The sequence below is a fragment of the Macrotis lagotis genome, chromosome X, assembly GCF_037893015.1.
Source record: "Macrotis lagotis isolate mMagLag1 chromosome X, bilby.v1.9.chrom.fasta, whole genome shotgun sequence".
In the NCBI taxonomy this organism is placed as follows: domain Eukaryota; kingdom Metazoa; phylum Chordata; class Mammalia; order Peramelemorphia; family Peramelidae; genus Macrotis; species Macrotis lagotis.
Genome location: NC_133666.1, coordinates 78,184,566 through 78,237,734, shown reverse-complemented (window position 1 = coordinate 78,237,734; position 53,169 = coordinate 78,184,566). Strand labels below are relative to the sequence as shown.

The following is a 53,169-nucleotide window of genomic DNA, read 5'->3' as shown; positions in this document are numbered from 1 at the left end:
CCATTCCTCTCCGGTCACCACTCCCCTACTCCTTCTCCCTCTCTTTAGGCCCATAATTTATTTGGTCATTCCCATGGAGATGATTGGACTCAGAACTTTGGAGGGGGTGGATGGAGGGATAGGCTTTAGACTGAACACTTCTTGTTCAAAGTGCTCTTTTTTGGCTAGCATGGCATTTGATCTAAGAACTCTCTTTGAAGAAACTTTCAGGCACTCCATTGTCACTTAGGAAACAATGCCTGGAAATCATTTTAAAACAATGAGGGTTTGAAAAGAGCTGACAGTAACCAAGAAGACTGGAGCTTCATGCCTGCAAGACTAGAGGGGCTCAGTGGAGCTAGACACCCCTTGCTCTGTGCTCCCTCGGTTGCCCCAAATCTTGACTTTCTTTTCCCTCAGGTTACTTGAAGCCGATAGGAAGCTTCAAGGGATAGGGATAGTTCTGATGATGTTTGTTCTTCGTTCTTGCAGAAGATCATGACATCAGAGAGGTGATGCCATGACAAGTTTATGCATTGGATTTGAGTGAGGTGGTGCTGTGCTAAGGCACCAGCCTCACTTTCTCCTCCAGAGCCATCTAGATTCACTGACCAGATATGAATCAGGATGACTGGAGATGATTCTGGATGCAAGGCAATCAGGGTTAAGTGACTTTCCCAAGGTCACACAGCTAGTAAATGTTAAGTATCTAATATTCAAACTGCTGTCCTCCTGATGGCAAGACAAATACTCTATCCACTGTGCCAACTAGCTGCCCCTATATATGAGTGCTCTTAATGCCAGTGAAGAGAATAGCAGGAAAACTGTGTATTCAAACAATCCCTTCAGTCCCTGAACTACTGCAGAAGTGCAGAGATTAATGAATCAGTACCTTGGAGAAGAGATCTGATAGGATTCAAATTCCTTCATATTCACCCTTTAGACAATCTCTTTCTTTCTTTCTTTCTTTCTTTCTTTCTTTCTTTTTTTGTGGGGCAATAGGGTTAAGTGACTTGCCCAAGGTCACAAAGCTAGTAAGTATCAAGTGTCTAAGATCAAATTGGAACTCAGGTCCTGCTGACTCCTGGTCAGTGCTCTGTCCACTGCACACATAGCTGCCCCAATGCCACTCATTTTCACTGACTCAAATTACAATTAGCAAGACTCTGTCTCTCAGTCTAGGCTTTTAAATTGGGGCTGCATTTGTAAAGGTTGCCTCTCTTTCTATCTATATGTTGCGAGGTGAGGAGAAGTATATGGGCTTGAAGGAAAGAGGAAGCTATGCACTGGTCAACTACTCCTCTATGGATACTCAATGCCCAATACAGGAATCAGTTATAGTGTAGCTTTTATTTCAGCCATCTCAGAAAATGAAAATTATGCAAAGCACTCTCCAAACCTCATGAACAAATGCAGAATGCAAAGGAATCAAATAACTCATAAGACTGCTCCTGGAAGGTGAGGATACTTCAGGGAACTGCTCCAGAGTCCTGGTCTCTTACCAAGTCATTTTGGAGAGTATCCCAGGAAAGGGCCAAAGGGCTAGAACTCGCATCTTCCTCTCATTGGAGCTGTCAGGACAAATGACACTCTACTTGAAATCCTGGCTTCCAAGTTACCTTGGATCAAACTCCCAGTTCCAGTGACAAAGCACTACCAGCGCCTGAAACTGAAAAGAACAAATGACACTGAACAGAAATAAACACTCCAAAGTTCACATCTTGGAGTCACAGGGTAAAAGGAGAGGAGAAAAGGCACAAACTCTTTCTTGGAGGAGCCCATGCTGTGGGTGAACAGTGTTGTGAGCTTCATCCTCTGGACACAGAAGGAGAGAGCCAATTGAAGGAGGCTACTCCTCCCCATATTGTAGAGGTGCTTCCATGTTAGGTGATCTGGGCATGCTCCAAGTCCCCATTTCATCTTTCTTACCAAATCGATCCTCATCCTCCTTGACACTGTTGATCACCATCTTCTCCTGAATCCTCTATTCTGTCTAGGGTTTCAGGGCACAATTCACTGCTGCTTCTCTTCCTACCAATCTGACCATTCCTTCTCAGTCTCTGTTGGTTCCTCATTCAGAATGAACCATTTCAACCACTTCATAAACTCCAGTGGCTCCTTACCAACTCCACACTTGAATAGAAAATCTTCTATTTGATGTTCAAAGTCCTTCATTGACCTGCCCCCTCCTCCCTTTCCAGGCTTTTTATATCTTCCTCCCTAACACCATACTCTTGGACACAATACTCTTGGATCCAGTGTCAATGACCTCCCTGTTGCTCCAGAAAAATCTCTAAACTGGGCATTTTCTCTGGCTGTCCACATGACTGGAATGAATTTCTGCCTGACTTTGTGGGCTTTCACCAAGGCCTAGCTAAAATCCCACCTTGTACAGAAATCCATTCCTACCCCACCTTCATTCCTATGCCTATCCTCCAGTTGAACCAACCTAGAACTTGTCTGAACATTGCTCATTGAAAGTGATTGTCCCCCATTAGCACCTTGGAGGGTGAGGGTTGGCTTTTGATTTTGTATCCCCAGTGCTTAGCCAAGTACCTGGCGAAAGAAGGTACATAATATCTACTGACTGACACACTTGGTTTTTAATGATAAGGAAAAGGAGAACTGGAGTGGGGGGGGAGAAGAGTAGGAGTGCAGATGTGATACTCTTGATTTGTTTTAGGGGTTTGGGGGGGATTGTTTTTACAAGGCAATGGGGGTTAAGAGATTTGCCCAAGGTCACACAGCTAGGTAAATTGTAAAGTGTCTGAGTCCAAATTTGAATTCAGGTCCTCCTGAATCCAGGGCCAGTGCACTATCCACTGTGTCACCTAGTTTCCCTTAATGCTCTTGAGCACATGAAATGAACTCAGAAAGTTCAACTGAAACCCAAGACAGGCCAATATTAAGCATTTTGCCATGCCTTACCCAACCCTAGGGATAAGAAAAGCACTTCTCTTCTCTCAGGTCTGGTGGCAGCCCTCTCCTACTACTGACTTCAAGGGAACTAGCAGTCAAGAGCTCCCAGTTCTTACACATGGAAGTGCTGACTTACCGTATTTCTCCCATCAAAGAAGCTCCCTTAGGGTTTTTAACCTTTCCTCCAAGAAATAGCGAGGAGCTGTCCATCAAGTCAACAAAGAGATCATGAGTGATAGCTGGGAAGGAAAAGAAAAACAACAAATAGACCCTGGCCTCAACAAAATTACACTCTGCCAACTGTGGAGGACCAGGGTGGATACATCCACCAAAACATAAACCAAAAATGAGAAATTCCCTCAAGAGGGACAGAGCAGTAACCACTTGGGGTAATCAGGAAAGACCCCTTGTAGCAAGTCCACAGGAGTTGTGCATAAAAGGACCTAAGCATTCTTTTTATAAGTAATATTTTATTTTTCCCCAATTACATGTAGTGACAATTTTGTTCATTTTTTTTAATTTTGAGTTCCATATTTCTTCCCAGCTTTATTCTTCCCTCCCTAAGACTCTGAGCAATTTGATAAAGGTGATACATGTTCAATCAAGCAAACCATATTACCAAATTAGTCACATTATGAAAGAAGACATAGACCCAAAAGGGGAAAATAGCTAAGTTATTCACAGATGACCATTAGAACAGTATGGCTGCAACCCTGCTCAACATTTTCTTGGCTCTTTTCATCAGTTCATGTAAGTCTTTCCAGGTTTTTCTAAAATCAGTCTGTTCATCATTTCTTACAGTATAGCTTGTTTAGCCATTCCCTAACTGATGAGCATTCCCTCAATTTCCATTTCTTTGCCACCACAAAAGAGCTGCTTTGAGTATCTTTGTACATATAGATCTTTTCCCCCTTTTTAGTCTCTTTTGATTACAAGCCTAGCAGTGCTATTGATCAGAAATGCACAGTTTTAAAAACCCTTTGAGCACAGGTCCAAATTCCTCCCCAGAAGCTAGGCATTGTAAGGAAAAATAAATTGGAGGAGGCAGTACAGCAAAGTCAAAGGTCTGGAAGTAGGCTTTGAAATAGCCTAGTTCCTAAGTGGCAACGACTTAGTAGCAACTAGCATGACACTTACAGGAAGAAAATGATATGGGCAAAAGTACTCCCCATTCCTAGAGGCCAGTTATATGTCTCCCCCCTTCAGGGTTCTAGGGGTGTGCCTGAGAGGTGGAGGTTGTCATTATCTAATGCTAAGACATCTAGCCCATACCCAAATGTTTCCCCCTCCAAATATCAGGAGCCTTTAATTAACACTCCAGGTCCATGTAATGTATTTTATACTGCGAGCAGCGGAAGACTTTAGAGGAGAGCAGTGAAAAGATAGATCTGGACTCTAGTAATAGCAATTTGGCAGCTATGTGGAGAATGGATGTAAAATGGAAAAGATGAGAATCAGGGAAAGATATACGGAAGGTGTCACAAGAGGCAGCTTATGGAGTCCTGAATGAGGGGAATGACTGTGAGTTGAGAAAAGGGGCTGGAGGTCAGAGTTCATACAGAGGAAGAGGTGATAGGACTTGGCTACTGATCAGACAGATGTCTGTGGGGAGGTCAGGGATAAGGAAGGAAGAAAGGAAAATCAAGGGTGACACAGACTTTAGAAATCTGGAGACTGGAAGGATGATAGCATCCTCAGAAAGAAATAGGCAGGCTTGGAGGAAGGATATGGGAAAAGTGGGTCAGAGAGAAAAAAGAGATAATGAATTAGATGGTGGATTTCATGAGATTGAGATGCTTTTGTGAAAGACGGTCATTCACTGAGGGTCCAAGTCAAGGAGGTTGCTTACTCCTTGCAAACATAGGGAACTTACTGAATTGATAACAACAATAGTCAGTTGACCTTACAGGTCTACTCCCCAAGAAGTAGTAGAAAATCTCCCAAGACTTGGCCAATGTCTACAGTTCAGTTGTGGTGGTTGAGATGGGCACAAACGCCATTTTGAGAAGGAGCTCAGAAGAGGACCCCACCCCAAAACAACCACTCCCACCCCACAAGTAACTGGCACACTCTCTGCTTCTGAGCATGGTGTGTGACAGTCATCCAAGGGGGCAGTCCTTGGAACTCGCAATTCATGGTTTTCTGTTCCCACCTCAGCTCACTTCTGGGCTATTGCTTGGCATGCCTGAGGAGGCTCCTGACCAGGGAAACAAGGGATCTAGCCTTCACATCATCTTCCTCCACTGCAGTCAAGTGGAAATGGGGTCTAGAAAGGGTAAAGGAATAGTAGCACCGTCCCCCATGAGGCTTCGGACTATGCTGATAGCCACAAGATGGTAGCAGAGCACCAGAAATGGTACTCAAGACTACACCCGAAAGGGGGAAGAGAAATATGCTCTTTCCTGCTTTCCTGACCAAACCCTTGCCAGAGCAAGGATATAAAGCAGAACAGGGTACTGGCAAGGGCCGACCTGCCAGCCCACACAGAGTACTGGCAAGGCTGAGGGCAAAGGCCCAGCCCAAAGGCTGGCCAATGGGGCTGGGAAAACCTCCAAGCTTGGGCAAGGGGGTTGTGGCATGATGACAGGCACAGGAGAGGGTGGGCATGAGCATGGGCAGAGCTGGAGTGGGACCCCCACACACACACCAGAGCTGGCAGGCACTGAGAAGTAGAGCCCCTTGGTGTTCTTCGGGAGCTCCAAAACCCTCACTGTGTTCCTGTGATGGGAAATCCAGAAGGAGAGCCCAGCCCCAGCGCCACAAACAGCCTTGGGGGGGGCATCAAGTCCATCATCCTCAACTTCCAGATTTAGGGATATCTTTAGAATCGGATGCTTAAGAATGTGGGCACAGATGGTACAAAGACTTACCCAAGGGCACACAGCTTATAAGGTGGGGGGGTGGGAATACCAGAACCCAACCCCAGGGCTCTACCAAAAGCACAATTTCTAGCACTCTGTGATGGCACACAAGCTTTTGAGAGCAAGGCCTGGAGGGACAACTTCTCATTAGGATGTTGCTGACTGAGGGAGAGAGGAAATCCTAACTTCCCGTCCAGGATGGATACTATATATGAGATGTGGTGGTCCCTTGGAAGGGTAGAGAGATGGATTGTTGAAAGTGTACAAGGATGGGGGTGGCTAGGTGGCGCAGTGGATAGAGCACCAGCTTTGGAGTCAAGAGTACCTGGGTTCAAATCCGACCTCAGATATTTAATAATTACCTAGCCATGTGGCCTTGGCCAACCCAATTAACCCTATTGCCTTGAAAAATCTTTAAAAAAAAGTGTACAAGGATGGTCCCTTGGAAGTGTAGGGGGATGGATCTGGTATGATGCTTTTTCTTGTCCCTTGCTGGCCTGAGTCCAGTTTGCTAGCATAGGGTGTGTAAGGGAATCTCATTAGAGGACTGGCCAGTATTGAAATAGTAGGCAGAAAAAGGGAACATGGGGGGTGGCATAAGCAGATACAATAACATAGAATGTTACTGTTCAGTCTTTTTGATCGTATCCAGTTTTTTGCAATGCCATGTTTACTTGGCAATGATACTAGAGTGGTTTGACATTGTCTTCTCCAGTTCATTTAACAGAGACAAAAACTGAGGCAAATGGGGTTTACTGACTTGACCAGGGTCACACAGCTAGTAAGGGTGTAGGGACAGATTTGCACTCAGGTCTTTGTGACTCTAGGCTCAGGGTTCTAGCCACTGTGCCACCTAGTTGTGCCAAACTCTTGGACTACTTGACCACCGCTCTAGTTCTGTGTTCTCTGGGCCCCACCCTTCCAAGGCTTAGAGAGACACATTTCCCCAACACCCCACATGATGCCATCCCTGCACACACACAGACATTAGAGACAGAGACAGTCAGAGTCAGAGACAAAGACATAAAGAGATAGAGGCAGACAGAGACAGAGTGCATTGGTCTGAGTCCCATTGTCTTTCAGTGTGTGTGTGTGTGTGTGTGTGTATGTGTGTGTGTTGCTTTCCATTATCTTTCCTTCTCCAGCAATGGTACACTTCTCTCAGCATCCCTTCATACAGTCTTCCTGAGCTTCCCAGAATTCTGCATCAGCATCACTTCTTCCTGGGTAATGAGATGCCCTCACATGAAGACATCGTGTTTTCTTTGACTGTTTCCCACTTGCTGGCTGTCGGCCTTATGGTTCCAGTCTTTTGTTACTCTGAATGCCGGGTATGCAAGGGGTCCTTCCCTGGCTTGGACCTATGCCAAGCAGTGATGGTTCAAGGGCTACAAAGAGCCAGGCCACAGTGATTCCTCTAGGAGAGTTCCAGTTCTTTTTCTGACTCTCCTCAACCACCTCTATCCTGATCGTCTTGTTAGGTACACCAAGTCTGGCATGAGAATGATCCAGTGTGGCTGGTTTCTCCAACTCAGGGTTGCTCCTCCCCATCTGGTCCCACTCCAATCCTACCTTGCAGCCTCATTTCACAATGCTCTTCCTCCTGGGACCCATGTGCCACACACTAAGCCCTCCAAGAGCTATTACTTGACATGTACTCCTCCACACCTCCAAGGCCTCTCCCTTCCCCCAGTCCTGGGGAGATCCTGGTCACCCTTTAAAGGTCTGGATGAAATGCCACCTCTTCTAGCGAGGGGATGCAGAACAGGCTCCCTGGAGAAGGCTGGGAGGAAAGCAACAGAGATTGGGTAGCAGGAAATGCAGGCATTGGGAACAAACAGGGGCTAGCTAAATCACAGGGTAAGCAGGAGTCAAGCACTGATATATCTGACCCCCCCTGAAGCATTTATACCTCAAGGAAAGTGGCACAATCATTGGACGGATTGTTTTGCTGAGGAAGTGGCAGAGTCCATGCCAATAATGAGATTTAGCTTCAACAGGTGTCCTCCTTAGAGAGCAGGCTGCTAAACATTCCTGTCCCCCAGAGGTGGCCAGATATAAGAAATGTTCAGGGGACTGTGAGTAACCCAGTTGGGCTAAAGGGCCATCGATCACATTGCACCTCTTGAGAAGCACTGACTGAGCCAGGCTGAGGAGAAGTCCCAAGAGTCAAAGAGAAAAAAAATACTCCTGTCCTCCAGAAGCAGACTTTGAGGAATGAGGAGGGTACACATTTCAACAGCTGCAGCCTCACTGCCACAGCTGCTGAAGCTGCCCAGGGAGACAAGGGGAAGGGGGGTGGGAATGTGGGCTGGGGCCAAAGGGCCCCCCCAGGCTCCTCCCCCTCACATTTCAGCCAGAGGGTAAGAGACTCAGGTAGAATCTTCCCTCTGTGCCCTCAGGAGAGGGGGAGGGGGAGGGAGAGGGAGAGGGAGAGGGAGAGGGAGAGGGAGAGGGAGAGGGAGAGGGAGAGGGAGAGGGAGAGGGAGAGGGAGAGGGAGAGGGAGAGGGAGAGGGAGAGGGAGAGGGAGAGGGAGAGGGAGAGGGAGAGGGAGAGGGAGAGGGAGAGGAGGAGGGGGATGGGGAGGGAGAGGGGGAGGGAGTCAGAGTCAGTCAGGAAAACCTCTGAACCAGCCCAAGAAACCTGGCTTCGGGCCTTGGCAACTTCTGTCAGCTCTCAACTTGCTCCACTACCAACAGAGGCAAAGGGAGGGGAGGGGAAGGGAGGGGGGGAGAGGAAGCCCTGTCACCAGCACCTGGCACAAAGCAGGTCACCCATCTACAATCTACAACCCTGGGTTCACTGAGTGATCCTTCTTCCCAGTGTCTTCAGCAGCACAGGGGAAGGGGAGGCAAGGGAGGATGGGAGAGCAAGCCCCCCCCCCCACCTCAGCCACTCAGTTTAGCCTCTCACAGCCTCCTCCCTCCTCAGCACCAACTGCAGCAGAGGGGAAGACAACTTAGACCCCACCCAGTCCTTCTTGGAATCACCCTCTTTCTTCACACTTTTTTCCTTTCATCGTCCTTGCTCAGGACCTGCCTCACCAGATGGAGGGGGAGGGGGGGAGAAGTTGGAGAAGGCAGCTCAAAATAGCCTGCCCAAGCAGACCCCTCCCTCTGAGCCATCTGCATGCTCAATGAGGAGGAAGTGCCCTGCCTCCTAAGCAAGACCCTGCCCCCAAGTCCTTGCCTTTCCCTTCCTCCTTTTCTCTCTTCTACCTTTGTTCTTTGCCTTGTAAATGGGAAGGAGGAGAGAATCTTTACTCGTTCCTCACCTGTCCAGTGGACAGGTTAGATTCCTCAGCTGAGAGAGAAGGACATATGGACCTCAGAGCTCTGCTACCCCGTGCTCCACCTTCTGTCCCTGCTTCACTCTTTATGCCTAACTATTAGCAAGAGGAAGGAAGAAGGGAAGAGATGCTACCACCATTGACCTCCCACATTCAGTCCCTGGCACAAAACAAATAACCCACCCATGGGTCATGACCAGGTCATTCCTGGATCACTGATTGATCCTTCCTTCTGCTGTCTGCAGCAGCACTGGGCAAGGTGAGGCATGGAAGGCCCAGGAGAAAAAAAGTAAGAAATATTTCTGACTAACAACATCTGCAAAAGAAAACCAGGCACTGTGACCTTGGGTTCAGGCTCTTCCCTCCCTAGGTCTCAGTTAGCTTCTATGTCAACTAGAGAGGTTCTCTAAGGATTCTTCCTGCTCTGACATTCTGTCATTTCAGTATTGTAATACTGACAGACTGCCTTCTGTGGGGGGTGGGGGAGGGAAGCAAGATTAGGGGGAAAATGGTAAAATTCAAGATGAAATCTTTCTTTGGTTTGGATGAGACACTGAGATTGCATGACTCAATCATTTTTCAAGGGGAGGAAGAAGAGTCTGAGCAGTCAGGAGAGAAAGGTGGGCCTTTGACTGAGGCTGCAAAGATGCAGTCAGGAGAGAAAGGTGGGCCTTTGAGTGAGGCTGCAAGAGTGGGGGATATAAGGGATCAGAACTGGTCCAGTGAGAGAATGGAATGTCCCAAAGTGGGATCAGGGTTGGGGAACCAAAGATCTGCCACTGAAGTTTCTTCATGGAAGAGCCTAGAGGTGGGGTCAGGATCTGCTTTTTTTCCCCTTGCTCAACCCCTGGATTAGTTCTTCCCTTGTACCTGCCATCTTCAATGCAGCTGCCCTCTTTAGGAAGCCTACCAAAACCCTGGCCAGCTAAAAGGAGAGCCCTGGGTCAAGTTCCTTTCATGCTTCATTCACAAACATTGATTAAGCTCATACTACATGTCACGCCAATATAAGGACAAGAAATGAAACAGTTCATGCTGGTCAGGACTCTCCATTCTGTTCTCTCCTGACTTCATTTGTACCACCTTCTCCCCAGCCCTTCACCTGGCCTTCAAGGTTCTGGACATGCCATTGCCCAGTCGTTTTGTCCAGGTTCCCAGATGGCCAGGGTCCAGTCTCCTTGTCTCTGCCCCGACTCTAAACTATCTTCCTTCCTGGTGGCACAGACCACTACACCAAACTTGAAGGCCTGCCCGATCCTGCAATCCTCTATTGTTCACTCAGATTTGGGACCTGTTTAGGCTTTGGCTACTTGTTTGTACACACCTTTCCTGACTCTTCAAATGGCCTTGTAAAAACCTGGTCCTGAATGAAATGGGAGAATCAGGGTACCAGGGATCCAGTGCAATAATTGCATATGCTTATGGTAGCCCAACTGTTTCTCCCCAATGTGATTTCACATCGTTCTAGAAATGTTGGCTCCATCAGGAAGAAAACAGAACAAAATAAAACATGAGCTAGGAAAAACTGAGCTTTGTTACTGTTTGAAGAACCCATCAAGCAGGAAAGAAATACCACTGATTCAGTGAAGCAACAGAATACACAGTAAAATTCACAACAACCACTAGCAAGTCTGCAAAAGCTAATAATAGAACTTCCAGGAGAGGCCTGCCCTTGTACAAGAAGACAACTGATAAAGGGTTTCATTACCCAGAGGGAGACAGGGAGGGAGGAGGAGGAAGAGAGAGGACAGAAGAGGCAGTAAGAGAGAAGGAGGAGGGAAAGGGATGAAAAGAGAGAGGAGGGAGTTAAGGAGGGAGACAAGCAGGTGGGGGGTTGTGTTGGGGAGGTTAGACAAATTACCTGGTCCTTCTCTTGTCTCGATAGGAAGACATAAACTTTTCTTTTACTAGAGGGCTTTGCAAAGGTTTTTGTCCTGGGTGGCTAGGTGGTGCAGTGGATAGAGCACCGGCCCTGGAGTCAGGAGTACCTGAATTCAAATCCGACCTCCAACACTTAATAATTCCCTAGCTGTGTGGCCTTGGGAAAGCCACTTAACCCCATTTGCCTTGCAAAAAGAAAACACCTAAAAAAAAGTTTCCTCCCCTCTTTCTTCTGCCTCCCCCCACCCTGATACAATTTGAGCATTCAAGAAAGGAACTTTTTTGGTCCAGAAATGAAAAACTTTTCCTCACACAGTAGAGTTCTCTAGTGTTCTCTCTAGACCAAGTAGCACTGGAAGTGAGAAATAACCTTTGTACGAGGGCCAAGCCCCACTGACTGAGCTTTCAACAAAACCTGAAGGTTTAAGGAGAAGCATACCCATGCAAAAGAATACCTCAGTTAGGGGGAAGTGGGAGGCACAATGCATAGAGCACTGTCCCTGGAGTCAGGAGGAGCTGAGTTCAAATGTGACCCTGAAACATAATAAATACTTAACTGTGAGACCGTGGGCAAGTCACTTAACCCCATTACCTTACCAAAAAAAAAAATACCTCAGGTGCTTATGAAGAGACTTGTAAGACAAAACATTGGCATCCCTGTCATAGGACCCTAATTCTCTTTTAACCCTAACCCTAAATTTCTCAGCTTTATCCCTGGCCACTTAAGATTCCTGAATGTTATAAATGACTCTGGAATACTTAGTCCAGAGAGATTACAATGGTTTTTATTAAGATATCTTAGCAAAATGACACCCCTCTCTCATGGTGGGAGAGAGAGGCAGTGAAGCCCCCAAATACAAGCTCTTTTATGCAGTTTAAAAGGCTTTGTTCCTACCCCCTCATGTCAACCATAGGCTGGGGTCACCAAGCTAATGGATACATTGGTTCCTATCTATTTCCCCACCCTGCTCATTCTACTAATGAGCAAGAACAGTTAGGTCTATGTGAGCATGGCTAAAAGAGAAGGTCAAGACTCTAGGTTACTCTTAACCAGTTAAGGACTAGTTTCTTCTAAACTTGGGTTTGTCATCTTTGAAATGGAATGAGAACTCTTCCAGTTTTGTGACTGACTGGGGCCATTCCCCCTTTGTAAGGAATTCAAAGAGGCCCCCTTCGACACCCTGTGAAAACCAACAACACCCTTCATTCCTCACACTGAATAACTGTGGAAGATAAAAATGACTTAATTGAAATTAATCACCCAAAGACCATGTGGAGGGCTTAAAGAAATAAGGTTAATGATTAATGTGGATCTATGTGAGAAGCCTATATTAGAATGTTTTGTCAGGGGAAAGGGGGAGGGGAAGAAAAATGTAAAACTCAAAATCTTACATAAATGATCATTGAAAACTACCATTGTATGTAGTTGGAAAAATAAATGAAATATATTTTTTTAAATGTTGAACCAGGAAGAGCCTTCTCTTATCTCGAGATCCTCCTTGGAGATCACCAACAACCTTGGACCCTCAGCTCTGAGAGAATCAAAGGGAAAAAGCTTCTGCGGATTCTAAGTTGAGGATCATTACACCATTTAAAAAGCTAGAAAATATAATCAGCCCCAGGGTAGGTAGTGGGTGAAGTAGATTATGATCCAGCAAAGGAGATAGAGATGGAGTGGTGAGAGGAACCAGGAAACTCAACAGTGCCAAAAGTTGTAGTCAAGAAGGATAATGATTGAGATTTGGCAATTGAAAAATTACTAGTAACTTTGGAGAGAACAATTTCATTAAATGATGACATTAGAAACCAATTGGTAGATAATTAAAAAGAAAGTGAGAGGGAAGGAAGTGGAGACACAGATGGTATATGGTTTTCTCAAGTTTATCCATAAAAGGGAGAAGAGACATAGGACAATAGCTTAGTGGGAATATGTAGAACAAGTGGTGGATGGAGAGACATGGGCATGCTTGCAAGGCAGAAAGGAAGCAACCAGTAGAAAAAGAGAGACTGAAGCTAAGTGACAGAGTGGGGATGATAAATGGGACAATCTGCTAGAGAAAAGAGGATGGGATCAAGAATGCATGTAGGGAGGGGGAACAAGAAGAGAGGTAAAGACATCTGTTGTTGAGGACATCTGAGTGGTATGAGATGAAAAGATGGGGAGAAAATGGAGCTCATGGCAAATGACCTCAATGAATAAGAGAATAGGGGGATGGGGGACTATGGGAGACTTAAGGAAGGATGAAAAGTTTTGGATAACATCTATGAGCTGAATTAGGATGGTGTAAGAAGATTGCCTTGCAGCCATGAGGGCCCAGTTAAGATTATGGAATGTAAACTTGCAGTAGAATGAATCAGCATAGTTTTAATTTTCTTTAACTCCACTCATTTGAAGCAGGTAGGTAGCTTAGTGGATACAAGGCTGGGCCTAGAGTCAGGAAGACTTGAATTCAAATCCAGCCTCAGACATTACTAGCTATATGACCCTGGGCAGATTGCTTAACCTCTGTTTGCCTTAATCCCCTGGAAAAGGAAATGGCAAACCACTTTTCCAAGAAAACTTCATGGGGGTGGCTAGGTGGCGTAGTGGATAAAGCACCAGCCTTGGAGTCAGGAGTACCCGGGTTCAAATCTGGTCTCCGACACTTAATAATTAATTACCTACCTGTGTGTCCTTGGGCAAGCCACTTAGCCCCGTTTGCCTTGCAAAAACCTAAAAAACAAACAAAAAAAAACATCATGGATAGCATTGCCAGGATAGGGTCCACAGGGTCACAGAGAGTTGGACATGACTAAACAACAACCCCATTAAACAGAATATCAGTATATCCATTTGGAATTCCTTTTCCCTGCTATAACAAATTAAATACCATTGTGTTAAATTTTGAATAACCTATGAGTGTCTCATTTTCTTTTCTAGTTTTTTTTAGGCTTTTGCAAGGCAAACGGGGTTAAGTGGCTTGCCCAAGGCCACACAGCTGGGTAATTATTAAGTGTCTGAGGTCGGATTTGAACTCGGGTACTCCTGACTCCAGGGCTGGTGCTGTATCCACTGCCCCACCTAGCCGCCCCTCATTTTATTTTCATATCTAACCTGAAGCTACCAGAAAATTGGCCTGAGTCAGACATAGATTCAAATGGACTGACCAGTCATTTTACTGATAGCATAGGTTTAAAGCCACCTGATGTATCAATTCTATATCATATTCCCTTTCTGCTTTAATAAGTCACAACCTAGTTTTTGTAGCCTTATAGCGAGCAAGATGCAAGATGATATGGATTTCTAAGAATAGGGTCACCTAGGACCCAAAGAAGCCTTAAATCAGAGGGGTAGGGGGTATTGATAAGATATTGAAGACCTTGTAAATTTCATAATGAGATTCCCCAATGATGAGTTTCTTGGGAAAGGAGGCAAGATGAAAGGTTCCAGAGAAGTCTAAAACCAGTGAAGCTGCTGGGAAATTGAGAGGAAAATTATCCTGAGCCCCCTCTCTAGCCAGAGGTCTTGGAGTCCATGGCTGTGCTTTCCTGTCATAAAGTCCAATCAAAGAGGCAAAGAAAACTAAGGAGATGTGAGAACCAGGCACATTCAATCTTACAGCATAAGAATGGCAAATATTCAAGCAGTAGAAGACATTGACAAAGAACAAACAAAAACAACAACCAAAAAAAATCACATGATAATTTCAATAGATGCAGAAAAAGGTTTTGAGAAAATGTAACATTCATTCCTATACTACCTAAATTACTTTACTTATTTAGTGCAATATCAATCAAATTACCAAAGGATTACCTTATAGCACTTGAAAAAATAAAACAAAATTCACTAGGAGGAAGAAAAGGTCAAGAATATCAAGAGAATCAATTTTAAAAAATGAGAAAAGGGACCAAGCAGTACCAGATCTCAACTGCACACTAAAACTCGACTCATCAATTTCATGCTGGGTGAGAAAAAGAAAGGTTGATCAGTGAAACAGATTAGGCATGCAGTATGACCATATAAGCACACATAAGTACAAAACATAAGTAAATGAGCACAGTAACCTAGTATTAAATAAACCCAAAGATCTCAACTAATGGGGCAAGAACTCACCATTTAATAAAAGCTGTTCAGAAAACTGAAAAGTAGTCTAGAAAAAAATTAGCATAGACCCACATCTCCCATCTCATACATACCAAGATGAGCTCAAAATGGGTACGCAATTTAGACATAGAAGGAGTAATCATAAGTAAATTAGTGGAGCAGGGAAGAAATTATCTGTCTGATCTATGAATAGGAAAGAGTTCATGACCAAACAAGAGATAATAAGTTTGTGTGAGGTAAAATAGAGCATTTCAAATATATAAAATTAAAAAGAATTTGCAAGCAAAACCAATGCAACTAAAAATAGAAGAAAAGCAGAAACTGGGTTTGGAGGAAATTTTTGCAGTAAGTTCCTCTGACAAAGGTCTCATTTCTAAAATATGTTGGAAACTCAATCAAATCGACAAGAATCCAAACCATTCCCCAACTGATAAAAATTGACAAATAAAAGTCAAAGAATATGAATAGGTAGTTTTCAGAATGTAACCTGAGTTCTAAAACTCATTGATATAGGACTCTTTCCTCATTGGTGGAGATCAGTATTGCATGAGGGTGGGGGAAAAGTTGGTGAGAAAGGGAAAGAGGAGAACTTTCAGTTTTGTTTTGAGGTGCTTCAGTCTCTAGAAGTCTTTTCAGTCTCTTTGGGTTTTGGGTGCTTTTTGGCTTATAGCTTCAAGAAAGATGGGCAATGTCAACCTCACTTTTGCTGAAGGAAAAGGCTAGGAAGAAGTTGACATGAGAGTAGCTAGAAGTCTCTATCATATCCCTATACCCAGTTTGCTACACAAGATACTTCAAGGAACTTTTCCTTAGCAAGCTCTAGGACTGACTCTCCCTTGCTATTTTTCTGTCTCTGTTTCCTTTGTCTCTTTATCTCTGTCTCTCTGTCTCTTTCTGTCTTTATCTTTTTCTTCCTGTCTCTGTCTGCTTGTCTGTCTCTCTGTCTCTGGTTCTCAGTTGAGCTATCACCTCACTTCCAATGAGAGCTCCTTCACTCTATGTTGTCTGCTATATAGTCTTCTATATATACTTTCTCAATTTCTAATGGGAAAAATGGGTTTCAGGACAGCTAGGTGGTGCAGTGGATAGAGCACCTGCCCTGGAGTCAGGAGTACCTGGGTTCAAATGTGGCCTCAGACACTTAATAATTACCTGTGTGACCTTGGGCAAGCCACTTAACCCCATTTGCCTTGCAAAAACCTAAAAAATGGATTTCTTTGCTAAATGCTATGGGTGTACATTATGGAGTTGACATCTTGTGGGAGAGGAATCAAGCCTTGTACATAAAGCTTAGAGTTCTGTTCTCCCCGATTAATGAAACAGTGATCAGTAGTTTGAACCTGAGAACCACATCTCCTAGACTATTTGAATAAGCAAATGCATATATAACTCTAGCCCTCTCCTCAAAGAGGGGAGTTGTCAAGCATCTGTCCCCAATGACCTGCTTCTTCTCCTGGCCAGACCAATGGAGGAGAAGATGGCAGAAATGCCCATTCTGTTTTCCTTCACGTCATACAAAGATACTCCCATGCTAAATGTGAAACACAGCCCTTGCTACAAGAGGAAGAAATCAAAGCTATCACTAGCCATATGAAAAAATGTTCTATATCATTAATAATTAGAGAAATGCAAATTAAGTCTGCTCTGAGGTACTATTTTACACCCAACAGATTGGCTAAGGTGACAAAAAAGGAAAATGACAAATGTTAGAGATATGGGAAAATAGGTCTACTTGTGCCCTACTGGCTTAACTGTGAATTGATCCAATCATTCTGGAAAGCACTTTGGATCTATGACACCCCCCAAAAGTTACTGCACTGTGTATACTCCTTGATCCAGAAATCCTGCTACTAGGGTGATACTCTGAAGAGATCAAAGAAAGAGGGAAAGGATCCACATGTACTAAAATATTTATAACAGTTCTTTTTTGTGGTAGCAAAGAATTGGAAACCAAAGGGGTACCCATCAATTGGGTAATGGCTGAGCAACTTACAGTATTGAACTGTGATGGTATATATACTACTGTACTGTAAGAAATGATCAAGAAAAAAAACCTGAAAAGACCTGTATGAATTCAGGCAAAGTGAAGTAGGCAGAACCAAGAGAACACTCTACACCACAAGAGCAATATTGTAAATATTAGCAATTTTGAAAGACTGATCTGTTGATGAACTTCCATAGAGCCCGGGGAGTTAGGATGAAATGTGCTATCTCCCTGCAGTTATAAAACCAAATGACACAGAGTACAGATTGAAGCCTATTCTTGTTCTTGCCTCTTTTTTTTGGAATATGGCTAATGTGGACATTTGTTTGCATGATTACTCATAATTGTAATCAATCTTGTTTTTCTTTTCTTCTCAATGGTAGAAGGAGATGGGGAGGAAGAGAATGAGGAACTAAAAAAGAGAAAGAAAAAAGTCTGTATTTTTTTTTAAAGAAAGAAAACTGTCCATTCCTATCCTTTGATTATTTATCAGTTTGGCAAATGGCTCTTATTCTTCTAAGTTTGAATTGATTCCTTATATAGTTTGGAAATTAGATCCCTCTCAGTGAAACTAGCTACAAAGCATCTTCCCCCAGTGGTTTGGTTCCCTTCTATTTTTTGATACGTTGGTTTTCTTTGTGCAAAACCTTTTCACTTTTCTGGAATCCCTCCTATTACTTGACACAGTGGTACAAATGCCAGTGACAACAATACAAATACACAAACATAGAGGAGGGTAGACTGAGGGAGAGGCAGGTGAGGAGGCTGACAAAAGTATGAAATAGAAGATAGAAGGAAGTTAAACTGGGGAGACAAAGAAACAGGGAGAGGGAGGCAGAGAGGAGGAGGAAAGATAAGAGACAAACATTAAGAGAAATATTCTGAAAAGGACACAGAAGGATGAAGACGATATCAGAAGACATACAGAAAAAGATAGAATCTAGACCAAGAAGACAGAGGAGAAACAGACAAAGAGAAATAGACAACGATGGAGGAGGCCAGGAGGCTAAACTGAGAGAACAAGAGAAGTAACCCAAGAAAGACAGGAGATGGGAGAAGCAGGGCTGGGGGCTGAAGTGGGGGGTGGACAGAACACATTAGAAATACAAGAGGGGAGAATAGGAGAGACAAAAGAGGATTCTAGACCAAGAGAAGAGGTTTAACTAAGCAAAAGGAAGCTTGAAGAGACAGATATAAACAGCCAAAGAAAAGATGGTGGATTGAGAAGGAAGGAAAGCAAGAAAGAGAGGGAAGAATGCCAAGAGAAAGAGATAGACCAAAACAGGGAGAAACTGGAAAATAGAAGAGAGACCAGGGAAGATGGGGGAAATTAGAGGGAGTTGGAGAATGGGGAAGACAGAGATGAGGAAAATCTAGGGGAAGGAAGAAAAGGCAGAATGTAGGAGGGGGAGACATGAAGCCGAAGACAGAAAGGAGACAGAGCCAGGGGGACCCAGAGGGAAAGGGAGTCGATGAGAGCTGGAGGAGGAGGAGTGAGTCCCATCCAGAGACAGGGCCTCTCTGCTGGCGAGTTGGACAATGCCTGCTTGTTTCGAAATGAAAGCTTCATTGAGAAGGCTGTTGGCTTTTTCTTGTCCAACTCCTGCCCCCTTAAGAGAAGGGAGGATCAAAGGAAAATTCCTGTTGGATTCCAAGTGTAAAAGGGTTTTTAAAAAATGTCTATGTTTTCCAGTCTGCTCTCCAGAACCTTGCTGGCCCAGCTCAGAGAGGCTGAGAGGATGAAGCTCCCGAGAGTCCAGGGGGGTCGCAGCTTCTCTCTGGCAATATTTGTTGCTCTGAGTTTCAGGCATGTCCTGGGGAGCCTCCTGGCACACAAAGAGGTGAGTACACACCCCCCCAGAGACTCCAGCAGATGTCTTCACTGAGCCAAACTCCCATCCAAGCTTGACTGAGCCAAATGCCCTCTGTGTCCTCATCCACGATTAGGAGAGTGTGTCCAAGGTCATGGCCATCAGAGGGAACACAAAGATGCCACAGGAGTCTTGGGCCCCCACAGGTCCCTTCCATTCCTAACATTCTAGGACTTGGGGGTCTGAGGAATTTGGAGTCTAGAAGGTCTGAAGAAAAATTTGAGTCTCAGATTCTTTGACTCCTTGGGACCTGTCAATCCATTCCTTGGGTCCACACCTCCAAGCCAACTTCTCTCGGTTTCTCATCCTCTAGCTTACAGTGACACACTTCTCCATCCACTCAACCATTGTGTCCCGCTATGCCTACACCCAGGTCGCATCTGTCATGACAAATCCACACTCAGACACCCAGGAAGCTTTCTTTGATCTGGATCTACCCAACCTGGCCTTCATTTCCAACTTTACCATGTGAGTATCTTGGCGGGGGCGGGGGGGGGGGGGACTGGAAGGCTTGAAACTTGGAGCTCAAAGGCTCTGGTTGGGATTGTGGTGGCCTAGAAAGATGGAAGACAGTTTTGTTTGCAAATTTTAGTTGTGGGGGGAGAAGACTGACAAGCTCGGGCAACAAGGATGGGCACTGAACTGAACTGAACAATTTCAATTCAGCAAACATTTCTCAGTGGGTCAAATGGAGATTGTAATAGGGCCTCCCTCCTAGGGTTGTTGGGACAATATTACCAGATATGTCTCTCCAATGAACCTGAGAGTCCTAGATCAAAACAACTATCATTCTCATCAGCAGCAACATGAGTTGGAGGAACTAAAGAGCTGAACCACTGGAAAGAGTACATTTAGAAGTCAGGAAGATGTGACAGTAATCTTTAAATGATTATCTAGAGGAATTAACCATAGGGAAGAATTAGGAGCAACAGGAAGGTAACTTATGGACTGCACAAAAAACAAATGAGGTACCTTCAAAGGTAATAATAATAATAATAATAATAATAATAATAATAATAATAATAATAATAATAACTAGTATTTCTGTCATACTTTAAGGATTACAAGTGCTTTTCATTTGTAATTTCTCTACCCAGGAAGGTAGGGGTTCTTACTAACATCTGACACTGGCACAGGACCACCCACTATGGCATGCTCTTGTCAGTGAGGGTGCTGTGCTCCATGAGGAAAATAGAATGGAAGCACCTCAAAGGAAATGTGACATATATAAGTTTAGAGTGAGCACCCCCTAGAGTTCTGTAGTAGAACCTTCCCAGGTTGTATTGGTCTGATCAGACACAGTCGGATATACAGTAATTTATCTCCAATGTAGTGATGTAGTTTTGGTCTTCTTCGATAACGAAGGACAAAAACCAACCAATCAATTTTACAGCTGAAGAAACTGAGGCTGACTGAGGTAAACTGACTTACCCAGGGTCTCACAGCTGGATTCACACTCAGACCTTTCTGATTCTGGGTCCAGTACTCTATCCATTGTGCCAGATGGCACAGTGACTCAGGATTTGCAAGAAGGGCCTGAACAACTTCCAAAATCCTTTCCAAGAGAGATTCCAGGAATCTCTGATTCCCCAGTCTCCTAAGCAGGAGATCCTGCCTAAGTCTCTTCCCGTCTTGAGCTCAGTTTCCTGTTCTCTAAACTGAGGAATAGGATTCTAGAGTACCCAAGGTGTTCTCAGTCTTGTCAGCCTAGAATCCCAAATCCCCGGCCCCAGTGGACCCAGCCCTACTCTTTCCTCTTTCCACTTACAGAAATGAGCCAGTTGGCTTAGATGAGGAAGTTTCACAAGCCCCTCCCCACTATAAATCTTAGGAGTCTGTGCCTAGCCTGGATGGAGTGAAGGAAGAAGTGGAAGAAGGGAGAAGAGATACTATTAGCAGAAAGGGTGGGTGATATATAGGAAGGCCCCAAGTGCCAAGGAGAGAGAACTTGGGTGAAGTCAATCCACAAGATTTTAAAATAAATCCAGTTTAATCACTCCCCTTCTGAGAGGACTTGTGTCTTCTGTCAGCATGGCCTTGAATGTGGTACACAGAGCTCTCTCTATGTGGAGGCCAGAGACCTGCCTTTTCTGGTCAGGGAGGTACATGCCCTCCAGATCCATCCACCCACTTCTGAGGCCAGCAGCAGACAGAGAGAGGCCTGTTCTGGACCACTGGAGAAAGGGTACCAAAAATTGATTCTATTCCCCCCCTGGTGAGAGAGTGCATTGGTGGAGAGAAGAGACAGACAGACAGAAAAGAGTCAGAGAGAAGGAGATGGGGGGGCATAGAGAAAGAGAGAAGGAAAGAGAGAGACAGTAGAGAGGAGAGAAAAAGTAGAGAAAGATGGAGAAGGGAGAGGGAGGGAGAGAAACACTGAGACAGAGACAGTCATTAGATAAGCCTCTGTTAAGCTCCCATGGTGTATCAGGCCCTGTGGCCCTAGCTGTCACTTCCCTAGGCTGGGAAGGCTCCAAGGACATATTTGAGTTTCAAAAAGACCAATTTGCCCAATTTATGAGTTGATTTTGGCTTTCTCTGAATCTTTCATCTTACTACTTTTACTGGGTAGAATTCAGAGAGGAAATAAGACAAATGAACAAAGCTTCTTAGGTACCCAGATTCTGAGTAGACAATGCTTTGAGATTTCTTCACTTCTACCTGTGAGTTATAAGTATTTTTCTTGCCATTTCTAGGGAGAGGAAGGGAAGGAATAAGCACTTATTGTCTCCCAAGCACTACACTAAGCCTTTGTGTTTGTTTGTTTGGTTGGTTGGTTGGTTGGTTTTTGCAAAGCAATGGGGTTAAGTGACTTGCCCAGGGTCCCACAGTTAAGTATCTGAGGCTGAATTTTAACTCAGGTTCTGCTGACTCCAGGGTCAGTACTCTATCCACTGTGCCACCTAGCTGCCCCTTAAGCCTTTTTTATAAATATGATTTCGTTTGATCCTCACAACAACACTGCAAGTTAGGTACCATTCTTCTTTCCATTTCCCAGTCAGAGGTGAAGTGATTTGCCCAGGGTCACACAACCAGGAAGGTCAAATTTGAACTTTGGTCTTCTTGACTCCAGGGCCAGGTGGCATACAAAGGTGATGGTACTTTTCACTAGTCACATAGCCAATAAGGGTCAGAATCAGGAAGGCTGAGTTTCCTTCTTCACACTTGAGTCCTCTTCCCACTACCTCTGGCTGCCTCTTGTTCTTGTCGATTGCTATCTCAACCTTACTATGCATTTGAGTGGCAAGTTAGTAGACTTAATGAGAAGGCATAGGGGGAATCTCCTGTCTCCTCAATCATGTCCCATAGTCCTCTGCACACAGTTGGTATGTTTATTAGAAGATTGAATTAGTAGGGGTTATGGGGAGGATTTGTTTCGGTTCTCAGAGAAGCATTCCCAAAGAAAGAGGGTTTGGGGATTGAGCCTTGAAGGATGGATTTGGTTTGGAGGAGGAAACCGGTCTACAAACAAGAATTGACTGGGCAAGTTTTTTACAAAGGCATGGAAATAGAAGGAGTTGGAGCGGAGAGGAGACAGGATAGGGATCAATCTGCCTGGAAGTTGGGGAACAGAAAAAGAGATTGAGACCAGTTGGGGGAAGTTGAGGAGTATGAATTTTATCTTATGTACAAAATGGAGTCTTGAAAGGTTCTTGAGTCAGGAGAAAGATGAGATAATTATTAGCATAAAGAGAAAATAGGTATCATCCAATAGCACAAATGGAAAGTCCCTCAGAGACCATCTAGTTAAGGTATTATTTCCACAGAAATCTCTGTGTGATTTTGGGATAGTGAACTCTCTGAGCCTCAGTTTGTAGCCACTAGCTTGAGTTCGATTATCAGCCTGTGACGAATCACTATTCAAATCCGGGAATGCAGGTGTGGAAAGAATAGAGATTTATTAAAGAAGTTACAACACATAAGAAAGTGATAGGAAAGTTAAGAAGAGTTTAGGGGGGCAGAGCCAAGATGGCGACATGAAGGGATCGAGTCTTAGGAGCTCTCTGATAAAAACTCATAAACTAAGGACTCTAACTAAACTTTTGAGAGACAGAACCCACAAAGGGACCCAGTGAGGCAGTTCTACTCAAGGCAACCTGGAAAAGAGCAGAAAGGCTCTGCTCCCCGGGGTCGGAGGGGTGGCCCGCCAGAGGGGTGGCCCGCCAGAGCCAAAGAACTTCAGCCTTGTGGAGGCAGCCCCAGGGCACTGGGAGCTGCGGCTCCCAGCAGCGGGGGAGTCTCCTGAGCTGCACCCCGAGGAGCACCGGGCACAAAGTGGGGGAACAGTGGGGGACCTCTGCTGGGGTGAGCACGTGGAGCCCAGCCCTCAGGGCACACAGACAGCAGCTTGGTCTTTCGGCAGCCCAAATCCAGGAAACAGAAGCAGGCGGAGCCAGTAAGCAGGAGCTCCCAGGGCATGAGCCCATTGAGCTGAGGGAGGGGAGTGAAGAGAGAGAGACTGCCGAGCTCTGTCCTCTGCCTCTGGAACAGGACTCTGGGGCTCTGACCACATTCAGATCCTGATCCCAGTCTAGGCCCCCCCATAGAACAACAGGGCCCCCCCACCTCGGCCCCATGGCAGAGGGGGGCACTTATGTTCATTCACAGACCAGGAGGGAGGACAGAACCTCACACACTGAGACCCTTGTGGGAGTGTCCCAAAAGCTCAGGAAACACCCCAAAAAAACAGGCTTAGGCTGGGAAAATGAACAAGCAAAGAAATAAGAGGAAGACCATTGAGAAATATTTTGCAAATGAGCCCAAGAAGGATCAAAATACTCAGTCTGAAGATGAGGAAGCACAAGCTCCTACATCTGAAGACTCCCAAGAAAAACAGAAATTGGGCTCAGGCTATGACAGAGCTCACAAAAGACTCTGAAAATCAAATGAGGGAGTTGGAAGAAAAACTGGGCAAAGAAAGGAGAGAGATGCAGGAAAAACATGAAAATGAAGTCAGCAGCTTAGTCAAGGAAATCCAGAAAAATGCTGAAGAAAATAGCATGCTAAAAAACAGCTTAGGTCAAATGGATAAAACAGTTCAAAAAGTTATTGAGGAGAAGAATGCTTTAAAAAGCAAAATTGGCCAGATGGAAAAAGAGATAAGAAAACTCTCTGAGGAGAATAAATCCTTCAGACAAAGAATAGAATTCAGGGAGATTGATGAATTTACCAGAAATCAGGAATCAATACTTCAAAACCAAAAAAGTGAAAAATTAGAAGAAAATGTGAAATATCTCATTGAAAAAACAACTGATATGGAAAACAGACTTAGGAAAGATAATTTGAAAATTATTGGAATACCTGAAAGCCATGTTCAGGAAAAGAGCCTTGACATCATTTTCAAAGAATTACTACAGGAAAATTGCCCTGATATTCTAGAAGCAGAGGGCAAAATAGAAATGGAGAGAATCCACCGATCCCCCCTGAGAAAGAGATCCCCAAAAACCAACCCCCAGGAATATTATAGCCAAGTTCCAGAACTCCCAAGTCAAACAGAAAATATTACAAGCAGCCAGAAGGACACAGTTCAAATATCGTGGAGCTGCAATCAGGATCACTCAGGACTTAGCAGCATCTACATTGGAAGCTTGTAGGGCTTGGAATACAATATACCGGAAGGCAAAAGAGCTTAGAATGCAGCCAAGAATGAACTACCCAGCAAGGCTGAATGTCCTCTTCCAGGGAAAAAGATGGACTTACAATGAACCAGGGGAATTTCAAAGATTCCTTTTGGAATGGCCAGAGCTGAACAGAAGCTTTGATCTTCAGATACAGGACTCAGGTGAAGCATGGAGATTGGAGGAGGGGGGGAAATATGAGGGACTTAATGAGGATGAACTGCATGTATACAAAAATGATACTGATAATATTCATATGAACCATCTCAGTTAATAGAGCAGGTAGAGGGAGCTTTTATAGTTGAAGCACAGGAGAAAGCTGAATTTGAAGATAAAATATAGTGTAAAAATGGAGTCAATAGGAAAAAAAAGGGAAATGGAAAAGGAGAAAGAAAAAGGAGAGGGGGAATAGTCCAAGATATTTCACATAATAAGATTTTTTTTTATTACAATGAGCTATTGCAATGATATGGAAGGGGGGGGGCAAGGGGGAATGAGGGAACCTTTGCTCTCATCAGAGATGGCTAGGAGAGGAAACAGCAAATATACTCAATGGGGTATAGACATCTGGAGTAAGAAGGAGGGGGGGAGCAGGGGGAAGGGGTGGGGATGTGAATAAAGGAGGAGAGGATGGACCATGGGGGGGACAGTGTTCAGATATAACACATTTTCTTTTTTACTTCCTGCAAGGGACTGGGACTGGATGGCCTGCCCAGGACCATAAGGCCAGGTGGATTCTGGGCCTAAGGGGTGGTATGGGGGCTCAGGGCTTCTTGGCCCCAGGACCAGGGATCTGTCTGCTGCGCCACTCAGTGACCCTACAGCAGAGTCAGAGTGAAAGGAGAGAGAAAATACAGTACACGGTAGTGGAGAAATAAGAAAGGAGGGAGTTGCGGTCAGCAATGGCAACGTTGGAAAAATATGGAAGTAATTTTTGTGATGGACTTATCATAAAGAATGTGATCCACTCACGACAGAGTTGATGGTGTTGGAACAAAGACTGAAGCACATTTTTTGTTATTATTATTTGGGGGAGGGTGTAGGGCAAGTGGGGCTGGGTGGCCTGCCTGGAGCCACATAGCAGAATGATCTTTGGTTGTCTGAGGCCGGATTCGTACCCGGGTGCTCCTGGCTCAAGGGCCAATGCTCTGTCTGCCACCCAGCCACCCCTACTATTATTACTATTTTATTTTATTTTGGGTCTTTTTTTTTCTTTTCTTTCTTCTTTTTGGTTTTTGCAGGGCAGTGGGGATCGGGTGGCTTGCATGTCACATGGCTGGGTGATTATTGGGTTTACGAGGCTGGATATGGACTCGGGTGCTCGTGGCTCCAGAGCTGGTGCTTCGTCCATTGCGCCACCTGGCCATACCTACAATTATTACTATTATTTTTTTAATTTTAATTTTTTTTCTCTCCCCTTTACTTTTTCGCCCAAGCAAGTCTATCTATATTCATGGGGGGAGGGGTATTTTGTTTACTTGTAAACAAGTATATTTTATTAATGTAAAAAAAATTTGTACGAAACAAGAATAAAAAAATTAGAAAAATAAAATAAAATAAAATAAAAAGAAGAGTTTAAAGAGATAGTGCACTGGCCCTGGATTCAGGAGGACCTAAGTTTAAATCCAGCCTCAGACACTTAATAATTGCCTTGGGCAAGTCACTTAACCCCACTGCCTTAAATAAATATTTAAAAAAATTTTAAAAAGAAGAGCTTAAAGAAAAGACTACAAGGATTGCTAATTAATCTTGGCAGGTCAGCTGGCAGGCACAGCTGAAGTTTGGAAAGGAAGAGAGAGAGAGAGAGAGAAAGAGAGGAAGAAAGAGAAAATGGCAGGCAGCCATGAGTGTTGGGTTAATCAGGCCTCATGGTGAAGCCCATGGAGCTCCACATGGTTTAAGGAAGAACCAGAGGAAGGCCCATCCTTCTGGATGGGAGGCTGGAAGAAGCAAGAGAGTCTAAGGGGCTCCACTTCCTGTTAAGTACCCCTCCACTGGAGACTGGACCAAGTGTGGTGCTTGGGGTGTGGTCTTTCACCTTGGAGCCAGGTAACCTCCAATAGCAATCTACGTGCCAGTCTTCCTGTCTCAAGATACTTGATGTACAATTTTAACACGTCATTTCCTGCCTGCCAGTGTCCAGGCCAAGGTCAAGTAAATTAAGTGAAGAGGGAAATAGAGGATAAGGTACAAACAACAGGGTCAAGGGGAGACAGGATACAATCAACAGTGGCCAAGGGAGGCAGAATCTTCACCCCTTTAACAGATTTTGCTTCTGCTATACTCACAATTCTCTACATCAAGTTTACTTATCAGTTGATTGGAGTAGAAAAAAGAGGATTAATGAGGCCTCAGTGAAGAGCTTGGTATCATTTGGTTAAAAGAGGCTAGCAAATCTACCTTTGGCCAGTGAAGTCTAGTAATTCCTTGACTCCCTCTCCCCATCAGGACCATCAATGGCAAAGTCTACACCGCTGAAGTCAAAGAGAAGCACCAGGCTAAGAAAATGTACAAGGAAGCCAGGAAACAAGGACAGACTGCTGCCCATGTGACCAGCCAGTAAGACTTCAAATTCTTTACAAATCTATCATAGTCTAAAGTCTGTCTTATAGTAGCTCTGGCTTCACCAAAGTCCATGTAGCCTGAATTGGGCTTGTAAACATCACTGATTTGCATGACCCTGGAAATGTGTCCCTATCATTTCCTTCATTTCCCTCTTCCCACTGGACTTCCAAAATAAAGTATCCTTGCCCCCCCCTTAAATATCTGTAGGCAAATACAGACCGGGCATGGGGGGGGGGGGTGGAGATTTGTTGCTTTTTTGCTTCCTCCAGGAGAGGTTATTATAAAATCAACAGCTTCTAATTTTTCTAGCTCTGAAGCTCTATCTTTGGGGTTGGGGAAAAGTGTCTCCTCCTGGGGTCAGGTGCCACAGTTGGACTGAGCACAGGATTTGGAACTTTTCAATGATGGAATCAATCTTAAAGCACTGTGGTCATGTGAGTTGTTGCTAAAGAATATGAATGGGGGCAGCTAGGTAGCACAGTGGAGAGAGCACTGGCTCTGGAGTCAGGAGGACCTGAGTTCAAATTCAGCCTCAGACACTTAATTGCCTAGCTGTGGGACCTTGGGCAAATCACTTAACCCCATGGCCTTAAATAAATAAAAAGAATATGAATGATAAAATGAATAGCTAACCAACTAAATAAATATGTACATGATTGCATACAAGAGTTGGTAAATAACTAGAGAGTAAAATGAGTGAGCCAATTGTGAGTGAACAAATTCATGAAACTCTGAGGAAAATGAATGAATTCTATAGGACTGAATGAATGAAGGAGTGAACAAAGGAAGTGACTAGGGGGTGAATTAAGTTCAGGGATGAATAATGCCAATTCATTTCTCCTGTAACCTTCCCATCATTCCTCTATCCCCAGAGAGGAAGAAGTCAAGAAGTTCAAAATTTCCACAAATGTAGCTGTAGGGGGAGAGGTGACATTCGCCTTGACCTATGAGAAATTGCTCCCTTGCCTCCTGGGCAAATACCAGCATGCTGTGAGTGTCAGGCCTGGCCAAGTGGTACCAAATCTCAGTGTGGAAATAACCATATCCGAGAGGACTGGCATTGACTACATCCAGGTGTTGCCCCTCCAAACCAGCCACATGCTGACCAACACCATTAGAGGTATGTGTCAAAAGGGAGGTGGCAAAGTAGGCAACCAGATTCACAGGTTTGGGCAAGCAAGGAAACCAGTGGCCCCAGTGGTCATCTGAAGAGGCTAAGAGGAAGGTTACTATGATCAGTTGGGAAAGCATTTTGTAGAATTTGTCATAAAGCTCCAATAAGTTTGAGAGGGTAGGCTTGGGCTTAACAGGGGTAAAAAAAAAAAAAAGCAGATAGGCAGAGGTCAAGGATCTACACAGCCCCTGGTGGCCATCTGAGATCCAGGCAGATGGGGGGGTGGGGGTCCCAGGAAAGTGCTTTGGCACACTTCAAGTTTCAGGCATGAGTGATGGTAAGAATGAGTCCAGGTTCCCAGTTTCTCTATTCAATTTTCTTGTTCTGCTCTTCTTTAAACTCTGGAATGTTCATGATTGCAGAGAAAAACAAAAGGAAACAAAGCAATTCTAGAATCCAGGAATATTGAGTGATCAGCTGAGGTAGAAGGATTGAGGAAGAAGGGGCTAGAGGCAGAACAGTTTGGGGGGAGGGGATTAAAGCCCCCACCCACCCCCACCCTCCACCACCATGAGGCTAGAAGGAGAAAGGGAGTTAACCAGCACCAGCAAACAGAAACAGGATCCATGACTTCCACTCCTCCCATACAGGGTTATTTTAGTACTAAGAGGAGAGAGAACTACCCTCATAAGAAGTCTGTGTGTTGCAGCAAAACAAATTCTGGCTTTGGCCATGTTCCAAAATGTATTTATCATCCTGCAGTTTAAGTCTATCACTTCTTTGGTAGGAGGCAGGTAGTGTTTTTGAGCTCTAGTCCTCTAGACCCAGGGTTTATCCTGACATTGACCAGGTCTAAGTCTTTCAATCATTTCCCTCCAAAATGCTGTTGTTAGTGTAGAAATCATTCTCCCGGCTCTGCTCTTCCCACTCTATTAGTCTTTCATTCAGCCAGCTTCCGTTGAAACTGTCCATTTTGACATTTCTGAAAGTACAATACTATTCCATTGCATTTGTATAGCATAATATATTTAGCTATTCCCTAATAAGTGGATTCCTTTAGTTTCCCTTTTGTGGCTACAACAAAAAAAGCTGCTAAAAAATAGTTTTGTACCCATGAATCCTTTTCCTTTTTCTTTGATCTCTTTGGGGCCTAGGCCTAGTAGTGGCACTGCTGAGTCAAAGGGTATGGACAATATCCATGTTTATTAGAGATATTAGTTGATAGACCTCTTTCTCTGCTTTATCTCTCCCTGGTTTAAGTACCAAGATCATATTTGTATCATTTGCCTTATAGAAAAGGATTAGAAGGGTGCCTTCTTTACTTATTATTGCAAATAGTTTATGTAATAATGGAATGTTCTTTGAATGCCTGTTAGAATTCATTTATAAACCTATCTGATCCCAAAGTCTTTTTCTTTGATAGTTCATACATGGTTTACTCAATTTCTTTTTTGGATATTGGGTTACCTGAATAGTCTATTTCTTCTTTTTTTGTTAATCTAGAATTCTACATTTTTATAAGTATTTCTTCTTAGTTATTAGTTTTGTTAAAATAAAATTGAGCAAAATAGTTTCCGATAATTTCCTCTGCTGTGGATTCTATTTCCTCTCCTTTTTAAAAATTTTTTATTTTATTTTTTTTGCAAAGCAATGAGGTTAAGTGACTTGCCCAAGGTCGCACAGAGAGGTAATTATGAAGTGTCTGAAGCTGGATTTGACCTCAGGTCCTCCTGACTCCAGGGCCAGTGCTCTATTCACTGTGCCACCTAGCTGCCCCTCCTTTTCTTTTTAATCAGATTATTTGTTTATCTTTTTAGTGATTTTTCTTAATAGCTTGGACTTTTATTGATCAGTTCAATGGTCATTTTGCTTAAACTTTATTAATCTCTTCTTTAATTTTCAGAATCTCTCCTTTATTGCTTATGTGGGGATTTTTTTATTTGTTGTTCGAGTTTTTTTTTTCACTGTGTGCCAAATTCACTGATTTGTTCTTTCTCTCATCTGTTGATGAAATTGTTTAAAGATATAAATTTTTCCCTGAGTACTCCATCATCTGGATCCCATAAGTTTTGAGATGTTGTCATTCTTTAATGAATTTTCTATTGTTTCTACAATTTGCTCTTTGATCCGTTACTTCTTCAGAAAATTTAATATCTAATCACTTTTTAATTCATTGTTTAAAAGCCCTTTAATGTATTTAATATCATCGCACTGTGATCAGTAAATTGTGTGTTTAGTATTCCTGCTTTCCATATTTATAAACAGCTCTTTATACCCCAAAACATGGCCAATTTCTGTAAAGCTGCCATGTACAGCTAAGAAACAAATAAATTCCTTTCTATTTCCATTCTGATATAGCTAGATGGCTCAGTGGTTAGAGTGCTGGTCAACTCTGACCTCAGGCATTTACTACTTGGGTGACCCTGGAGAGATCACTTAAACTCCATTCACTTCAATCCACTGGAGAAGACAATAGCAAACCACTTCATGGACCATAATGGTCTACAGGATCACAAAGAGTTGGACACAACTGAATGCCTGAACAATAATTCCTATTCAGTAATTGTCAGAGATCTATCATCTCTATTTTTTTAAAATTTCTATTCAGTCCCTTGACTTCTTTCTTGTTTATTTTTTGTTTAGATTTGTCTAGGTTTTGAAGGGGTTAGGGTTCCCCTCTATTACAGTTTGACTTGATATTTCTCCATCCAATTCAATTAACTTTTCCTTTAAACATTTAGATGCTATGCTATATTAAGTATTGCTATTGATTCAGTCTGTATGGTGCCTTGAAGCATAATGTCATTCTCCTACTTATTTCTCTTTATTATGTCTATATTTATTGAAAGCTAATCTGAAATCATGTTTGCTTACCCTGCTTTTTCTAGTTTAGCTCAAGCATAAGCTGATTTGAACTCTGTGTGAATCTTTGTGTTTCCCATAAACATCTTGTCAGATTCACTTCTCCCTTCTGTGATTCTCTTCTGTTTTACAGTAAGTCCATACCATTCTAGTTTAAAATTATGTCTATTAAATGTGGATTTCTCTCCTTCTTGTCCTTTTGTAGTCTTTCCTTTCTTTGCTTATAAACCATTAGAAGGTGATAATAGAGAGGGAGTGTGCCTGATACATGTAATCTATAAGTGAAGTGGCCTCTTTCTTATTCCCCTAGCCCTGATCCTAGGTTTTACTCTTTCTTCCTTTCTTTTTAACTCTTGATTCGTATTTCAGTTAGGGTTAAGGGTCATATGATGATTCCCCTACCTTTCCTACCTTACCTTCCTCTTAGGTCCTTCTTTTCCCCTCCCTGGAACCTATTTCCCTTTTAAGCTTAATGTATTTCTATACCAAAATCTTTGTGTGGGCTAAGAGGACAGGGTATTGGATGAAAGTGAAACTCGTAGAATGTCCATTCCCCCAATTACTTCCTCTATGGATAGATATGATTCATCTTATGCATCTCTCTTATAGTAGTGACTTCCCTCCCTTTTTTCCTCCTTTCTTCCCTAGGACTAGGTTCTGTTACTCTCTTTTTTTGTCTTTTCCTAAGACTATTGAAGCAAACAAAAGCACCCGCAGGTCCTCTGTCCTATGTACCTTTCTCTTACAGATATGTCTTCTGTTTCTTATGCCCCATTAGCATATAAAAAATTCATGTTTACATTTTTGTTGTTCTTTAAGATTATATTTGTTTTTGTTGGACAGATTATTTTTAGATGTCAAGCTTTATCTTTTCTCTTGGGGAATATTGTTCTCTCTTTTTCTTTATAGTGAAAGCTATTAAATCTTGCAAAATCTCTATTGTAATTCCTTTGTGCTTGAACTCTCTTTTTTTGATTTCTTCTGGTATTTTTGTTGTTTGATCTGGAAATTCTGGATTTTGTCTATGAAGTTCCTAAGAGTTTTCAAGTGGCAGATTTTTTTTCTAGAGATCATCGTTAGATTATTTTTAATTTTACTTTGCCTTCTTGTCCTCAGAATTATAAGCAAATTTATTTCACAATTTCTTAATATATGGTATTCAGATTTTTGTTTTGGTTTTTGGGTTTCAGATAGTCTGATGATTCCTAAATAGCTTTTCCTTGACCTGTTTTGCAGGTCATTTTTTCTTCTGTTTTTTCCAGTCTTTTGGTTTTATTTTAATATTCCCTCTTGTCTCATTGCAGTATGGTTTCCTGTCTGGTCCATTCTAAATTTCAGGACATGTAGCTCTTGTGTAGGATTATTCACTGTCTGTAATAAGGCATCAATTTTCCTTACCATTGTTACCTTCCTAGCTATTCCATTTTGTACTCCTTGATTCTTTTTTTATGTTAATATTATTTTAGTTTTTTCCAATTAGATGTAAAAATCATTTTGGGCATTCATTTTTGTAAGACTTTGAATTCCTGGGCAGCTAGGTGATATAGTGGATAGAGCACCGGTCCTGGAGTCAGGAGGACCTGAGTTCAGATCTGATCTCAGACACTTAATAATTGACTAGCTGTGTGACTCCATTTCCTTAAATAAATAAAAAAAATTTTAAGACTTTGAATTCCAATCAACAAGTAATCTGGGGTAACTAGGTGGCACAGTGGATGGAGCACCAGCCCTGGAGCCAGGAGTACCTGAGTTCAGATCCAGCCTCAGACACTTAATGTTTGCCTAGCTGTGTGGCTTTGGGCAAGTCACTTGACCCCATTGCCTTGCAAAAATAAACAAGTAATCTGATATATATATATATAGATAGATAGATAGATAGATAGATAGATAGATATAGATATAGATATAGATATAGATATAGATATCCAATCATGTTAAACATATTTTCAGATTAGTCAGATTGTGAAAGAAGAATCAGAACTAAAGGGGGGAGCCATGAGAAAGAACAGGCAAGAAAGCAATCAAAAAGAAGTGAAAATAGTCTGCTTTGCTCTGCATTCAGACTCCATGATTCTCTCTTGGAATGTGAATGACATTCTCTATCACAAGTCCTTTAGAATTCTCTGCTCACTGTATCACTAAGAAGAGCTAAGTCTATCCTTGATCATCATACAGTGTTGGATGTGTGGGGTTCTTTTCCCTTTTGGGGGATCTCTTTGAAATACAGACTTAGTAGTCATATTGCTGAATCCAATGGTATGCTGCTCATGTACTCCTTTTTTCATTTCTTCTGGTGCTCTTATAGTCCTTGTAACCCAGGCATTTTTTTCTCAAGGCTTTAACCCAGATTTGTTGGGGGTGAGGGAGGGAGATCACTGCCCTCTTCAAGATATTCCTATATTTAGATACCCCTCTGACTAGCTCTCAAACCAAAATATTTGGTTATGGTTTTCCTTGGTTTGTTCATTTCATTAGCCTCAATATCTAAGTAGGGAAACCAGTGCTTGGGTGAAGCTCTGCCTGGTCCTGAAGGTGATGAACAAGATGAGACCCTTCCTTCAAGGAACTCCAGGCCTGCTCCTCTGTGGGGCCCTTGCCACAGGCCCTCTAGCATGCTGTCATGCTAGCCTCCTTCCACAGGCAAAGAAGACCTTTGCCTAGAACCCTTCTTCTATCAGTGGGCTCCTTCCCTTGAGTACTCCCTGCTGGAACTTCCCCTTCTCTGTCCACACTCTGCCTCATGCTCCCCTTTCTACTTTGGTTTGTCTAATTCAGAGTTATTCTTATTTCTTTTGAGATTGGTACAATTTGGAACTTTAATGGGGTGATATCTACCCACAATTCCCCCTCTATTTGGTATTAATATTAATTTGGTATTAATATTCCAGCTGGCATTAATATTAATAAATACCAGTTGGCCTTTTTCTTTTTCCAGCTTAATTACACATTGCTTCCCTTCCCACATGCTATGGTCCAGCAACCTTGCCTGACTTGCTACTCCTCCCTCACACAACATCCCATCTCCCAACTCCAAACTTTTGCAAGGTTGTCCCCCAGACCTAGACTGATGCTCTCCCTTCTCACTTCTTCAAAACCTTCTACATGAACCCTAATTCCTAATCCTTCTGGCTACTAGTGGCTCCACCAGAATTGGGTTATTCAGAGTTGGACTGTCTCACAAGAGTTGGTTATGAAATATTCAGCATGAGCACTGACATCTGAAGTTGGAGCTTGATGGACCTTGTGTTCCCCTAAGAAAATATATGGAGTATCCATGATGTGTATTAAACCTTGAAGTATGGCCAGGGCATGGTTTTTTTTCTTCATCACTTTCTAACCTTCCTTCCATTCTGTGATTTACTTGTTGACCCTGATACTAGGTTTGAGGTTAGCTCCTTGAGGATAAAATCTGCTTCCAGTTTGGCTGTTTTCTAACTGACTGAAAGGCAGCCAAGGGTTTGGAGGATGGTGGGGGTGGGGATCAGGAAAGTAGAAAAAGAAGACTATATAGGACAAAGCCCAAACTTCAGGGAACTCTCAGTCCTCTGGGAAGGGATGGGAGAGATGAGATTCACCTTCCAACATCTCATGGAATGGTCAGCAATCCAGATAGGTGAGCATGAAGTCAAGAGTTCAGACTCAGGGAGGGCTGGTGGACAACTGGGACAAGGAAGGGTCAGCAGCAGGTTTAATAGCCAAAGTCAAAGGTCAAATGAGGACCTGGAGAGGAGGAAATGGATGAATAAAAGATCAAGCTCTCTCTCCTTATTTCACTCCCTTCCAGGCCCCTGGGCCTGAGATGGGCAGTTCCTTTCTTCTTATCATTGATCACCCCCACACAGGTGAGGCTGGCTTGCCAATGTCCACCAGGATTGAAAAGGAAGAGACCTGTGCACGGGTCACCTTCACACCAACACCAAGTGAACAGGTTGCCTACTCCAGTCGGGGCATCATGGGGGACTTTGTGATTCAGTATGATGTGACTATGAAGGACGTCATTGGTGATGTGCAGGTGATCTGGATCTTCAGTCAGGAATGCACTGAAGGAAACTTGCCTATATTTCCCAACCACAGTTAGTCTTGAGAGCATCATCACCCCTAACCTTGAATCTGGCTCTCACAGTATACATTATTTCATCTGCTAATCTTGGAATCAGGTTCTCAGTCTCCTTTTAAGGACTTCTTAAAAGGGTTGAGGGTGGGACAAGCATGATGCCTTTCTAGGCCTCTTCTCACTAGTTCCCACCCCCTACCTTCTGTTATTCATTTTTGCTGCCATTCCGGTCCATTGTCATGATATAGTATCCCAAGAGCAAACCTTAAAGCTGTTGTGATTTCTTCTACTGTTCTCTGTTGACATCTTTCCTAATTTGTCCTCAGCCTCTCTCTCTGTCTCTATCTATCTTCATATCTGTCTCTGTCTCTCTAATATTGTGTCTGTCTTTTTCAATCTCTCTCCAGATCTATGATGGCTATTTTGTTCACTATTTTGCCCCCAGAGGCCTTCCTCTTACGCAAAAAAATCATCTTTGTTATAGATGTCAGTGACTCTATGACAGGAACAAAGCTGAAGCAGGTAACACTTATTGGGGGGCGGGGGGAATGCAGCACCAGGAAGGGAGATTGGACAAATCTCTCAAGAATTCTAGTCCAAGATTATTCTAGGGGGCACAGACAGGATTCCAAAGTTAGAAGGCTCCTCCCAAAGTAAGGAAACCCAATTCTTGCCTGTTCAGGTAGCTCCACTCCAAGTGGGCCTTCAGTCTCTGAGGAGCTGGGTAGGCTAAACTTTAGTTTTCTGCTCAAATTAATGTAAAATATTAATTAGTTAAAATAATTCTGCTCAAAGGAAGAAATTATTTTGTTTCTCTTTTGTTCTTCCCAGAAGAGTAATTATTGGACCAGACTAGATAGAGCCACAAAGCACTCTTCCCTACCCCACTTCACAGGGAGATAAAGGTCAAGATGATTAGGGACAGAGGGAGATAGCCAATCTAGTTGTCCTTTAGGTTAGCTAAATGGGGCAGTGGATAGAAAACTGACCCTGGAGTCGAGAGGACATGAGTCAAATCTAGCTGTGAGACTTTGGGCAAGTCTCTCCACCCTGTTTGCCTCACAGGCATGGTCATCTCCAGTCGTCCCAATTCCTATCTGACCATTGGACCCAGATGACTCTGGGGGAGAAAGTGAGGCTGATGACTTTGCACATCTCCCCTCACTCAAATCCAATTCATGTGCTTGTCATAGCATCACCTCTCTGATGTCAATGGTCCTCTGAGAATAAAGGACAACAGTTTTGGCCTCTTGATGAGTTCAAGTCCTGAAATAGAGAAAGAACTTGGCTAAGACTATATTTTTTAGTGAGGTAATCAGGGTTAAGTAGTTTGCCCAGGGCTTGGAATATGATATTCCAGAAGGCAAAAAAATCAACTACCCAGTAAAACTGAACATCTGGCGCTGTTAGGTGGTGTAGTAGAGCACCAGCCCTGGACTCAGGAGGACCTGAGTTCAAATCCGGCCTCAAACAATAATTGCCTAGCTGTGTGACCTTGGGCAAATCACTTAATACCACTTCCTTAAATAAAAAAAAAATTTTAAAAACTGAACGTCCTCTTTCAGGGGGAAAAGATGAATATTCAATGAAATAGGGAATTTTCAAACTTTCCTGCTGAAACAACCAGAGCTAAACTGAAAGTTTGACCTTCAAGTACAGGATTCAGGTGAAGCATAGAGAGGGTAGATAGGAAGAGCAAATGATGGGGGATTAATGATGTTGAACTGCTTGTATTCCTGCATGGGAAGAAGATACTGATAACTCATATGAACTTTCTCAATTATTAGAGAAGTTAGAAGAAGCATATATGAACAAGGCACAGGAAGGAACTGAATATGAAGGTATAATATACTATAAAGAAGGAGTCAATGAATGGAAAAAAGAATGTATTGGGAGAAAGGGAAAAGAGAGGTAGAATTGGCTAAGATATTTTACATAAAAGTCAAGTAAAATCTTTTACAATGGAGTGGAAGGGGGAAGGTGAGGGGGAATTGAGTGAGCCTTTATTCTCATCAGAAGTGGCTCAGAGAGGAAATAACATACATATTCAATAGGGTGTAGAAATCTATCTTATCCTAGAGAAAAATGAGAAGAAAGGGATGGGATAAGGGGGAATGGGAGGAAGGAAGGTGGGGATAGGTGATAGAAGAGAGGGAAGATTGTAGGAGAGAGTACTCAGATACAACACATGCTTGAGAAGGGACAGGATGAAAGGAGAGAGAGGGAGAGAGAGAGAGAGAGAGAGAGAGAGAGAGAGAGAGAGAGAGAGAGAGAGAAGAATAAGTGGGAATGGGGAGGAATAGAATGGAGGGAAATACAATTAACCATAGCCAAAAAAGATATTGAAGCAACTTCTCTGATGGACTTCTGATAAAGAAGGCAACCCAACCCAGAGACAAAATCAACAGCATCTGAAAACAGAATGAAGTACATTTTTTTCCTCTCGCTTTATTTTTTTTTGAAGTTTCTCTATCACTTTGGAGGGAGGAGAGATTATATTTACCTTCACAAGGTTATTGTAGTAATGTGAAAAAAAATCACAAAAAAGTAGTTTGCCCAGGATCACGTAGCTAGTAAGTATCAAGTATCTGAGACTGGATTTAAACTACTGTCCTGACTCTAGGATATGGAATGGAAACTGGGAAATCAATTAAAAAGCTATTATGGGGGTAGTTAGCTGGCACGGCGAATGGAGCACCTGCCCTGGAATCATTAACATAATATGTTTGGGGGCAGCTAGATGGTGCAGTGGATAGAGCACCGGCCCTGGAGTCAGGAGTACCTGAGTTCAAATCCAGCCTCAGACATTTCATAATTACCTAGCTGTGTAGCCTTGGGCAAGCCACTTAACCCTACTGCCTTGCAAAAAAAAAAAAAAAAAACCTAAAAAAAAAATAATATGTTTAGCCATCCTTCAATGGGTAGACACTGCTTAGTTTCCAGTTTCTGTCTCCTACAAAAAGAATAAACATATTTTTGCACAATGCAATACCTTTGGGATCAGAGTTCCAAACTATTTTCCAGAATGTCTGGACCAAGTCATAGTTAGACCCAATAGGACAAAAGTACATCTGTTTTCCCACAGTCCCTCAACATTTGTTATTTTCCTTTTTTAACCAACTTTACCCAAGGGATAAGGTGAAACCTCAATATTGCTTTAATTTGCATTTCTTGTCTTATTAGTGATTTGGAACACTTTTTCATATGATTATTGCTAGTTTAAATTTCTTCCCTTGAAAAGTACCTGTTCATGTCTGAGTATTTATTGATTGGAAGATGGCTCTTAGTCTTCTAAATCTGAATCAGTAAGAAAGGAGAGAACATCATGGCTTAAGGGTCATCAGGAAGGGCTGTCTGTAGGAAGCATGAATTAAGGTGAAGCAGATGTGGGGTGGAGAGAATAAGACTGAATGACAGATTGTTGTAATTGCTGTTAAGTTGTCTTCATGACTCTATTTGGGGTTTTCTTGACAAAGATACTAGAGTAGTTTGCCATCTCATTCAGTTCATTTGACAAATGGGAAAACTGAGGAAAATGAGGTAAAGTGATTTGCCAAACAGCTAGTAAGTATCTGAGTTCAAATTTGAAATCAGGACCTGCTGGCACTCTGACCACTAGGCCACCCATCTTCCTAATCTGAAACATGATCTTAAATCTGGTTTTCTATCCATGTCTTGACTGCTTGCAGATGAAGAAAGCTATGCATGTGATCCTGGGGGAGCTGTGTCCAGAGGACTATTTCAACATCGTGACCTTCTCTGACACTGTCCACATCTGGAAGACTACTGGTTCCATTCAGGCCACACCTCCAAACATACAAAGGGCCAAGTCCCACGTTGGCAGAATGGAGGCGGGCAGATGTTCGTATATGAGGTCTCCCTCCCTATTTCAATCCTTTCCAAGGATTGCCAAGCATCAGCTCTCTGAAGTCAATGCTGTTTGCAATATGACCTCTGACAGGTCATAGCCCTCAAAATTTCCTTAGTTCAGCTTCACATTTTCTTGGTTTCTCTGTGCTTTCACACTCTCCCTCTCTATGACCCTAAATCTCCTCCCTGGATAAGAAGATGGTGAGGAGGGTCTGGGGTTACAAAGAGGAGTGGAGTCAGAGCAGGTGATATCCAAGGTCCCATTGTCTGGCATTCTGTGATCCTGAGTCCCCCCAGGGATGACTACAAAAGTTCCATCCCTCAGACATGAAGTCCGACATTCTCCAGCTCTCTCTGGACCTCACTTTGCCCCTCTGTATCACAAAAATAGAGCCATTTGAGAACAAGAAGGGATAGGGAGCTCATAGGATGGTTGTTGGATAGCTCAATCCCTCACAGCCCTCTGGTGAGGTAAAAGTGTCAGCCTCATGAGACAGAGGATAAGAAATGAAGGGAGCTCAATCCCATCACAGTTGACTAGGGTGCCAGGAATGATAACACCCAATGGAAAACCAGAGCCTGAGAGATGATGAAGAGTGACTAACTCTGTCTGTCCAGAGAGATGAGACAACCCCAAGAGCTAGCTGAAGAATGAAATAGGCTGGAGGTCTAAGAGAATGAGGCAAAGAGAAGCTTGGAATTTCTATAACACAGATGGGGACCTTGCCAGGAGAAGGTGGAACAGCAGTCCTGGAAGACTTTCTGCAGGAGGGTCCATTAGAAGGGGGGTGCTGTGGCCCACCCTGGAGGCAACAGGCAAGCTAAGGGAAAGGGGGTATGGTGGGAGTTGGGGAGCTAGCTATTCATGCCAGGTCTCTGCCTTCCCCAGGGACAGATATGAATGCAGCTCTCCTGGCGGCAGCCTCTATACTGAACCAAAGTGTTACAGGGCCCTCAGGAGAGACTCGCTTGGTCATCTTCCTCATGGATGGGGAACCCACAGCAGGAGTGACCTCACCTGCCCACATCCTTGCCAATGCCCAGAAGGCCCTGGCTAGTCAGGCAGCCCTGTTTGGCCTAGCTTTGGGTGATGACGCTGACCTGGCCCTCCTACGCCGCCTCTCACTGGAGAACCGAGGCACTGCTCACCACATCCGAGAGGACCAAGATCCTGCCCTGCAGCTCAAAGGCTTCTATGACCGCATCGCCTACCCCCTGCTGTCTGACATCCGACTCCAATACCAGGCCAGGCGACCTGGGAGGGCCAACCCATCAGGAAGCTGCTTCCCCCACTACTTCAGGGGCTCTGAGCTGGTGGTGGTGGGCCAGCTAGGGCAGGGAGAGCCTGAGCTCCTAGTCCACCTGGAGGCCCGGGGCCCCCACAACCACCTGCTCACAGCAGCCCGGAGGGAGGAGGCTGCCAGGGGAAGGGAGCCAGCATTTGGCTGCCTGTCCCACAGGGAACTCAACCGGGGCCAAGGTTTCCTCCAGCGTCTTTGGGCCTATGTGACCATCCAGGGCTTACTAGAGGCCCGCCTTGGAGCCAATGACTCAAACTCCCGCAGACTGCTGGTCGAAAAGGCCCTCAACCTCTCTTTGCATTTCCATTTTGTGACACCCCTGACCTCCCTTGTTGTGGTGAAACCAGAGGAGGAAGCCAAAGGGGAACAGAGGCCACATCCAGCTTTGCCAGTCATAGACCAGCCCATGGCTATTGGGAAGACCCTAAGGCCTCCTTTTCTTACTGGTCCCACTGAGGCTTTGCTCCAGGAAGCAAAAATCACTACCATTTCACCTGGGCTCTTCTCCACAGCCAAAGTGGGGAACCCCAGAGTAACCAAAAGGAATTTGACTCTGCCTGTCCCCTGGGTGCATCCAGCTCCTGGGGCTCCATTGTCTATGAAACCCACAGCATTTCCATTCCCCAAGACTGTCTCCTTGCCTCCTCCCAGAATGAGCCCCATCACCCATCTGAGTTCTATCATCCCATCACTCCTGCCCTCCCCCCAAACTGGAGCGCTATTGCAATCCAAACCAAACAACTCATCTTGGTATAATTCTGGCTCCCTGGCTTCCCCTAGATCTGGCTCCTTAACTACCTCTAAACCTAGCACCCAAATTAACCTGAGCCCTAACATCTTGGTAGCCCTGAATCAGCCCCTGAGCTCCCCATCTCCTCCAAGAACTGTTTCTTCATCTCTCCCCATAACTGGCTCCCTGATTCAGCTAAATCATAACATTTCATTATCTTCCCAAAAACAAATTTCTCCAGGTCCCCCCAAACCCAACTCCAACTCTTCTGATTTCCCCAAACTGGGCCATCTTTCTTTTGCCAGAACTCGAGCCCCATCATCTCCCAAACTAAACATCCTGCTCCCTTCCCCCAAATCTACTCCCTTGTCCTCCTCTAAGTCTAGCTCCCAGTTTCCTCCCAGACCTGGTCCCTCAGATCCCCAAAATCTGACATTCAATCTCCACAAACCCAGTTCCTCATCTCCCCCAAAAGACCAACCTCTGTCACAATCTAACTCAAGTGTTCCATCCCAGCGTACTTTCCCCAAATGGAATCTGCCATTCTCCCATAGACTGAACTCCCCATCATTCCCCAGATCTGCCAGTCTATTTTCCCAAAATGTCACAGCAGCCCCTAATGTTGCAATGGTATGGCATCCTAGCACCTCATCTCCTTCCCAACTTGGTCCCCCATCTCTCCCCCAAACTGGAGTCCTACTGTATCCCAGTCTCAGTGTTCCAGCCCAATCTGGTCCAAACTCCCAGTCTTCCCCCAAACCTAGGTCACCTACCTCTATCCTGAGCCCCACACCTCCCTCTAACTTAAACACACCTGAAATCCTCAGGGTCCTTGTTCTCCCTAAGGAGCCAAGTCAACTTCTAGAAAGCCGATCAGATTGGGGATTCTCTGAGTCCTTGAAGCCTCCAGATATCTACACCTTCCCCAACCCACACAACCAAGGCAGCAGCCATGGTAAGTCACTGTTCCAGTCTTGACAGGCTCTCCCTGCTTTTGCCCCTCAGCAGGAACCCTTCTCTCTAGCCCCTTCAGGTTCAGAACCCCAACTTTCAATGTCATTTCCCTGAAGCTCTATGTCAATATGTCTCTCTAAGGGTCTGAATTGATTATCTCTGTGCATCTCTGAGTCTTTTCATGATTCCCTTCATTTCTCTGGATATCTCTTGTAGCTCTCTGGAACTTTGAATGTCTCTTCATGTCTCTGAGTTGTTGAATGTCATCTGCTGTGTGCTTCTATTGTTCATGCATCTAGAGGTCTCTTAAAAATTAGATATCTATGGGTCCTTTGGTCTCTCTGGTCATCTCTGTAATTATGGGTGGGGTACATAGCAAATATACACAATATCACATATTGTAAACACACGTGTGTACAAAGACATGCACATGCAAACACAAAAACATATACATGTGTCCAAACACACATACTGACAAATACAAACACATACACACAAACGCATAGGCATGCACACACACACACACACACACACACGCGCACACACACACACACACACACACACACACACACACACACACCCCTAGCAATTTCTCCATGAGTTTCAGAATATCTCTGTGACTGATGTTTGATGCCTTTCTCTGGGGCTTAGTAGGGTTGCTAGGTCTCTGAGTTACTGTTCCTCTCTCTCTGTAACAACTCATCTCTGGGTACCTTGCTTCAGTTCTGGCTCTCTGGGACCTGAGCAAAAGACTTGGGGCATTTGGCAGAGTTGAGGTGCATTTGTTGTCTTGACTTCTCTCTGGGCTAGTTTCCACTTCCCCCTAGGCAACTTAACAAGCTAGCTAGGCTTGCAGGGCCTAACCTTTCAAGCTGTCCCAGATTTGCAAGCAAAGCAAGACACACTCTGCCTCAGGACAGAATCTTGAAGACCTAGCACATAATACACAGGTACACACGGGTCCAAATACTCCAACAAGGAGTTAAATTGGGGACTTAAGTAACCCTCTTCCTTCTTTTAAATTCTCAGGGATTCAATGGGAGCTTCCGAAATCCCCATCATTTTTTACCTTCTCCTCTTCAGGTGAGGAAAGTCAGATGTTTGCTCTCTATTGGAAAGGGGAGGCCAGAAGGGGTAAGAAGCCCCTAGTGGCTTCCATTGCACCCTGCCTAGGTTGGACCAGGTGTCTTTTTGTCTTCCAGTGGATGGGGATCCACATTTTGAGATCCAGCTGCCAAACTCAGAGAGTAGAATCTGTTTCACAGTAGACGGAAGAGCCGGGGACACACTTCAGCTCATCAAAGACCCTAAAGCAGGTAAGGGGGCCTCAGAGAAAGGGGGAGAAGTCGTCAAGAGACAGAAAAAGATGGAGCCTGACAGGAATCCCCTGAGGCAGGCAGCCAAAGAAGGATATGCTCTCATCCAAGTTAGGAAGCAAAAGGCTGCCAGAGGTGCAGGGATTTGCCCAGTGTCCCATAGATAGGAAGAGTCCATATCAGAGGGTTTAAACTCAGGTTTCCTGACTCCAGGCCCAACCCTCCAAGAGAAAGTTTCAGTTATCCAGACAACCAGAGACCTAAAAGGGGTTGGTTTGCTTTGGGGGAGGGGAATAATATCATCAATTGAGGGCCAAGGGTCTTCAGCTCAAGGACTATTGTCTCAGCTCAGTAGTAGGGAAAAGCTAAAGAGCATCAACACCCTCATAATCTGACTTAGGGAAGGCTTTATGGACTGGGTGGGCATCAGCCTCCAAAGCTTCCCTTTTTGGATCATCTTTTTCTTTTCTTTGCAAGGCAATTGGGTTTAAGTGACTTGCCCAAGGTCACACAACTAGGTAATTATTAAGTGTCTGAGGCCAGACCTTTTTGGATCATCCTGGGGCTGCCTTTCTCTAGCCGGAGGCTTCAAGGACTCAGAGAATCCCCAAGATGATCCATGTGGCTAGCCCACCAAGTGAAGGTGCTGTCAATGGCACAGAGAGTCATCATGAAGAAAGTCCACTTAAGGTTGGAAGCCTAGCCTTTAAATAAACATGACTAAGGCAACTCCCAGCTCTGATCCAGGAGGGCCCACTGTCCTTTCTTACCTTTCCAAGTCTTCGTGATGCTCCTCCCAGGACATAAGCTCTTTGCTGAGCAGGCAGTAGTCACTCAAATGGGCTCCCTGGGTCCACTCCTCTCCACTGCTCTACTCTTCCTTACCAGGGCTAGCTCTCTCTTGAATACATACTTGGCTTTCTACTGCCAGATGTTAGGTGGTTTGGATCTGGTTTTCCTCCCAACTCTCAGTGTTTCTGGGTGTCATTGAAGGCATTCTCTCCTATTGGGGTACAAAGGAGAGAAAATCCCTCCTTCCATGCTTTCACATTCCACCAAGCTACTTCTTGTCTCCACTGCCTGGAAGAGCTAACCAACTTTCCTGCCTCCACAACTTAGCAGGACTAGAAAGGCCTCCAGGGCTATGACCAGTCTTCATTTCCAATTTAATCACAGAAAAGATACACACTTCTTAAAAGGATGGTTAGGCTAGGCAAGTATTGGGCCTTTGTTGCCATATTAATACCTGCTTACTTCCATTATCTCCCCCCCCTTTCTGTGTTTATAGCAAGTAACTTGGAAGGGGGAGAAGGGAGGAATAAATCCCTTCCCACAAAAAAGGTTCCATCTCTATCTTTAACCCACCAAAAGGACCTCTACCTTCATTTTGCAGATGAGGAAATTGAGGCACAATGAGGAAAGTGAGGTGAAATGACCTAGAAGTTAAGTGTTGAGTCAAAATTTGCATTGTACTATACTACTTCATCTCCAATTAGGTATAGAAATCTGGTTCTAGAAACTCAGGTACCCAACTAAAAGGGGGGGGGGGAGGAGTGGGGGAACTGAGCTAAGCATTGTCAAAATTAGAGAAATAAGGAGAAATCTTACCTGCATTTTAGGGTCAGGGGATGAAATAGCGAAATGGCAATATATTGTAGGAAACCAAAAGTATCCTAAAGGACTTTCTTTGTCTTCTAAATATCTTCCTCCATTACCAAGAGCCATTGGGAAGGGGGAGTTATAGAATCTTTGCTCCATAGTTTTTCCTTGAGACTTGAATGTTGGGAAGAGAGGGGAGAGGGAAATACTCAGGGTTTTCTAACATTCTGGTTACAGAAGGCCTTGATTTACCAATAGCCCCAAATAGACAGGAGAAGGCACCATCTCAATTCATTGACATTCACAGAGGAAGACCAGAGCTCACAGTTTGAGAAGGCCAAAAACACATATCATTCTATGAGTACACTGTGGACATGACACAGAAGCACAGAACTCAGTCACTAAGGAATAAACTTCAGTTGTCTGAGCTTGCTGAGAGGATGGGCAAGTGCAGGGAAGAAAGAATTCAAGACCCCCAAAGACCCACATACAGGTTGCTAGAGATATAGAAAATACAACACTGCCATGGCTCTGGAATTAGTTTGAGAGATTGCACCAAAAACCATGGCCCCTCCAAAGTAACCCTAGCCTATCCCTACGCCAATTGCCAACCAACTTCCACCCACAGGGAGGGCAAAACAGCCTAGCAGCTCCCCTGAGGAAGACAGAGGAGGTGGCATGTACCAGACAGTCAAACCACTACCACCCCCTTGATCACCAGCTCCCCTCAGACCCTGATGAAAACAGTCCAGGACTCTCAGTCATCCTTTGGGGACACTGAATTCTCCCTCAGGGACCACAACCACTGCTCCCAAGGCCCCAGAAAGGAAATACCTGGCCACCGATGTCTTTGTCAACAGCAGAAATGGAGATGATTTTCATCTCTGAAATTGTGAAATTGACCTTAGGGAAGAAGCCTGAAGACCTGGTTGGCCACTCAGCACTAAGGACTATGGAATGTTTATTTCCATGTGCCTTGCCACTGGATCCTTCCCTAAGAGGCCACCTGAATTTTATCTTTGGATCACATAGGACTTGGCATATATAGTGAATATTTCATGCTTCATTCATTCATCTTCCTCACCAGGTGAACTAGATTTCACAGAGAAAGGGCAGAATTTGGAATCCAATTTACTTGCTATTTAATTTTGGACAAATCCCTTGACCTCCCAGGTCCTCAGTTTCTTCTTTAGTGAAATTAAGAGCTTGTATTAGACAGTCTCTAAGGCCTCTTCCTAAACCCGACAAAGCATATAACATCTGACTTCAGGGCCCACTACACGGCTAAGTGCAAGTCACTAAACCTCCATTAACCTGTTTTCTCATGGAAACCTGGGGTTACCACACACAGTAGAGTTGGTAAAAGCACTGTGTGAGATCATAGAGCAACTGGGGAAGAAAGTAAATTGTGGTCACCTCAGAGAAATAAATGAATGAATAAGTGAAGAAAGAAAGAAAGAAAGAAAGAAAGAAAGAAAGAAAGAAAGAAAGAAAGAAAGAGAGTAACTGAGCATCCCAAGTCCCAAAGTCCAATGGTATGAGACTTTCTCCTCATGGGTAGAAATCTATGTCCTGTTCATGAGAGCAAGAGAGGCAGGATAAGACCATCAAGAGTGACCTAAAGGAGAACTCATTGGTCTTGCTTCCAGTGCTTTGGCTTTTTCAACCATACTTCACATTTAGAAGGAAAAGACCAGGAAGCATCAAGATGTGAAGAAGGGTCACCCCTACAGAGCCTTTGCCTTCTGAGGGCAGGAGCTGGTAGTCTCCATCATGTTCTTATACCCAGTTACCTATACTAGTGACTTTCAGGGAATTTCTCCTAAGGTAAAATCTAAGATATGTTCGTTCTCATTCGTTCTCATTCGTTCTCATTCTCTCTCTCTCTCTCTCTCTCTCTCTCTCTCTCCCAGAAGGAGGGTTTCTTCACTTGGAATTGTCTAAATAATGGTCTGATAAATGAGGAATATATATTTATTTTGATTTCTGCTTCAGATTAATGGGTTCATTATGGAGTGGGAAGGAAGTCAAATGTTGGTTTTAAAGGTTGAGTCGGGGGCAGCTAGGTGGCAAGTGGATAGAGCACCAGCCCCGGATTCAGGAGTACCTGAGTTCAAATCCGGCCTCAGACACTTAATAATTACGTAGCTGTGTGGTCTTGGGTAAGCCACTTAACACTATTTGCCTTGGAAACACCTAAAAAAATATATATAAAAAAATATAAAGACTGAGTCCTCTTCTCCTCCTGAATGAACTTGTACCTGACAATTACATCCTCTAGACCACTAATATTTAAAGGGTAAGCTAGTTATAACTCTAGCCAGAAATTCTTCTCTGAGGAATATGGTAGACTCATCCCACAATCTGGAATGAGAGACTCACCTTGAGAAGGAGGAGGGGGTGGTATTAGAGATATTTATTCTGCCTCCCTTCAAGACATAAAACACTCCTATGCCACATGGGGGGAAATAGCCTTTGCTACTTTCATTCCTTCCCTAAGAAAGGTGGGAGGAGGGGCGGCTAGGTGGCATAGTGGATAAAGAACCAGTGCTGGAGTCAGGAGTATCTGGGTTCAAATCCAGTCTCAAACACTTAATAATTACCTAGCTCTGTGGCCTTGGGCAAACCACTTAACCCTGTTTGCCTTGCAAAAACCTAAAAAAAAAAGAAAGAAAGAAAGGTGGGAGGACATTTTCTCCCTCCATTCCTTTCTGCTCTCCTCTTCAGTCTACCTTACCCTGTCTATTCTCATCTCTCTCTATTGGTGACATTACAACTTCTGGATGAAGCTGCCCAAAGCACATTTGATTTAGACTCTAGTCATTGGAGTGACATTGCCCAAAAGTGGGGCTGGGGGACAGCTAGATAGGCAGAGTGGATAGAGCACCCATCATGGAGTCAGAAGGAACAGAGTTCAAAAAGTGGAGATGGGTTCAATTACATGAAACAAACAGTGGATAGAGTACTTGGCTGGAGTCAGAAAGACTCTTCTTCCAGAGTTGAAATCTGGCCTAAGGTACTGATTTGGCTGTATGACCCTGGACAAGTCACTTAACCCAGTTTGCCTCAGTTTCTTCATCAATAAAATGAGCTGGAGAAGGAATGGCAAACCACTCCCACGATCTGTATCAAGAAGACCCCCAATGGACTAACATAGAGTCAGACACAATTGAAACAATGGAACAACAAAAAATTGAGTAAGGAAGGTCAGGGATATAGAAGAGAAAATGTTTTGGATCTCATGAGAATGAGATACTTTTGTGAAAGATGATCATTCACTGAGGGTCCAAGTCAAAAAGGTTGCTAACTCCTTGCAAACATAGGGAACTTACTGACTTGATAACAATAGTCAGTTGACCTTACAGGTCTACTCCCCAAGAAGTAGTAGAAAATCTCCCAAGACTTGGCCAATGTCTACAGTTCAGTTGTGGTGGTTGAGATGGGCACAAACGCCATTTTGAGAAGGAGCTCAGAAGAGGTCCCCACCCCAAAGCAACCACTCCCACCCCACAAGTAACTGGCACACTCTCTGCTTCTGGGTATGATGTGTGACAGACATCCAAGGGGGCAGTCCTTGCAACCGGCTATTCATGGTTTTCTGATCCCATCTCAGCTCACTTCTGGGCTATTGCTTGGCATGCCTGAGGAGGCTCCTGACCAGGGAAACAAGGGATCTAGCCTTTGCATCATCTTCCTCCACCGCAGTCAAGTAGAAATGGGGTCTAGAAAGATTAAAGGGATAGTCCCCCATGAGGCTTCGGACTATGTTAATAGCCACTAGATGGCAGCAGAGCACCAGAAATGGTACCCAAGACTACACTCGAAAGGGGGAGGAGAAATATGCTCTTTCCTGCAGTCCTGACCAAACCCTTGCCAGAGCAAGGATATAAAGCAGAACGGGGAACTGGCAAGGGCCGACCTGCCAGCCCACACAGAGTACTGGCAAGGCCGAGGGCAAAGGCCCAGCCCAAAGGCTGGCCAATGGGGCTGGGAAAACCTCCAAGCTTGGGCAAGGGGGTTGTGGCATGATGACAGGCATAGGAGAGGGTGGGCATGAGCATGGGCAGAGCTGGAGTGGGACCCCCACACACACACCAGAGCTGGCAGGCACTGAGAAGTAGAGCCCCTTGGTGTTCTTCGGGAGCTCCAAAACCCTCACTGTGTTCCTGTGATGGGAAATCCAGAAGGAGAGCCCAGCCCCAGCACCACAAACAGCCTTGGGGGGCATCAAGTCCATCATTCTCAAGTTCCAGATTTTGGGGTATCTGTAACATCGGATGCTTAAGACTGTGGGCACAGATGGTGCAAAGACTTACCCAAGGGCACACAGCTTATAAAGTGGGGGGATGGGGATACCAGAACCCAAGCCCGGGGCTCTACCAAAAGCATCATTTCTAGCACTCTGTGGTGGCACACAAGCTTTTGAGAGCAAGGCCTGGAGGGACAACTTCTCATTAGGATGTTGCTGACTGAGGGAGAATCCTAACTTCCCGTCCAGGATGGATACTATATATGAGATGTGGTGGTCCCTTGGAAGGGTAGAGAGATGGATTGTTGAAAGTGTACAAGGATGGGGGCAGCTAGGTGGCACAGTGGATAGAGCACTGGCCTTGGAGTCAGGAGTACCTGGGTTCAAATCCGACCTCAGGCACTTAATAATTACCTAGCCATGTGGCCTTGGGCAAGCCACTTAACCCCATTGCCTTGAAAAATCTTTTAAAAAAAAGTGTGCAAGGATGGTCCCTTGGGAGTATAGGGAGATAGATCTGGTATGATACTTTTTCTTGTCCCTTGCACTGAGTCCAGTTTGCTAGCATAGGGTGTGTAAGGGAATCTCATTAGAGGACTGGCCAGTGTTGAAATTGTAGGCAGAAGAAGGGAACATGAGGGGGTGGCATAAGCAGATACAATAACATAGAATGTTACTGTTTAGTCTTTTTGGTCATACCCAGTTCTTTGCGATGCCATGTTTACTTGGCAATGATACTAGAGTGGTTTGACATTGTCTTCTCCAGTTCATTTAACAGAGACAAAAACTGAGGCAAATGGGGTTTACTGACTTGACCAGGGTCACACAGCTAGTAAGGGTATAGGGACAGATTTGCACTCAGGTCTTTGTGACTCCAGGCTCAGGGTTCTAGCCACTGTGCCACCTAGTTGTGCCAAACTCTTGGACTACTTGACCACCGCTCTAGTTCTATGTTCTCTGGGCCCCACCCTTCCAAGGCTTAGAGAGACACATTTCCCCAACACCCCACATGATCCCATCCCTGCACACACACAGACATTAGAGACAGAGACAGTCAGAGTCAGAGACAAAGACATAAAGAGATAGAGACAGAGACAGAGAGTGCATTGGTCTAAGTCCAATTGTCTTTCAGTGTGTGTGTGTTGATTTCCATTATCTTTATCTCTCTAGCAATGGTACACTTCACTCAGCATCCCTTCATACAGTCTTCCTGAGCTTCCCAGAATTCTGCATCAGCATCACTTCTTCCTGGATAATGAGATGCCCTCACACGAAGACATCGTGTTTTCTTTGACTGTTTCCCACTTGCTGGGTGTCTGGCCTTATGGTTCCAGTCTTTTGTTACTCTGAATGCCGGGTATGCAAGGGGTCCTTCCCTGGCTTGGACCTATGCCAAGCAGTGATGGTTCAAGGGCTACAAAGAGCCAGGCCACAGTGATTCCTCTAGGAGAGTTCCAGTTCTTTTTCTGACTCTCCTCAACCACCTCTATCCTGATCGTCTTGTTAGGTACACCAAGTCTGGCATGAGAATGATCCAGTGTGGCTGGTTTCTCCAACTCAGGGTTGCTCCTCCCCATCTGGTCCCACTCCAATCCTACCTTGCAGCCTCATTTCACAATGCTCTTCCTCCTGGGACCCATGTGCCACACACTAAGCTCTCCAAGAGCTATTACTTGACATGTACTCCTCCACACCTCCAAGGCCTCTCCCTTCCTCCAGTCCTGGGGAGATCCTGGTCACCCTTTAAAGGTCTGGATGAAATGCCACCTCTTCTAGCGAGGGGATGCAGAACAGGCTCCCTGGAGAAGGCTGGGAGGAAAGCAACAGAGATTGGGTAGCAGGAAATGCAGGCATTGGGAACAAACAGGGGCTAGCTAAATCACAGGGTAAGCAGGAGTCAAGCACTGATATATCTGACCCCCCCTGAAGCATTTATACCTCAAGGAAAGTGGCACAATCATTGGACGGATTGTTTTGCTGAGGAAGTGGCAGAGTCCATGCCAATAATGAGATTTAGCTTCAACAGGTGTCCTCCTTAGATAGCAGGCTGCTAAACATTCCTGTCCCCCAGAGGTGGCCAGATATAAGAAATGTTCAGGGGACTGTGAGTAACCCAGTTGGCTAAAGGGCCATCGATCACATTGCACCTCTTGAAAAGCACTGACTGAACCAGGCTGAGGAGAAGTCCCAAGAGTCAAAGAGAAAAAAAAATACTCCTGTCCTCCAGAAGCAGACTTTGAGGAATGAGGAGGGTACACATTTCAACAGCTGCAGCCTCACTGCCACAGCTGCTGAAGCTGCCCAGGGAGACAAGGGGAAGGGGGGTGGGGAGGTGGGCTGGGGCCAAAGGGCCCCCCAGGCTCCTCCCCCTCACATTCCAGCCAGAGGGTAAGAGACTCAGGTAGAATCTTCCCTCTGTGCCCTCAGGGGAGAGGGAGAGGGAGAGGGAGAGGGAGAGGGAGAGGGAGAGGGAGAGGGAGAGGGAGAGGGAGAGGGAGAGGGAGAGGGAGAGGGAGAGGGAGAGGGAGAGGGAGAGGGAGAGGGAGAGGGAGATGGTCAGGAAAACCTCTGAGCCATCCCAAGAAACCTGGTTTCGGGCCTTGGCAACTTCTGTCAGTTCTCAACTTGCTCCACTACCAACAGAGGCAAAGGGAGGGGAGGGGAAGGGAGTGGGGGAGAGGAAGCCCTGTCACCAGCACCTGGCACAAAGCAGGTCACCCATCTACAATCTACAACCCTGGGTTCACTGAGTGATCCTTCTTCCCAGTGTCTGCAGCAGCACAGGGGAAGGGGAGGCAAGGGAGGATGGGAGAGCAAGCCCCCCCCCCCCACCTCAGCCACTCAGTTTAGCCTCTCACAGCCTCCTCCCTCCTCAGCACCAACTGCAGCAGAGGGGAAGACAACTTAGACCCCACCCAGTCCTTCTTGGAGTCATCCTCTTTCCTCACACTTTTTACCTTTCATCATCCATGCTCAGGACCTGCCTCACTAGATGGAGGGGGAAGGGGGGAGACAGAGAAGGCAGCTCAAAATAGCCTGCCCAAGCAGACCCCTCCCTCTGCACCATCTGTAAGCCCAATGAGGAGGAAGTGCCCTGCCTCCTAAGTAAGACCCTGCCCCCATGTCCTCGCCTTTCCCTTCCTCCTTTTCTCTCTTCCACCTTTGTTGTTTGCCTTGTAAATGGGAAGGAGGAGAGAGTCTTTAGTCATTCCTCACCTGTCCAGTGGACAGGTTAGACTCCTCAGCTGAGAGAGAAGGACATATGGACCTCGGAGCTCTGCTACCCCGTGCTCCACCTTCTGTCCCTGCTTCACTCTTTTATGCCTAACTATTAGCAAGAGGAAGGAAGAAGGGAAGAGACACTACCACCATTGACCTCCCACATTCAGTCCCTGGCACAAAACAAATAACCCACCCATGACCAAATCATTCATGGTTCACTTCCTGTCAGTTTCTGCAGTAACACAGGGAAAGGGGAGCCATGAGTGGGGAGGAGAGTAAGCCCCATCTCTCACCCTAGTTTTCCACAGGCTTCTCCCTCCCAAGGGCCAACAGCAACAGAAGGGAAGAAAACCTTACCCCCCCCTTCCACCAAATACCTCTGACCACCCCTCTCTTCCTATCCTTCCTTCCATCTTTAGTCTCTGGATGACTGTGGCCCTTCCTAACCAGCCTGGACTGTTTCATCTGCATCAGCAGCAAGCCCAATGAGCTTTAATGTTCAGTCCCCAGTGCCTCACAACCCTCCAATGACAGCTCTTCTCACTACCCCCCTTTTCTAGTGTGTACAAGCTTTAGACAGTGGTTGGGGGAGGAGGAGAGGGAGGAGGAGGAAAGAGCCCTGAAGTTTTATTAGATTAGGGTGCCCTCTAGGCTCCTCCTTCATTACAAAAAATAAAAAGCCTTCTTCACTAAGTTTCATTCAGTTTCTAGCTATTAGGGGTTTGCCAGTTCCACCATTTTCTATCGCAGGGCAGCCATGGTAAAATGGAAGAGAGAGGGGAGGGGCTGAATGCTGGTTCCTTCCCTGTGGCCTACTGTTTTTACTGCTACATCCGGGGCTAATCC

General features: G+C 44.6%; 1 protein-coding gene across 1 annotated transcript; it reads left to right on the top strand.

The window, feature by feature from the left end:
• The first annotated feature begins 18,470 nt into the window (after window positions 1–18,470).
• On the top strand, window positions 18,471–43,882 carry ITIH6 (inter-alpha-trypsin inhibitor heavy chain family member 6). The gene is given in 14 exon segments (XM_074201873.1): window positions 18,471–18,578; window positions 18,720–18,839; window positions 19,183–19,337; window positions 26,936–27,046; window positions 27,925–28,172; window positions 34,871–35,040; window positions 35,490–35,536; window positions 35,538–35,604; window positions 38,772–38,943; window positions 39,842–40,785; window positions 41,830–41,938; window positions 42,967–43,020; window positions 43,140–43,253; window positions 43,833–43,882. Coding segments are annotated over 14 exon segments (2,469 nt in total).
• The last annotated feature ends 9,287 nt before the right edge of the window (window positions 43,883–53,169 follow it).